This window comes from Gallinula chloropus (genome assembly GCF_964237585.1).
Source record: "Gallinula chloropus genome assembly, chromosome: 31".
Taxonomy (NCBI): domain Eukaryota; kingdom Metazoa; phylum Chordata; class Aves; order Gruiformes; family Rallidae; genus Gallinula; species Gallinula chloropus.
In genome coordinates this window covers 3,307,822-3,379,254 of record NC_140116.1, presented here as the reverse complement: position 1 = coordinate 3,379,254, position 71,433 = coordinate 3,307,822, and the positions used below count along the sequence as shown (strand labels likewise).

General features: G+C 49.8%; 1 protein-coding gene and 1 pseudogene across 2 annotated transcripts; one reads left to right on the top strand and one right to left on the bottom strand.

Moving 5' to 3' along the window:
• Positions 1–36,429: 36,429 nt before the first annotated feature.
• Positions 36,430–45,298, bottom strand: LOC311202635 (ATPase family AAA domain-containing protein 2-like; the record flags this gene model as incomplete). The annotated part of the gene is made up of 8 exons (XM_084277223.1): positions 36,430–37,058; positions 37,491–37,581; positions 37,980–38,139; positions 38,485–38,573; positions 38,834–39,008; positions 40,305–40,420; positions 40,659–40,743; positions 45,279–45,298. The coding sequence occupies 8 exons, from the start codon at positions 45,296–45,298 to the stop codon at positions 36,430–36,432; spliced, it is 1,365 nt and encodes a 454-aa protein (XP_084133349.1).
• Positions 45,299–46,990: 1,692 nt separating this feature from the next.
• On the top strand, positions 46,991–47,734 carry LOC311202634 (dnaJ homolog subfamily C member 9-like; annotated as a pseudogene). Its single transcript has one exon. The product of its transcript is annotated as a dnaJ homolog subfamily C member 9-like (transcript).
• The last annotated feature ends 23,699 nt before the right edge of the window (positions 47,735–71,433 follow it).

The following is a 71,433-nucleotide window of genomic DNA, read 5'->3' as shown; positions in this document are numbered from 1 at the left end:
ACAAGGATGATTAGAGGGCTGGAGCACCTGCCCTACAAAGAGAGGCTGAGGGAACTGGGCTTGTTCAGCCTGGAGAAGAGAAGGCTGTGGGGAGACCTCATTGCAGCCTTCCAGTCCCTGAAGGGAGCTTATAGGCAGGAGGGGATTCGACTTTTTAAAAGAGCAGATAAAGGCAGGACAAGGGGGAATGGACTAAAGCTAAAGGAGGGAAGTTCTAGATTAGATATTAGGGGGAAGTTTTTTACAGAAAGAGTGGTGAGGGGCTGGAACAGGCTGCCCAGAGAGGTGGTGCATTCCCTGTCCCTGGAGGTGTTCAAGGCCAGGTTGGCTGGGGCCCTGGGCAGCCTTGTGTAGATCCAGGCCTGGAGGTTGGTGTCCCTGCCTGTGGTAGGAGGGTTGGATCTCTGTGATCCTTGGGGTCCCTTCCAACCCAGACCATTCTATGATGATTCTATGATTCTATGAAGTAAGACCATGAACACTTTATCATCCCTCGCACCTTTTGTTTGGGATGTATTGCTGGGCATTTAGCAGGTTCAAAGGTGGATGCTGGTGTAGCCAGAAATGATTCCAGCAATGTGAGTCAAAAAAGGCCTTTGTTGCAGTTGAGACATATGCAGGCCCATTTTCTGTTTTCATTTGAGAGGGGATGCCCAAGGTGGCAAAAGCATGCATCAGGTGTCTGCGGGTGTCACGTGCCTTCTCCCCTGTGTGGCAGGAAGTGCCTGAAAAGGTGTCAGTAGAGGAATGGACATATTTCAATTTACCAAACTCCTGATAATGTGTGACATCCATTTGCCATAGTTGTAAACTCTGTAGCCCTCTGGGATTAACCCCTCCAGCTATCAACGGGAAAGTATGCCTTTGGCAGTCAGGATATATGCTGGTAATATTAGTCACTTGTTGGGAGGTGAGCCCAAGGTGCAGTTTGACACCTCCAGCATTGTGATGAAAGAAGGAATGGCTGAGTTTAGCCTGTGCTACACGATCTGGCAATACTTGTGCTGTAGATTGATTGGGCAAGAAAACCCATTCGAGAATCAGCAGTGGGTCTGGTTTCTGAGGGTCCCATTGAAATATTAGTGCATGAGGCTGTCGAGTGGGGTTCAAGATAATTAGATATAGAGGTAACTCAGGAGCCCACCAGTGTACTCATCCAAGAGTGATCGCTGCAGCAATCTTTTGCAGAGTCAATTGCTTCAGGACCAAGACTGCAGGGGGAGTGCAAGTCAGGATCTCCCTGAAGCAGCTCAAATAAAGGACCTAAGTCCACATTAGAAATTCCTCACAGCGGTCGAACCCAATTGCTTGTTCCCAACAATTTCTGTACATCGTGCAAGTTTTTCTGTGTTTGTCTGTATCTGTAAAGGTTGAGGAACTACAGCCTTGGCTCTGATGTGCCAACATGAGTATCTCCATGGGGGTATCTTTTGAACCTCTTCCGGCTCAATACCTGTAGGTATTAGTATTTCATCAGCACTGTCAGAGTCAACGACCCCTGGTAATACAAAAAGCCCTGACAATGTTGTAGATGATCTTCCTAACAATAGTGCTTGGTAAGGGCCCCCAGATATTTGTTGACAATAGGCAAACTGAGGATTGAGTAACTTTACTGTGTGGGAGGTTGCCAGATCCAACCCGGCGCTGCCAGCTGTTGCTGGGCAAAGACTTGAGGCACTGCTGCTTCCCTCAGCTGGGGTTGAAATGTCGTCTGCAGTACTTGTGTCTGTGCTGCCCCACACTCTGTGATCAGTTTCCCTGTAGCAGTTGACCCTGGAAATCATACTTAGACCAGTATTGTTTAATATAATGACATCCATTTCAGCATCTAGGGCAAAGCCCTGGGGCTTGAATCTCAGCCCCTCCGTTTGTAGCCAGGCAATTCTTTTTCAAATAGCCTGGCTTACCACAACCATAACAATTTCCCACACCTGACAGATCTTTCATGGCCACAAAGGCAGCAGCCATGGCCTGGAATTTATGATCTACAGTGCCGATCCTGTTGCAAGCTTCCACCATTTCAATCAATGTGGGATCCGGATTAGGAAGAGATTTCAACAGTTCTTTACAATCTGCATTAGCATTTTCAACAGCCAGCTTCAACAACAGCATTTCCTGAGCCTCCGTGTTGTCTCTTTGACGCTTCAAAGCCTGTTTCAGTCTATCAATAAACTGCATGTGAGGCTCTCAGGGTTCCTGATTGACAGTAGTAAAGGCTTTCTGCAGTTTCTGTGAATCAGGAGTTTTATGAAAAGCCTTTTTCACCTCTTCACAGATCACCTCTAGAGCTTCACGGGGCAGCCTCGAGCTTGAGATGCCGCATTTGAGTGCTGACCTGTACCAGCAAGGTGCTCTATGGTCAGCACAGCTAATGCAGCGTTATTATGACCCACAGATGTGAGGAGGAGTGCTTGAAGTCCCCTTCTCCAGTGTGACTCCCATAGTGAAGTACTGAGTAGGAGTTAATAACAACTGAGTAGAGACTTTAGATCGTGAGGAGTCATAACATATGTATCGGATACGGAAGACAACGGGCTCGCAAAATAGGGGGAGCAAAGCCCACGCTCAGTGACTGCACGACACAGGTCCTTAATAACTGAAAAAGATAGGGCTTCCCACTGCACCCCCAGCCCTGATAAATCACCAGAGCCACTATTGTTTTAGCTGTCTCCAGCCCCCCCTCTTTTGTTTTATTTAAGCCCAAACAAGACTGAGGCCACCATTGTGTTGCACTGGTTGTCTACAAAGGTGGCCTGGTTTTGGGAGGAATACAGTTGATTCTCTTTCTAGCAGCCAGTGTGGTGCCATGTTTGGGTGTCAGGATGAGAGCAGTGCTGATAGCAGGGAGGCTTTAGTGGTGTCCAAGCAATCAAAGACTTTTCTGTTCATATTCCACTACTAATGAGAAGGTGGGAGGCACCCAGGGGCCTGGGAGGGGACACAGCCAGGACAAGTGACACAAACTGCCCAAGAAGCATATTCCATTCAAATTACACCATGATCAGCATAAAGGGAATCTGGTGGAGGCAGGAGAACTCAGGTCCAGGACACATGTGTTTTCAGGATGGCTGTGAGCTGTGCAGCCAGAGCTGTGGGGTTCAGAGAGAAACTGCATTGTGCATCACCAGTTGTGTGTATTTTGCTACAAAGTCCTGTTGTTGTTTCTCTCTCTGCTGTCCCAAAAAACTGTCCTTATCCCAGTCAGTGAGGTTTAGGTTTTTTTGGTTCCCTTTTCCCTCCCTTCCCCCCTTCCCCAATCCCCCCCTACACACACCCCCTCTTAGAGAGAGAGCGGCTGCGTGGTGCTCGGCTCTTGGCTGGGGTGAAACCAGGACCAAAGGTTCCAGCACAACACCCCCACATCAAGGCAGGACCAGACATGAAGGGTAGAGAACCAGCCACAAGGAGGAGAATTTGGGCATTGCAGGGGATGCCATAGCAGCCAGAGGTGCTGAACAGGGATCTGGCCATGAGCACACTGGGCTGCACTGGGAGGAGTGTGGCTGCACAGACAAGGGCCCTTCTGGTCCATGTGGCCACCTCTGGAGCAGTCAGTCCCAGTGTGGGGCTCCTCAGGCTGGAGAAATGAGGAGGAATACTTATGTGGTCAGAGAAAGTCTGCCAAGATATGGTTAGGGGTCTTGTGTGGAGAGGCTGAGAGACCCGTGCTTCTTTAGCCTGGGGAAGGGGAGGTTCAGGGAAGCCCTCTTTGTGCTACAGGGAAACATAAGAAACTCCTCATAAAACTTCAGCTTTGAAGGTCAGGGTAGTGCTGTGGTGCAAGAAGTCACTGGGAGGAAGTGTGATTGAGATGGTGGCTTTGTGCTTGTGGGAACAGCTGGTGAGGACGGACAGACAGCAGAACAGGCAAGGACACGGGGTGAGAACAAGGTGGGTGAGAGTGTTGGGTGCCTGCAGAGAAACAGGAAGAGCTGTGAGGCAGTGTGGGATGGGCTGTGGTGCAGATGGCCAAGGTGCCAGCCAGGCTGAAAGGGCCTGATAGAAATAAGGTCTTTGCCTCCTTGGCTATTGCTGATGTCCCTGCCACAGAAGCTTCAGTGGAGACACATTGTCCTCATGGCAAAGGAGCATGGCTGACTCCTTGCACACACCCCACAGGGGGACACCATGTGTCCTTCCCCTGTCCTTCCCTTGGCATCACACTTGCCATATCCCAAGGAAGACCCTGGAGACACAGGTGAGGGTCAGGATCTCCCTGTCCAGGGGCTGGGGCTCAGCACTTGCCATTGCTCCTTCATCAGACCAAGCCAGGGTTTCCTCAGCATCAGAGCTGCTTGTGCTTTGCCTGTGTTTGTCCTCATGGCCTCCAGTTGTCCGCTCTAAGGAGCCCATGGGGAGGCTTTGTCAGGAATGGCTCCCAGTGGGGCCTGTTAGTGCTTCAAGGTACTTTGGGCATTACCCCTGACTTGAACTTCTTGAGAAGTTTCTTCACTCTCCTCTTGGTATCTGAAGTCTCTGGACTCACCAGAGGCACCATGAGGCTCATTAACATCCAGAAAGCCCTTACAAGCATATCTCCTCAGGTGATTCTCTCTACAAAATTAACACTTGTGTAAGTAATTGGAGAGGTTTTAATTGGGTGATGAAAATTTTGAAGGAATTTCACAATGGAGGATTTTTTTCATTAAAAAAAAAAAAGTTTCTGTCATTTTTCAGTCAATGGAAGATGTTTCAGCATCATTCTACAGTGGATGTTTGTACAGAGGTCTCCTAAAGAGTTCTGGACAGGATGGGAGAGCAGCCTCTTGACATCCAACCTTCTGTGGAGAACCTTGCTCTTCCCCAAGCCCAGCAGTTCCCTTGCTGGCCTCCTGGGACTCCCAACACTTTTCCTGACATCATCTGTGCTCACAGGCACGGACAGATGTCTCTGACAACAAACAGCAGTTCAACACAATCCAGTTTAATAACCATGATATCTCTCTCCTCAGCTGCCTGCTACGGCCAAGCAGCGTGTGAAGGGGGTCAGCTTCCAGAGGAGATTCTCTCCCAGAACAGTTTTATTCAGACACACAGAAAGGTCACTTATCAACACACTGAACAGATCAGTTCATTGTACTTCTGAAAGATGAGATGTTTTCCAACTCTCTGAAGCTCAAAGCATAAACCAGAGAGTTGAGAAGCATCTGAAGGACCAAAGAGCAAATGGAGGTGGAATACAGTGAACAAAGTCAAGTGCACACCTCCAGTCAGTCTGAAGAAAATATGTCCTTAGGCATGGCCGTATCAACAGGAGAGGTGGAAACACCTCAGTGATGAGGAACATGAAAGAGACACACTAGCAGTAATGCAGGTACAGAGGAAAGTGAGTATTTATTCTATTGCCATTGGTACATATCCTGGAAATGCTCAAGTAGTGAAATGATTCAAGTAGTCAAGTGATTCAGCTGATGAAAATGTGCTGGCAAATTTATAGAGATGGAAGAAAAAAAAGAAAAATTGTGTCCCTTTGCAGGCAGACAAGATGAAAAGAGAGTAAAGTTCATTATTTTGCAGTGTCTGGGTCACACAATACCTGGAGATATGTCATGAGGAGTGGTAGGAATGTAGCCCATGTTATTACAGCTTAGACAATACAGAATGAAAAAACAATCCAACAAATCAAAACCTCCTAAATACAGACTGGTCCTAACGTGAGTTACATGGCCAGTGATACGGAGAAGACTGCTGCTCAGAAACACCCAGTCCTGAGTTTCCACAAGGCATCCTTGAGCTCCTGGTTCCTCAGGCTGTAGATGAGGGGGTTCAGTGCTGGTGGAAACACTGAGTAAAGAAATGATGCCAACAGGTCCAGAAGTAGGGAGGAGATGGAGGGGGGCTTCAGGTAGGCAAAGAGGGCAGTGCTGACAAACAGGGAGATCACGCTCAGGTGAGGGAGGCAGGTGGAAAAGGCTTTGTGCCGTTCCTGCTGCAAGGGGATCCTCAGCACAGCCCTGAAGATCTGCACATAGGACACCACAATGAACACAAAACACCCAAAACCGAAAGAGACACTGACCACAATGAGTCCAGTTTCCCTGAGGTAGGTGTCTGAGCAGGAGAGCTTGAGGATCTGGGGGATTTCACAGAAGAACTGGTCAACAGCATTGTCATGGCAGAGGGGCAGTGAAAATGTATTGCACGTGTGCAGCACAGAATAGAGAAACCCACTGCCCCAGGCAGCTGCTGCCATGTGGACACAAGCTCTGCTGCCCAGGAGGGTCCTGTAGTGCAGGGGGTGGCAGATGGCAACGTAGCGGTCATAGGCCATGACAGTGAGAAGAAAGATCTCTGTTGAGATCAAACATACAAAGAAAAAGAGTTGAGCCACACATCCTGTGTAGGAAATGGCCCTGGTGTCCCAGAAGGAATTGGCCATGGCTTTGGGAACTGTGGTGGAGACGTAGGCAAGGTCAGTAACAGAGAGGTTGAGGAGGAAGAAGTACATGGGGGTGTGCTGGGGCAGGGACTCTGCTGCTGCCAGGGTCAGCACTCAGCCTGGCTGCTGGCCTCCATCTCCACCACCCTCCCCAAACCCATGATCATTTCCCTTTGGGATACCAGGGCCATCTGGTACACAGGATGTGCTGCACAGGCCTTTTTTTCTTTTTTGCTTCAGCCAAGTTTTTTCTCCTCTGATCCAGCGGGACTGGGAGTATGGGGGTTTTGGTCAGTTCCTCATGAGATGCTGTCCTCCTTGGCTGGGGGGGACATTCCTCTACTCCTTCCCCTACTGCACTGTGGGGTCCCCCACATAGCAGACAGTCCTCCACAAAGTTCTCCATCAAGAGTCCTTTCCCATGGGGTCACCAGCCTCCCCCCAGTTAACCTGCTCAGACATGGATCTCTCCCTCGCTCTCTCTGTCTCTGTCTCTCCCTACATGCTGCAAGTGCTGGCAGAGGCTTACTCTAACGGGGGTCACAGCATCTCCTGTCCATCCAGCGTGGGGCCTCTCCACGGGCTGTTGGTGGGGCATCACTCCTCCTCATGTGTGCACCGTTTAAAGCCAAATTTCTCCTATTTATACATATTCATTAGAATTTCTAACAAAAGGCAGGGTTATGCAAATTATTTCCAGGAAGTAATTTACATTCACTCCTCCCAGATAGAGCATGCTCAGGGACACTCAGGAGGTCTCCTGGTGGTCTTCAGGGATGAAGGATGGATGTCTTCCTCTCTCTCAGCACATGTTCTTTACGGTTTTCTCCATAGTTTCTAAAACTCATTCCTGCACATACTCCTTAGTAGCCCTTTTTAGCTGAAAATTGGTTGTTGGTCTCATTTATGACTCCCCTGTCTTTACTTCTTTATCTTCAAGGCTGTTACACTGTTCAGGTTAAATTCTGTAGCTGCTCTCACAAAACAGCTCACACAGCTACAGCCACATTCTACTAACATCCAAACCAGATCTATTCTCAAAACACGCCAAGTCTTCTCATATTAAAGTGATATTAATTAATTGTCTCCTAAGCTACATCTCTATCAGTCTACTCAGAATTACTGCATTTCATTGAATCAATATCTGAGAGGATTCCTTCCGCCTTTCAGGTGAGGACATTCTCACTTGGCTGCTCCAATGTTGAGATACGGAGGCCAGTAGCCTGGAACCATCCGCCAGGGAAAGCCAAGCAGCTGGGATCCCTGGATAAGGAAGGAGGCACCAACAAGGTGACTGGGAAAAAGTCAAAATCTCTTCAGCCTTTGGAGGAGACTTCTGTGTCAGCCAATTCAATGGCCCGAGAAAGCCATCCAGTACCTGAGACAATGAGCTGTGCCAGAAATGCTTTATTACAACCTGGACAAGGCGCAGTTTCCCACCCATCCTGATGAAGCCCAATGGACCCAAGCCACGGGGTGTGAGGGTGTACGCAGCCACCATCTCTGTACGCCAAGGCACTGGCAAGAACAGACTGGAAAGCGAAGCAACACCAGCATGGAATGAACTGGCAGTCAGACTCCAACAACAGGAAAAGAATCTTGCTTCTTTCCTCACCTCACCAGTGGAGAAACTGGTCCAGCAACTCCAAAGACAACCTGTCCTACTCCTCACCTCTACAGAGCAGTATCCCAGCTCCAAGGACAAAGCATCTCTCTGCTTGAGAGGGAGACTAGAGAGGGTACACGCCACGACTCCTGCAGGGTTTGTACCCGTGTGACAACAGAAACACCCCTCCCAAAAACCCCACAACAAACCCAGGTGAAGAGGAGAGAATGGCACTTCCAGCCAGCTTGGTCTGGTTTCATCTGGCAGCAAAGCCACCGGTACCCAAGAGGTGCCTTGGTCAAGTTCTCTTGGGCATGTGGTGGAAGCCATCCCTTCTGTAGGAGGCCATGCCCCCTCGGTGTGCTGAGGGGCGGGGCAGGATGGCCTTACATGGGCAGACCATATAAGGCGATACTGTCCTTATTGGACAGACCATATACGACATCACAGTGAGGACAGACCATATAAGGGCATACTGCCCCGCCCCTTCATTGTGACCTCAGCACCAGGACACTTATATACAGGCCACCCCGGCTCAGGCAGAGTCAGTCTCTGCTTCTGCACCGTGACAGAAGCAGTGGCAGCCGCAGGGTCAGGGGGCTGCAGCCCCTCGCAGACCCAGCACACACAGCTGTAGGTGACCTTTGGCAGTAGCCTTTGGGAGCCAACACCATGACACGCAAAGCCGTGGGCCAGGGGCTGGTGGCACGAAGCTGTGCCTCGGCCCGCCGCAGCCCAGCGCAAGCCCCCGGCAGCCTTGCGCAGAACGAGGAACAGCAGAGGAGGGAGCTGGAGGCTCTGAAGGCTGAGCTGAAGCAGGAGCGTCTCCACAACCAAGAGCAGCGCCGCCGCTTCGCTGCCGAAACCCGGGAGCTGAAGGCGGCTTTGGCCAGGGAGCGGCAGGTGCTGGTGGAACGGCTCGAGTCCCAGTGGGAGCAGCGACGGGTTCTGGCGGAGCACCAGCTGCAGGAGCTGAACGAGCAGCAGCGGGTGGCAGAGACCCGCCAGCTGCAGCGCTGGAAGGAGGCTGAGCTCCGCCAGACACAGGCGCTGCTGCAGCAGGAGTGCAGCACTGCCACTCGCCAGGCTCGCCACATGCAGCAGGCCCTGGCTGAGGAGATGGTGAGGCCCATCAGGGGCAGGAGGGAGGCCCTCAGCAAGCTGCGGGATGTCATCAGCCAGCTCCACTGGGAGAGGGATGGCAACCAGCCCGCCCGTATCCGCATCCTCCAGAACCAGCTGCGGCTGGAGAGGGAGCTCTTCATGTTATTCCTGCAGCGCTTGGAGGGTGAGGTGCCCACCTCCCCTGGCACAGCCCAGCCCAAAGACCCTTCTGGGCAGCAGGGAGATGCGGAGGAGCAGAGCTCCTGCTCCTCTGGCAGAAAGGAGCCCCAGGCCCTGGCAGCCCCACAGAAGAGTCTGCTGGAAAGCCAGATCCCTGGACACCTCACACCAGGCAAGGCTGTGGCAGATGCTCAGATCCAGGTGCCGGAGGGGGAAGAGCTGGTGCTGCCTGGCAGCATACACAGCCAGCTCCTGGAGAAGAAGAGCTGCCTGCAGCGACTTCTCCAAGACCTGGAGAAGGAAGGGGGGGCCATTGAGATGAAGACCACCCAGCTAAGAAAGGAAGGCTATCCAGAAGCCGGCAAGGAGGCAGAGAAGCTGCAGCGGATAAGGGCTAAACTCGTTGCCATTGCCATGAAGCTGGATGAAAAGTCCAGGCACCTGGAGCAGATCATGGATCACCTGGGCAATACTCCAGTGCCACGGTCCATCCACAGCTCTGCTGAGGAACTCTGCACGGCACCAGTTCCTCAGCAGCAGGATGGAGAAATGGGAGAGCCTGGGCAACTCACACCAGTGTCAGGGGAGCCAGACTCTGCCACCCAAGGAAACATCTGTGTTCCAACCCAGCTGGAAGAGGCAGAGTGTAAACTGGAAGCCGAGAGAGAAGTGGTGGAGAGGAGCCCACAGCTGGAGAAGGAGCCAAAGGGGACAATGTTCGTGCTCCCGAGGAAAGGCAGGCGTTTGTGGAGGTCTGAGTATGAGCTACTCAGGCAGTACAGAAAAATCCTGCAGGGCTTTCAAGCCTGCTTGTTTGACTTGAAGGTCCTGTTGGAGAAGCCAAATGGACACCAGAAGGTGTATCAGGAACAGGAACAGCTGGAAACATCCAGCTGTATCAGTTCCAGGCAGCACCAGGCTCCCTGCGACAAGGAGTCCATCCTCCTGGAGGCCATGAGAAAACAACCGTTCAAGCTTCGAGCCTTCCTAGCTCGATACAGCTACGACCCTTTCCAGGGTCCCAACCAGCGGCCTGAGCTGGAGCTTCCTCTTGTTGCTGGACAGTATGTTTACATCTACGGAGATGTGGACGAAGACGGGTGGTATGTGGGCGAGCTGACAGACGGCACCAGAGGATTCGTCCCCTCCAACCTTGTTGAAGAAGTCTCCGATGAGGCACCACCTGATGACATTGGAGACTGTTCAGACGACAGTGACTGGTCCTTTCTTCCCAAATGTTCTCCATAAAGCTTTTCTTAACAATCTCTCTGTGTAATCTCAGTCTTGTCCCTCTGTGTATGTGAATGGAAAAAGATCTCTGTCATCACACACATGCCACTGCTTCAGAAAAAGGGTTTCTAGGATGCTGAGTTGGAAAAAGAAATGGGAGGGGAAAAGGAACAGTGGGGCAAAGAGGAGGAGGAGAAGGTAGAGGAAGAGAACATGGATGAAGCACTACACTGACAGGAGGAGAAAGTATCAGAAGAGTGGAGGAGAGGAAGAGAGGGAGAAAGAGAGGAAGAGAAGGAAAGGAAAGGGAAAGGGCCAAGGGCAGGAAAGGGCAGAGAGAAACAGGCAGAGCAAGGAAGCGGCACGGGGGGCAATGTGAGAGAAAAGGGGGAAGAGAGCAGAGCAAGAGGGACATGGGCCAGGGAGCAGGCCAGAGGGACAGAGGGGAAGGGGTGAGGGAGGGATAAGGGACAGGGAGCCAGACATGGAGCAGCAGAAGAGCCAGAGGCTGTTACTTATTTTTACTTATTTACTTATTTTTATTATTTATTTACTTTTTTTTTTACTTTTTTTATTATTATTTACTTATTTACTTATTTTTTTTACTTATTTATTTTTATTAAATAACTTTAAGGTTGTATAAAATCACTTAATTTAGGCTTTGCCAATTTCTTTATCCCAATTCCCCCTTTTTCTACTTCAAAAAACCCTTGGGGTTCAGAAGTCCATTGCTCTTCTGGGACTCTTTTCACTCAGGTAGGTCGCGCTCATACCTCAATGGCTGTGGAAGTTAGCAACACCTGGTATGGTCCATCCCAACTTTCCCTCAAAAATTTTAATAAAAACCCAATTTCCAGGACCAAAGGCTTGTATGGGGTAGTCTAAACCTTCAGCTCTGGTCCCTAATACACATTTATTAATGGATTTTGACTGTTCTCACAGAGATATTGTGTAATTCTGAAAGGCAGAATCTCCTAATTAATGTAGGGCCTCTACTTTATATTTGGGGTCCTGAAGGTCTCTCGAGATCTGAAAGGCCCTAAATAGATGTGGAAGGTCCTAAAGTGGGTGTGGATGTGCCTGAGGTACTTCCAAGGTTTACAGGCTCAACTGAAGCACCTTATTCACACATTGCATGTCTGGCAAGTTCCTGCTTCCCATTAATATTTATTAGCTCACTAAATTATCTTACATAGCCCTTAATTGTTGCATATTTGTTTTGTCTGGGCCCATTGAAGCCAAATGGGGACCCTCAAATGCTGCCCTTATAGAACCATAGAGTGCTCTGGGTTGGAAGGGACCCCAAGGGTCACAGAGCTCCAACCCCCTGCCACAGGCAGGGACACCAACCTCCGGGCCTGGAGCTACACAAGGTTGCCCAGGGCCCCATCCAGCCTGGCCTTGAATACCTCCAGGGACAAGGCATCCATCCCCTCTCTGCTTATCTCACTGCTTAGGCAGATGAATAGTGGGGCTTGACTGGGACTCAGGGCATATTATTTGCTGAAGGAACTCAAGGCCCAACCCAGGTTTCTGTCCATTGAATTATGCAGCAGTGCCCTGATTAATCTCGTTTTACAGGACAACTCAAGACTGAGCTATCTACACAGCTCCACATGGGTTGTCTCTGCTGAGATGGGCTTAACATTGCCAAAACCTGTTTGTGGCATTCTTGAGCCAGACAAAGGAGTTTTGCTCAAGTATTACCATTTCACCTGAAACACATATCCTGTCTCAGTGAAACAGCAACAGAATATTATTGGATGACTCTGACCTTTTAGAGTGGGAATCACAGAATCACAGAATCTTAGGGGTTGGAAGGGACCTCAAGAGATCATCGGGTCCAACCCCCCTGCCAAAGCAGGCTCCCTATCTCATATTACACAGATAGGCATCCAGACGAGACTTGAATATCTCCAGAGAAGGAGACTCAACCACCTCCCTGGGCAGCCTATTCCACTGCTCCGTCACCCATACTGTGAAAAAGTTCTTCTGCATGTTGGTGCGGAACTTCCTATGCTCCAGCTTACAGCCATTGCCCCTAGTCCTGTCCCCACAGACCACTGAAAACGGGCTGGCCAATTCCCCCTGCATCCCAAGTCTAAGATATTTATAAACACTAATTAGGTCCCCCCTAAGCCTTCTTTTCTCCAGGCTGAACAGACCCAGCTCACTCAGCCTTTCCTCATAGGGGAGATGTTCCAGGCCCCTAATCATCTTCGTTGCCCTTCTCTGGACTCTCTCCAGAAGGTCCCTGTCTTTTTTATACCAGGGAGCCCAGAACTGGACACAGTACTCCAGGTGGGGCCTGACCAACGCAGAGTAGAGGGGGAGGATCACTTCCTTCGACCTGCTGGACACACTCTTCCTGATGCATCCCAGGATCTCATTGGCTCTCTTAGCCACCAGTGCACACTGCTGTCTCATAGCCAACCTGTTTGTTTACTCAAAAGCTCCCTGCTTATCCACGCAGGTCCTCTACCTCTCCTTCCCGATTTCTTACTCAGAGGGATGCACCTATTCTGTGCTTGGAATAAGTGCTGTTTGAATGTTAGCCAGCTCTCGCAGGCTCCCATTCCTTCAAACAGAGCAGCCCAAGGGATAGCCCCTATTTAATTTTGGAGGAGATCAAAGTTAGCTCTTCCAAAATTCAGGGTAGCTATCCTACTTTTTGGCTTGCCTCTTCCACTCAGGATCTTGAACTCGATCATTTCATGGTCGCTTTGTCCTAAGCTGCCCCCGACCTTCACTTCCCTAACGAGCCCATCCTTGTTAGTAAAAACAAGGTCCAGCACCTGCCCTCTCCTCGTAGGTTCCTGCACCATCTGTGTCAGGAAGTTGTCTTCCATATACCGCAGAAATTGCCTGGACTGCATACGACTGGCCGTGTTGCTTGCCCAGCAAATATCTGGGTAATTGAAGTCCCCCATAATGACCAGCGCCTGCAATCTTGAGGCTACTTCCAATTGCTTATAAAATGCACTATCAACCCACTCCTCTTGATCAGGGGGCCTGTAGTACACGCCCACGACTACATCACACATACTGGCCTGCCTTTTAATTCTTACCCACAAGCTCTCGACAAGTGGTTCATCCCTACCCAGGTGGAGGTCAATACATTCTAGGTGCTCTCTAACATAAAGAGTAACTCCTCCACCTCGTCTCCCTAGCCTATCTTTCCTAAAAAGCTCAAAGCCATCCATGACAGCGTGCCAGTCGTCCAGGCTGTCCCACCACGTCTCTGTGATTGCAATGAGATCGTGGCCCTGCGACCACACAAAGATCTCTAATTCTTCTTGTTTGTTCCCCATGCTACGTGCATTCATACAGAGGCATTTTAGTGGGGCAGCAGATGTAGGTAATCTCAACAGCCCACAGCGAGATTTCTGACAGGGGACTGGCAAAAGTGGCTCCACTGAGGAGTACTCAGGGCAATCCACAGAATTTTCCCTACTCTCACGTGGAAAAACGTCCCCAAGTCCACCACTGTGCTGTTGGTATTTACCTTTTTCCACCATCAACTCCCGTTGTGACTCCCGAAGCACTTGCCTAACCCCAGCAGCCTTCTTAATATCCCCTTCCCCCTTCCTAACTAGTTTAAAGCCCAATCAATGAGCCCTGCTATCTCCTGGGCAAGGATCCACTTTCCTTTATAGGACAGGTGAGTCCCATCAGCGGTCATTATGCCAGGAGCAGAATACACCACCCCTTGGTCAAAAAGCCCAAAGTTCTTGTGCCGGCACCAGCCTTTCAACCACACATTCAACTCGAGGGTTCTCCTGTCCTGCTCTGAGCGCCTCCTCCCACAAGTGGGGATAGAGGAGAATATTATTTGGGCTCCCCCCCTCCCCCTCAACTGAGCGCCCCAGGTCCCAGAATTCCCTTTTGATAGCTCGCAGGCTACACTTTGTGATTGCTTCCCTGCCTGCTTGAACTATCAGTAATGGATAATAGTGGATCTTACCAGCCCTGGGAGCCTTCTGGTGATGTCCCTGACCCGGGCTCCAGGGAGGCAGCACATCTCCCTGCGTGTAGGGTCTGGTCTACATATAGGGCCTTCTGTCCCTCTGAGAAGGGAATCCCCTACTACAACTACCTTTGTCTCTTGCCTAACAGAGGCAGTGTCGAGGCGTGTGGATGATCGCCTCACTCTAGGCTTCCGCTTCCTCTGGGGCAGAGGGGAAAAAGCATCTAGAAGCTCTCTGCAGGCCCCAGACAGTAAACATTGCTTGATTCAAGGCCAAAGTTGCTGCTGACCAGGGCTGAGCCAATCAGCGATGGTCACAGCACATCTGTGAATCACTTATAGGAGACAGAAAACTGCAGCCAGGTGCATTTTGCCACCGGACAACGGAGTGAGAAGATGTAACAAGCTGCATGACACCAAGACCAGGCCCAAAGGAGAAGGGGGGAAGAATGAGGCACTCTGGGTGCCGGAAAGAGAGATTCCACTGCAGCCCGTGGAGAAGACCATGGTGGAGTGGGTGTCCCCTTGCAGCCCATGGATATGGATGGGGAGCAGAGACATCTACAGCCTTTATGATTAAAGTCTGCGAAGAAGGGAGGGGTGGGGGGGGGAAGTAGAAGTGTTAAGATCTGGGCAAGGAAAGCAGCTTGTGAGGAACCGCCAGAACCCCACTCCCCATTCCCTGCCATGTTTGCAGTGGGGAAGAAGGGAGTAAAATCATGAATGAAGTTTAAGTCTGCTAAGAAGGGAGGGGTGTGTGTGGGGGGAAGGTGCTTTAAGACCTGGACATGCTTCTCATTACCCAACTCTGGTTCACTGGGTGTGTAGTTGTAGTAGTAATAAATCCCTTTCCTTTATTCTGTGTTGAGTCTGTTTTGCCCATTGCACTAATTGGAAAGTGATCCCTCTGTCCTTATCTTGAATCCTAAGCCTCCCGAGATATATGTTTTCTCCCTTTTTTTGGCTGAAAAGGGGAGTGAGTGAATGGCTTGGTGGGCATTTGGCCTTTAAGCAGAGTCAAACCACCACAGTCCTTTTTGGCACCCAACATGGGGCTTAAGGGATTTGAGATAAGGACACTAATTGGCTGAGGGAATGGGCAGAACAGGCTGAACAGAGCTGGGTAGTGTAACAATTGTAGAGAATTTCTGTTGGGATGGGGATTTAAAGAACAATTCTCATCTATGTGTTTCGCAGAGGCCAGGGGTGGAGTGTCACAGTTTTGTGTAGCTGGGTGCTGGGAGAGAATGGGGGCTGCAGAAAATGGCTGCTGTAAGAAGCAGCCTGAAGATCTCTGCAGGCCCTGAAGAGTAAACATTGGGTGATTCAAGGCCAGAGCTGCTGCTGACCAAGGCTGAGCCAATTGGCGATGGTCACAGCGTCTCTGGGAATCACATATAAGAGAAAGAAACCCACAAGCAGCTGCATTTGCCACTGGACAAGGGAGCAAAATCCTGACTAAAGTGAAGTCTGCTAGAAGGGAGGGGTGGGGAAAAGTGCTTTAAGACCTGGTCACACTTCTCATTACCCAACTCTGGTGTCACTGTGTGTGTAGTGCAGTGTCATCAATCAGAGTTTTCCTTCCTTCACTCTGTGTTGAGTCTGTTTTGCCGTGTCGTTGATTACAGGATGATCTCTCCCTGTGCTTATCTTGACTCCTGAGCCTCTCAATATATGTTTTGTACCCTGTCCAACTAAAAAGGGGAGTGATAGACCGATTTTGGTGGGCATCTGGCCTCCAGCCAGGCGTAAACCACCACACATACTAATCCCACAGAACTGGGGCCTCACTGCTTCCTTGCACCCCCTCAGGATGCTGGGAGCTCTGCTACACTTGTACCACACTCTGCATCACACACCCCATGTGACAACGGCCCAGGAAGAGCCCCAAGGCAGTGCAGGGGGCAGAATCCCACTTCTGTGGGTCTGGCTCTTCTGCTTGATAAAATACATCAAGGCTTTACTCAGCATCAGATCCACCTGCACAGTGCCTTAGTCTACCTTAAATCACAGCCTCCAATTTTCTGCTCTAACCCATTCATGAGGAGAGAGGCTTTCTCAGTAATGGGCCTCAGTGGGGCCAATTAACACTCTACGGCAGTTCAGGTTTTTCTTCTGACCTTAACTCTTGGAGAGACTGCTTCAATCTCCTCACAGTATCTGCAGTTCATGGAATCAGCACCAAATACCCCATGGGGCTCATTAAAATTGAAAAAGCCCTAACGAGCTGTGTCTTTTCTTCAGGTTTTCAAGACTTGTACAGGTAATTGGAGAAGTTTCAGGACTCTAATTAAAGTGGAAGATTTCAATGAGCACTTAATTTAAAAAAAAAAAAAAGAAGAGGTTTCAATATTTTCAGGCTTTTTAGTCTTTCAATTTACAGAAGTGACAGCAGCTTTCTCCAATTGATACTGAACCAGAGGATCTCCTAAGGAGGTGTGGAAAGCTCACAACAGCTGTCTCCTGAGTTCTCACACTGCTTAGATACCTTTCCTCTACACCTCCCCAATCCCACCATGTCTCCAAGGGATGCTTGGGAGTTGCTCTCTTTTCCTCCATCTGGCTTCTGCACTGAGTCTGCAGCTGAATGTTGCAGCCTCTTTGCCACAATTCCCACCCCATTTACCCTGAGGACTGGCTGGGAATAGAAACAGAATTCTTCCTCATTTTGAAAAAATTATAAAGAAAAATAAAACACATTCCCCAACTATGAGTAAAAAACTGTAAGGGGGTGGAGTAAATCCCAAAAGCAAAGGACAGGGCACATGGCCAGAGAGTCTGCTGAAAAGGGGCCTTGAGACACAGTCCATTTCCTCAGGGCAGGTGGAAATACCCAAAAGGCAAGTTTCAGTGCACAGTGTGACAGTGTCCTGACACCCCAAGGACTCAGGAGGATGTTTATTTCTTCTCCTACTTTTAATGCATATCCCCAGAGCTCCTAACTTAGTCTGATTTGGGGAAAACAAAAGTTGTTTGCTTGGAAATACTCAGTCAGTGAAAATGTGCTTGTATCTTTTTAATGTGAAGAAATTTATCAGGCTTTTCTGGCAGAGCTCCAGCACCCACTTTGGCCTTATTCCTGGCCAAATTTCCTGCCCAGAGCCTTGTCACCAACTCATGACCCTAGTGAACTCCCTGCCCAGCCTCCTATGGTCACTTCTACTTGTGTCCCCTGACCCCAGGACCATCTTTAGAAAATGAAATTGGAGTTTTTTGGGGCAACATTTTACAGTCAAATGAAAATGTTTGTTGATGCTGAAAATATTAGTGAGTTAGGACTGAGAAAGAAATGGACTTGTGCTGTATCCTGTGTTAGCTGACATCATCACATTAGTAAAACTCTTTCTAGAAGACAATGTCTCCTTAAAGTCCCCCTGCAACTGTACAGAAGTTGAGAGGCAAGAACAAACTGATGATAGTGGCTGCACACTGACAAGCTTCCAGGGGAAAGTCACTGAGTGTGGAGGCCCGTGGCAGGAATGAAGATTCCTGGAGGTTTAGTAGAAGCTGCTAAGGGCTGTGGGTGATGAAACTCCTTCAGAACATTGACACGTGCCTCCCTGAATGATGATTGGAGCAGGAAATCAGAGGGAACAATTTCAGGATAACAAAGTGAAAAGATACAGACGTCCCATGTCATTGACCCCCTTGGATGTGTCCTGTCACCCCACAGGGCCCAGTGGTCGTCCAGTGCCCAGTGACATGGGGAGGCTTTTGGTCATCACTTCTCCCCCTCCTCTTTTCCTTTAAAGAGCAGGCAGCTGCCTGGATCTCAGCTCTCAGCTGGGGTAAAACCATGACACTCAGGGCTTTCCTTGGCAAGGGAATGGCCCTAACGATGCCTCTGTCATTCCGTGTGCTAACAGTGTCCATATTTCAAACTGATAAATGTCCAGCAGTAACTCCCAAACAAGAAGATTGAGGGCAGAAATATGTTCCTGTCCTGAAACCATACCAGGTAGCCCAGTAGCAGCCCCAGTAACCTTGGGACTCATGTTTGTCCCTACCAAGGGATCATTCCTAACAGTGCCTGACATCATCACCTGGGAAGGAATAACTGCTGGAATCAGCACAGGCTGGGGGTTGACCTGTTGGAGAGGAGCTCTGCAGAGAAGGACCTGGGGGTCCTGGTGGGTGACAAGTTGGCCATGAGCCAGTAGTGTGCCCTGGTGGCTAAGAGAGCCAATGGGATCCTGGGGTGCATCTGGAGGAGTATAGCCAGCAGGTCAAAGAAGGTGATTCTCCCCCTTTACTCTGCCCTGGTCAGGCCCCACCTGGAGTGTTGTGTCCAGTTCTAGGCTCCCCAGGACGAAAAAGCCAGGGATCTCCTGGAGAGAGTCCAGAGAAGGGCTACAAAGATGATTAAAGGCCTGGAGCATCTCCCCTGTGAGGAAAGGCTGAGTGAGCTGGGACTATTCAGCCTTGAGAAAAAAAGGTTAAGAGGGGATCTTATTAATGTTTATAAGTATCTGAAGTGTTGGACACAGGGTGAAATGGCCAGCCTCTTATCAATGGTCTATGGGAACAGAACAAGGGGCAATGGTTTCAAGTTGGAGCACAGGAAGTTCCGCACCAACATGCAGAAAAACTTTTTCACAGTGAGGGTGACAGAGCCCTGGGACAGGCTGCCCAGTGGGGTTGTGAAGTGTCCCTCTCTGGAGATATTCAAGACCCCTCTGGAAACTGACCTGTGCGACCTGTCCTAGGGAACCTATTTTGGCTGGGGGTTGGACCCTATGGTCTCTTGAGGTCCCTTCCAACCCCTATGATTCTGTGACTCTGTGACTGATAGATTGTGAGGCAAGGGGATTGACTGATACATTGAAAGATGAGGTAAGGGGATTGACTGATAGATAGATGTGAGGTAAAGAGATTGACTGATATATAGATCATGAGGTAAGCTGATAGACAGATAAACAGATTGTGAGGTAAGGAGATTGATAGATGTGAGGTAAAGATTATTACTAATAGATTGTGAGGTAAGGGGATTGACTGATATATAGATTGTGAGGTAAGGGGATTGATTGTGACATAAAGGGATTGTGAGGTAAGGAGATTGTGATGTAAGGTGATTGACTGATAGATTGTGAGGTAAGAACATGGACTGATAGACAGATGTGAGGTAATGAGATTGATAGATTATGAGGTAAGGGGATTGTGAGGTAATGGGATTGACTGATAGAGAGATGTAAGGTACGTAGATTGATGGATATATTGGCTGTGAGGTAAGGAGATTGATACATAGATAATGAGGTAAGGGGATTGTGAGGAAAGCGGATTTTGAGGTAAGGAGTTTGTGAGGTAAGGAGATTGATTCATAGACAGACTGTCAGGTAAAGAGATTGACTGAGAAACAGATTGTGAGGTAAAGAGATTGACTGATAGATAGTTTGTGAGGTAAGGAATTTGACAGATTGTGAGTTAAGTGGATTGTGAGTTAAGGACTTTGTGAGTGTCGCGGTTTTGTGTAGCTGGGTGCTGGGAGAGAACTGGGGCTGCAGCAAATGTCTGGTGTAAGGAACAGCTAGAGCTCTCTGCAGGTCCTGAAGAGTAAACATCAGCCAATTCAAGGCCATAGGTGCTGCTGACCAGGGCCAAGCGAATCGGCAATGGTCATAGAGCCTCTGGGAATCACATATAGGAGAAAAAAACCACAAGCAGCTGCAACGCCCATCCTGAAGAGTGGCCAGAGGGAGGTCCCAGGGAACTGCAGACCTGTCAGCCTGACCTCGGTGCTGGGGAATGTGATAGACCAAATCATCGTGAGTCCCATCATGCAGCACATGCAGCACACTCAGGTGATCAGGCCCAGTCAGCATGGGTTTAGGAAAGGCAGATGGTTCTTGACCAATCCAATCTCCTTCTATGACAAGGTGACCTGCTGCTTAGTAGATGAGGGGAAGGCTGTAGATGTGGTCTATCTAGATTTCAGTGAAGGCTTCATCACTGTCTCCCAAAGCATTTCCCCCGCTGGAAACTCAGTTCACTACAGCCCAAAGGGTTGTAGTGAACTGAGTTAAATCCAGCTGGCGGCAGGTCACAAGGTATATTCTCCAGGACTCAGTGCTGGGACCTGTCCTCTTTAACATCTTTATTCATGATCTGGACACCCTCAGTAAGTTTGCAGATGACACCAAATTGTGTGGGAGTATTAATTTTCTGGACGACATGTAGGCTCTGAAGAGTGATCTGGACAGGGTGGATCGATGGGCAGAGGCCAATTGTATGAGGTTCTTGGGTTATTGTGGCCAAGTGCCAGGCCCTGCATTTTGATCAGAATAACCCCTGGCAACGCTACAGGCCTGGGTCAGAGTGGTTGGAGAGCTCCCCGGAGGAAAAGGATCTAGGGGTGTCCGTGGATACCTTGGCTGGACATGAGCCAGCACTGTGCCCAGGAGGCCAAGAAGGCCAACAGCATCCTGGCCTGGATCAGGAATAGTGTGACCAGCAGGAGTAGGGAAGTGATTGTTCCATTATCCTCAGCTCTGGTGAGGCTGCACCTCGAGTACTGTGTCCGGTTTTGGGCCCCTCACTACAAGAAGGACACTGAGATGCTGGAGTGTGTCCAGAAAAGGGCAACAAAGCTGATGGATTTGAAGCACAGGTCCTGTGAGGAGCAGTTGAGGCAACTGGGGCATTTTAGCCTTGAGAAAAGGAGGCTGAGGGGGAGACCTTGCCGCTCTCTACAGCTACCTGCAAGGAGGAATGTAGAGAGGTGAGAGCCAGTGTCTTCTCTCAGGTAACATGTGATAAGATGAGAGGGAATGGTTTCAAATTGCACCAGGGGAGATTTAGGTTGGATATCAGGAAGAATTTCATTACTGAAACATTAGTCAAGTATTGGAACAGGCTGCCCAGGAAAGTGGTGGAGTCACCATCCCTGGAGGGATTTAAAAGGTTCCTATAGATGTTGTGCTTGAGGACATGGCCTAGAGGTGGACTAGGCAGGGGTAGGCTTTGGTTGGACTCAATGATCGTAAAGGCCTCTTCCAGTCTAAGTGATTCTATGATTCTGTGGTTCAGTTCCAGGAAATTCCTGTTCTGTCATGGTGGGAAAGCACTGTCATTCAGAAACATAGTTGAGTGGTTCTGCTGTTGGAAATATGCTTGTCAAATTTTTATAAATGTCAGGGGGGAAAACAAGGAAGAAAAAGTGCACCTTTCCAGGCAAAGATGATGGAAAGAGAGCACAGCTCATCATTACGCAGTGTCTGGGTCACACAAGACCAGGAGATACTGCATTAGCAATGGGATGAAGGTGGTCAGTGTTATTAAAGCTTAGACAAACTAGGAGGGGGGAAAAAAAACCAAACCCAACAGCTAAAAACCCTACTAAATACAGACTGGTCCTAACGTGAGTTACATGGCCAGTGATACGCAGAATGAGCAGTTTGCTGCTGCTTAGAGACATCCAGTCATCACTTTCCAAACGGCATCATTGAGCTTCTGGTTCCTCATGCTGTAGATGAGGAATTTCACTTCTGGAGGAACCACTGACTAAAAATTGTCACTATCAGGTGCAAATGATGGAGAGAAGCTTCGGGTAGGTGGACACGGCAGTGATGAGGAACACGGAGACCACGGCCAGGTGAGGGAGGCAGGTGGAAAAGGCTTTGTGCCGTCCCTGCTGCGAGGGGATCCTCAGAACGGCCCTGAAGATCTGCACATAGGACACCACAATGAACACAAAACACCCAAAAGCTAGACATGCTCTGATTACAATTTCACTGAGGTAGGACCATGAGTGAGAGAGCTCGAGGATCTGGGAGATTTCTCAGAAGAGCTGGTCACAGGCATTGCCCTTGCAGAGGGGCAGTGACAATGTATTGGCCGTGTGGAGCAGAGCGTTGTGAAAAGCAACACTGTGACAGTATTTATAAGAAGGGAAATAAAACCCAGCAGCTGCTTTTTGCCACCAGAGAAAGGAGTGAGAAAGTATAAAGGACTTTGCAGACAACAAGGTCAGTGAAGTAGGGGGAGAAGGTCCTCCAAGCCTCATTGCAGAGATTCCCCTGCAGCCCGTGGAGAAGACCGTGGTGACTTGAAGCTGTTCACTGCAGCCTGTGTTGGATGATGTGGAACAGTGATTCTATTTGCAGCCAATAGAGGTCCCCAAGGTTGAGCATGTGAGGACACTGAAGGAGGCTGTGACCTCATAGGAAGCCTGTGCTGGAGCAGGTTAGCTGGCAGGGCTGTGGAGGACCCAAGCTGGAGCAATCTGTGATGATCTGAAGTTATGTGGGAAGGACTCACGTTGGAGGGGTTCATGCAGGACTGTCTCCTGTGGGTGGGACCCAATGCTGGAGCAAGGGGAGACAGTGAGGAGTCCTCCCCCTGACCAGGAAGGAGCAGTTGAGATGATGTGTGATTAACTGACACCACCCCCCATTCCCTGTCCGCCTGTGCCACTCAGTCGGAGACAGTAGAGAGTTAAAGAGTGAAGTGGACCCTGGGATAAGAAGGGAGGGTTGTAGGAGGGTGTTTAAAATTTCATTTCTCTAGGTTTTTTTCTCATTGCTCTGCTCTCTTTGGATTGAGTAATGAATTAGATTGATTTTATTGTAGGTGTCAAGTCTGTACTGCCAGTGAGAGTAACAGCTGCATGACCTGCCCCTGTGCTTTCTCCCTGCATGATTTCTCCCTGTCCTGATCATTCTGCTCCCAGGGCTCTCTGCCCCTCTGCCATGGCAATGCCCTTGACCAGTTCTTCTGTGAAATCCCCCAGATCCTCAAGCTCTCCTGCTCAGATGCCTACCTCAGGGAAATTGGAGTCACCATGGTTGCATCCTGCTTATCTTTTGGGTGTTTTGTGTTCATTGTGGTGTCCTATGTGCAGATCTTCAGGGCTGTGCTGAGGATCCCCTCGCAGCAGGGACGGCACAAAGCCTTTTCCACCTGCCTCCCTCACCTGGCTGTGGTCTCCCTGTTTGTCAGCACTGGCATCTTTGTCTACCTGAAGCCCCCCTCCATCTCCTCCCCATTTCTGGACCTGCTAGTGGCATTTCTTTACTCAGTGTTTCCACCAGCAGTGAACCCCCTCATCTACAGCATGAGGAACCAGGAGCTCAAGGATGCCTTGTGGAAACTGATGACTGGTTGTTTCTAAGCAGCAATAAACTGCTCCATGTTTGCATATCACTTGCAATGGATCTCACATTAGGACCAATCTCTATTTAGTAGCTTTTTGGTTGTTTTTTTTTCCTTCCAGTTGATGTAAGGTATGGTAACATGGTCCATAATTATCCCATTCCTAATAAAGTATCTCCAGGTCTTTTGTGACCCAGGCACTGCATAATGATGAGCTGTGCTCTCTTTATATGCTGTTGGTCTAGAAATGATTTTTGTTTTGTTTTTTTTTTTCTTATATTTCTAAAATATTTACAAGCACATCTTCATGAGCTGAGCCACATGATTACTTGTCTGGAATGGCAGTGCTTTCCCACCATGACAGAATTGGAATGTCCTGGAAGTGTACCATAGAACCATAGAATCACTTTAGTTGGAGACCTTTATGGTCACTGAGACAAACCACAGCCTAACCCTGCCTAGTCCACTTCTAGACCATATTCTCAAGCATAACATCTACACACCTTTTAAACATCTCTAGGGATTGTGAGTCCACCACTTCCCTGGGCAGCCTGTTCCAATACCTGACTACCTTTTCAGTTGTTGCATTTTTATGTTCCTGGGTTCTGTTGGAAAAGGGGGGGAATCACATATAAGAGAGAAAAAATGCAAGCAGCTGCAATTTGCCCCCAGAAAAGGGAGTGAGAAGATGTAACAAGCTGTGCCAGCACCAAGGCCAGGGAAGGGGAGGATGAGGAGCTGAAGGTGTCGGAGAGAACGATGACCCTGCAGCCCGTGGAGAAACCCATAGTGGAGCAGGGGGAGACAGACAGGAGATGCTGTGACCCACGTTGGAGCAAATCCCTGCCAGCACCTGCAGCCCATGGCGAGACACAGAGACACAGAGATGAGCAAGGGAGAGATTTGCACCAGAACAGGTTTTCTGGAGGGAGGCTGGTGACCCCGTGGAGGACTGGGGCTGAGAGATTTTGTGATTTATTACTGCCTGCCATAGCAGTGACCCACACTGGGGCAGCTGGTGAAGAGCTGAAGCCCTGTGGGAAAGGACTCACGTTGCAGTTCATGAAGGACTGTCTGCCGTGGGTGGGACCCCAAGGTGCAGCAGGGGAAGGGGGTGTGGAATGAATGCCCCCCCCTCCCCTGGCCAAGAAGGAAACCAACTTGCAAGGGATTGACTGAAGCTCCCATCTCCCAGTCCCTGCCCCTCCCTGTGCCACCATGGGGGTGGGGAGAAGGGCGCAAAATCATAACTAAAGGTAAGTCTGCTAAGAAGGGAGGGGTGGGGGGGAAGGTGCTTTAAGATCTGGTCCCATTGTTTTAAGATCTGGTCACGCTTCACATCACCTGACTCTGGTGTCACTGGGTGTGCAGTGTAATAAACTAGAGTTTTCTGTCCTTCACTCTGTTGAGTCTGTTTTGCCCTGGTCGTTCATTACAGGATGATCTCTCCCTGTCCTTATCTTGACTCCAGAGCCTCTTAATATCTATTTTCTCTCCTGTCCAACTAAAAAGGGGAGTGATAGACCAACTTTGGTGGGCGTCTGGCCTCCCACCAGGCCTAAAACACCACACCCACACCAGCCACATGCCTTCTCTTGGCGTCAAAGCACCAATAAAACCACAATGTCATATACAAGCAAGGTGCACACTCCTGGCCTGTCCACCACTCAGGCAAAGGTGATATCACAGCATCTGTCACTGACATGCCCCCATTCCTGGCTTGTCAGGTATTTTGGCACCACTGACATCACAAGGAGATTCCTAAGATATCTGTCAGTTCCTGGCCAATCATACGTCCAGCTACCAGTAGCCTCAGAAGGACCTATACTGTCCATAAGCCTGGTCCTAGACTCAGGCTAGAGATATTTCCTCAGAACCCACACAGCCTATTGGTCTTTTCCCAGCCTATCAACTATTCAGGAAGTAATGATACGCTCTACACAAGTTTTGGGCTTTGTCTGACCTATCAGCTACTTGGGAACCACTGACATCACAACACAGACCATCTGCCTTCTCTTGTCCTGTCAACTGTTCTGGAATCAGTGACCTCACAACAACCTCCACTGTCCACGGCCTGCTCCAGATCTGTCAGTATGACCTCACAAGCACGTATTCCCCTATTGGCCAAGGACACATTGTTGAGATATTCGGTTTACAGTGACCTCACAAGCATCTACCAAATCCATGAGGCTACTCTCCACATGCTTGAAGTATTCCATCTCAGACCTCTCAGGACGCGTTCTGCAGCCTGTTTAAGTGGGGGACTCAGATGGCTTTGTGTTTCTTTCACCTTTAAACATTTATTCTTCATTAAATTAAACCTTATTAAAGCAGGTTTGATCCATTGCATACCTAAGTGTCCTGGTTTCAGCTAGGATGGAGTTAATTTATTTTCTTATAGTGGGTAGAATGCTGTGTTTAGGAATTAGGATGAGAGCAGTGCTGAGAGCACCCTGATGTTTCCAGTTGTTGCCAAGTAATCAAGGACTTTTCAGTTATTCATATTTCCCTACTAATGAGAAAGGACGGGACGCAGCCAGGACAGGTGACCTGAACTGGCCAAAGGGGGTATTCCATACCCATTCTGTCATGCTCAGCATAAAAGCAGGGGCTGGTCGGACAAGGCAGCTCCAGGACGTGCAGTTTTAGGGACAGTCCAGTTTTTGGGACGGCTCTGGGCTGCACGGCTGTCGCAGATGGGACAGATCAGAGGGATGGACTTCACTCTTAAGGGAGAGGCAATAATACGTTTATGGATATAAAACAAAAGGGTGTAACGGTGTTTGGTAATAAACGCGAGAGTAATTAAGATTCGATGGTAAGGTAATCTTGATTAGTTAGTGCACAGAGAGCAGGGTCAGATGAATCTATCAGGACACCCTCCTGTTGAGTCACGAGGTTCAGAAAGAATCCCCTTGCTTTCTAAACTCCTGCTCAGAGAGGAGCCCAGGTGCGGCTGGATTCAGTCTCAGTCCCAGACTTGGTAAACGGTTTATATCTAAAGGATTATATATACAATCAATCCTTTCTATTTCTTAGCTAAGATCACAAATGTTAGTGCACTTATTCCCAGCTCACTTACCGAGGATCTGTTGCAGATATGTTGTGGCAAGGATTCTCTCGACCTCGAGGAGTAACCTTGAGAGGCGTCCCTTTCAAGGGGAGATCCTTACGTGCAGCCCACTGTTGTCTCAGGAGAGCTCAAAGGGCTCTTGGACTGCTCACTGTTTATGGAGTAAGATGATTGGCTCATAGTCATATTCACATACCACCCGTATATGCCAGTGGACACTGACCAGTGTTTGGTGTGCACATCAGCATAGATAACCCTTGGCTAATGTTTTGTTATCTGTCTTCCTGAACTGTGAGACAGATGCAGAAATCACAATCAGCACCAATGGTTATCAATAAATCCATGTAAACAGGATAATCAGGAAAACATGGGGGGGCAATGGGGGAAGCATACCGTCACATCTGCCCAGCCAGTTTGTAACCCAGCTGAGGCTCCACCTGCTTAGGCCAGTGGCAGCCAGTTTCTCAATCAGAATGCAGACAGCTGATTTTTCATTCACAAAACTGGGAAACAGTGGAAACGAGCAGGTGGTTTTTTTTATATATTACTTTCTCATTTTAGCTCTTCTAAAGGCGTACAGGAGGAAAGAGACACAAGGAACTTTTGCTGTTATTCAGTGTTAGCTGCGTTAAGAATTTGGCGCTTTGCCTCTAAAAAAGCAGTCTCAGATTAGTATTATTCTAAAATAATTCAATTTAAAGGAGCAGCAGAATGCTGGATCTACTTTTACTGCATGGCTAGCATTTTTCAGAGTAGCTCATAGGAGACCATGAGACCATAATCTACCCCATCAGGGGAATCAGGATAGATTATTTTGTCAGTCTGGCTGCCCGAACATCCAGCCTGGAGGTTTGCGCACAGCCTGTAACTGGAAGTTCTTAAAGAGCTGTGGCATCCTGGGAGGGTCTGAAGAGGAGGAATGCTGACGTCCTTGTTTGGCAGAGTCTCTGGATCCCGTAAGGCAACAGAGCCCAGAGTTCCAGAACTGAACCACAGGCAGAATGAGCTCTGTGCACTGACGTACAGGGACTGAGGGTGTTCCAGGAGCGAAAGGTGCTGAAGCTGGATCGGCGATACTCTTTTAATGGAATGATAGGTGTATTTTGTAAAGGAAGCAGCAGAGACTTTTATGGAACATCCTGTATGGTACTCTGTGGAACTCACAGTAGAAGCAGTGCCGTAGGATAGTGGTGCATCACATGGTATTGAAATACATGCAAGCAGACTGATAGATCTTCAAAAGTATTGTCTGTCAGTGAATAATCATGGTGGAAGGGCAATTTTCCTACCAACCTTTTCCAGGTGGCAGTGCTCCATTCAGCCCTAGTCACCACCTGCTTTATTTAGTGGGTGTAAAATTGCTGCTCTCAAGGAAGTGAACGGTGAAACATAAAAGAGAGCATCAGAAACAAAAATGGAAACTAAAGCCATGCAAATTAACATGTGACCTGAAAGCAGTATTTTAAGAGTGAGGACACTGAGACTGGAATGAACTGGAACTGTTTAAAACTCCCTTTAGCCCGGAGCACACAGCACACATCTCAGGGGTTTGCTGCATTCGGGCTGAGAGGCAGCAGAGCCAAAGGAGCCAGGCTGATACCTGTCTCAGAAACACTTCCCATGCTGATGTCCATGGCCCTCAGAGCAAGGCCTGCAGTGAAGCGCTGGCTTCTGCCTGCCAGCCCTGGCTGGGCTGACTGGGCCTGAAAGCCCTGGCCCAGCCCTTGCAGAAGGAGTGTTCAGCTCTGCCCCTGCCCGGCAGCAGCCTGGATCTGTCAGGCAGCTCCTGACAGGAATCTCTCCCGGCTGCCTGGATCTTGCCCATGCAGGGAGCTCCAGCAGGCAGGAGAAGCCCCTGCGCTTGGCCAAGGGCCTTGCTGCCTCACGGGGACCCCAGCCTTCAGCTCAGCTTGGTCGCAGCTGGAGCAGAGACTGGGCCTGGCCAGACCCCCATGGCTGCCCAGTAGCCCCATGATCCAGGCCTACAGTTCCCACAATGCCCCGGGAACCACCATGGCCGCCCAGCAGCCTCTGCTCTCTGACTCCCCCCATGCCCAGGAACGATTATGGCCGCCCAGCAGCCTCTGGCCCACAGCTCCCATCACGCAGCGGGGCTGCTGCTTCCTGCAGTGGAACCGTTAAGAGACACCATCCCCCAGGCCGGCCCTGCCCCCGCAGGCCCCATGGCTGCCTCTGCCCAAGAGGGACAGCAGATGGACAGAGGGACGGCCAGAGAGCAGGACGGGGGGACACGGAGAGAGAAGAGGCGGAGGGGAGGAGAAAGGATTGACAGAAAACAGAGAACAGGAGCAGGAGAGAGACGTGTGGAGAGAGGGAAACAGAGCAACAGGCTGCAGGACAGACAGACAGGGACCAGGAGGGACAGACAGGCAGTCAGGGGGAGACAACATCAGCCACTGTCTCTGGAGCAGAGAGGGGAGGAGTGAAAGAAGAAGACCAGGCAGCAGAGAGAGACAGGGAAAGAGACAGTTCCTGGTGGGCTGCAGGCTGGGAGGGAAGAATCAAAAACTGGGGGTAAGGGTCTGGACAGAGTGCTGTTGGGGAGATGAAAACCAGCATTGATGGGCAACTGCCTCGATTCTTGAGCTCCCGTTTGATCTTTGAAACGTCCCGTGTGCCGGAGACCGTGCTGCAGGGAGTGACAGCGACTGCAGAGCAACGCTGAGACCCACCGGACAGACGAGGGTACGGTGGCTGCAGAGCAGCCCAGGGGAGCTGGTTTTCTTGACTGTCAAAGCTGACAGCCCTAAATGTGGTAATCCCAAGAAAGGGGCACATGCACGTGTCGATCGTGTTCACCTCTCCAAATCATGTTACTCATCACCCCTGGGAGGGAACACCTAAGCATGGGCTATAAAAGGACAGTGAGGAAATTACGCCTGGGGTAACCGCTACCAAATTCCATAGCATTCAAAATTCTGCTGTTTCAAGGAAATCCGCAAGATGAGCTTGTCCAGCTGAGCCTTGTCTCTTTTGGGAAACTTGGGCTGGTGACCTGAATTGAAAATGGCTGTATGATCCCAGAAACCTCAAGGCTTGCACCAGGGGAAGCCATGGTATCTATAAAGTAGAATCGTCCACTTAACAGGGACAGAAATGGGGGAAAGCAAGGCTTTTCAGGAGGCAGTGGAAGTTCTTCTTTGCTTAAGCTCTGCATAAGTCATATCAGAGAGAGATCCAGCAGCAGCATGGCTTTGTCTCTATACGCTGTATTGGTAACGCAGGGAAGAGATCCCTGGGTTTCTATTTGAAAGTTTGGAATTCAGGCCTAAGAAACGTTGGTTTAGGAAATAATTTTTTGGTACCAAGATGGGTTTCGCTTCTTCCAAGAAAGTTTTTCTCTGTTGTCCCTTTGGAAGCATCTTAAAAAACTGGAGTAAATCTGGAGGCAAAGATTTAGGATGGGCCTTCTAGATAATGATGAAAATATCAAAAGCAGCTAATGGACTTTGAGCGTTCCTAATCAATTTTACAATATATTTGTTTAATAGATGTGGAAATAACATTTATTTAAGAATGCACAAAGAACAGCGTGCAGCGAGAAGAGAACAGCTGATTGGAAAAATGCTGAAGTCAGTCATGATGGAAGGCATGACTGAAGGCTTCAATTTCTTTCTTCATTTCCTAGGAAGAAGAAAAGACAAACCATCAGTCAGCATGAACAAGAGCTTCAGGACCCTGCTTATTTATTCATCACAGGAATAAAGAATCTGTCCACACACACAACTGTTAGCAATATTTAGCAAATACATGTGCTGCTACCACCACCACCACCACGTCTTTCTTTACTTCCACAGATGTTAAAAACATGTATCTTTGGATCCTGTCAGCACGGACAAGAGAGACAGTGTGGATCTGTATCACGGGACCATGGCTCTGTATCAACAGTGGTTCCAACAGGTAGAAAGAGGAGACAGTTCCAGAAAAGCCCCAACTAAATGCTGGAAATGCTCCCTTCTGCACCCTGAATCATTACTTGTTAAAGACTTCTCTCTTCATACACAGAGTTTGCTCCTGACTGACTTGCAGCATCACTCTGAGTAGGAGGATTGGGGTTTTTTGGTTAAAGCTGAAGTAGGAAACAAAGAAATCAAGTCTCTCTTAATTTAAGCATTACAAGTGAAGTCGCAAAACCTCACAAGCCCCAGGCAACAGAAACACGTCCCTTCCCATGCTAAGCCACATCACTACGCTGGATGAGAGATGGGCCTATTTGTCAGGAATGGCATCCCTGAATCCAAAGAATCCTCAGGGCTGCACAGTCAGAACAGAACGTCCGGTCTAACTCTTTGTCAGATGTGGAAGACAAGGGCCAAAGACCAGATCTTCCTCTTTTGCAAGGCAGGCTGAGAAGTAGAAGGAATTTGCTCTCTACTCAGGCACAAGCAGCTCAAAACCAAATGGATTCAGGGACTATTAAACCGTCAGAGGCAGAAATCTCCCCCTGTGTCAAAATAAAGATGCTCACGACAAAGGTTGTGGGGAAGGACTCCTGACAGACTGAGGTTAACTGCTTGGAGATGGCTGTGGGGGTGGACCCACTGTCTTCCAGATCAAGCCATTCCCTGCAGAAACTGCCAACGACTCTGCCAAGTACAACAAGGGGTTTGCAATACGGAGAAATGGCCTCAGAGTGAAATGGAAAAGTCTTCTAACACAGGCAGCAGTGAAGAGTAACGCCCTGCTAAGTGCCATGTCCAGAGCGCACACACACGCAGGCGGGACTCACGCACGCTTAACAGTGAGACAAAGTGCTGTAAGACACAGGAAAGAATCACCTGCACTAGTTGGGTTGTGTCGTAATCTTCCCGATGCCGGTAAATGCACTGAGCAAGACCATTATACAGTCTTTCCAAGTGAGAGACGGTGAAGTTCTTAGTTGCCACAGTGGCTAAAGTCAACAGTTGCTGAAGAGAAAACGGAAACAAGTTTAGAATAGCCCCTAAATCCATCATACAAACTGCTGCAACACAAAGAACCAACCTTACAAGCGGCTGGTCGGTGGGCTATTTTAAACAAGCCCTTTGAAATGAAGAATTAGGAAGAGAAGCCAGCCTCCTACATCTTAATTCCCCCAAAGATCCAACAGCAGCCTACACCACGTGTGGCAACACAACAGTCGTAGTCCGTTACAGGTGGAATGTTTCCACAAACTCTACATCCTTCCCATAAATTGTTTCCACTGGCACCTTTCAACAACGGGCTTAATTTACAGCCGTCCATGTAGCAAGAATATGTCCCACTTCCATATTAACAACATTGAAATTCGACTTACTCTGAGCTCACTGCCAGCCACAGTCCCTGGCCCTCTGTGAACTCCCGCTGCGTTACCGACACGAGAACAGCTCGCACCAGTCACAGGGTGTACCAAGGCACCTGGAACGGCACAAATTGCTTCAGTCGGGATTTCTGCTTCTCTGGGTGGGCTACAGGGTCAGTGAATTATCCTGGAATACAGTCTCTCTGCAGGGCCAGAGACAGAACTGTTACCAGTTATTTCTTCACTGAGAAGCACTTGACTTTTACTTTCTCTCTGGCCAAAGTCACTGCTCCATCAACAGAAGGCACTCGGGCATACAAGAAAAGCACTAGAGAGAAAGGCAGGCTACAGCCAGGGGGGAAATACACCGGCGTTGTCGTGACAGTCTGGCAGGCTAACACTCACTCCCAAGTCATGTAGCTTAGGAAACACACCTTGCACTGCAAACAGGAGCATGTAAGCCTTCTGTTCAACAGGTGACGCTGGGGCCACACTGCCTGAAGTACAGCTTTTTAACTCACGCTGCTCATTACTGGGAAGATACTCATACAATAAAAGGAAGTCAAAGGCTGTTTTCCCATTAGGTACCACTTGAAAAACAACCTGCAGGAGCAAAACACCAGCATCTGCAGAAAGACACGACTTGGGCTTTCAGTAACTACAGGGGCAGCATCTTTACGCAAGAAACACTGTGTGCCGACTGCAGAGAGGTGTTACAGGAAGAATGGAACCTAAGAAGGCTCATCAATAGTGTAATCCAAAAGCAGCTTAAATGAGCTGCTTGACCTTTCACTTAGCATTTGAATTTGAGTCTTCAGAACCTTGTGCTCGTTGGCACCCCAGCATTTCACTCTTTCTCAAGCCTGAATGTTCAGGAAGCACCACACTCTCCTTCTCAGAAGCAGATGTTGCCCACCAGAACTTTTTTTTTAGTTTCATGACCATTTTTATGTTGTTCCACCACATCAGAAACTCTCATTCAATCCATGTTACCCCAAGACAAGCCTGTGAAAAGTTACTGATAGAAAAATACCACAAAGCAAAAACTCTACAACTACTAACTTACAGGTACCCACGTTTTGTATGTAGAGTATCCTCACCTGCATTGCTTACGGACTCAGGACGTGCAGGAGCTTGATTTAGAAGTAGGTCTTCAAAAAACCTTCTTCTTTCTCCCTCATCAGGACACTGGACATTGAAAACTTCGTCTCGATAAATAAACAGCTCTTTTATCTATAGCCCAAAGAGAAAAGGTATTTCAGATACAAGACGACACATGCTCAGACTCTATTCCCAGAAGATGAGTACCTGTCTAAATTCTAAATTGTCACCTGAGTAAGACACACTGTGAGGAGTTGTCTTCCTGCCCTTTGCAAGCATCTGATGACAGTCACCTCTAGGTAAGCTGACCCCATATTTGAGACAAAATATGTCTAGGATGCTCAGCATGGACTCTTGCTGAATTTTGTGAAGGAATACGACTACAGATCGATTTACAAGTGACTAAACAGGACTTGGAATTCAGCTATCGACTCTGTAAAGCTTTCACTTCTATGAAAAATACAAAGTTACAGTCCATTGTTACAGCGTGACCACCGTACTTTCTCAGTAAAAACATCCCTTTTCAGTAAAAATGTTTTCAGTTTAAATAGGTTTCCCAGTGCCATTAGCCAGCACTACATATTCTTCACTAATGTTCAGACCCAACCACCTTAAACTCATATGAGTTCTTGTCTGAAGATAACGGACAGATCTGCCGAATAAGCAGGAGTGTGTGAGAAGGGGGGAAAAGTTGGGTCAAAGTCAATCCCTTTAGTCAGAAAACACTTGAGACAAATGCTTTTGGCATTGCTTTGTCTAAGCAGATTTGAGGAGACCTGGCCAGGGTGCCCGAGTAATAACAGGATGCATTTGTTTCGTACCCCAATGCTTCAAGGAGCTCCAGATGAACAGGAAATTGAATAAAAAGAGAAGGAAAGTATTGATGGCAATACCTCTTTTGGGAGATCTGTGTAACTCACATCCGATGTTGCAAGCAGCAGAACTGGGGCAAATGATGGGATGTCCTGCAGTAGTCGTATAAAGGTTGCTTTCAGTGGCTCTCCAGCAGCTTTCCACCACGAGTTGATAAGTGGAATATAAATGATACTTGGTGTCTTTCTTTGAGCTTCCTGCATCACCTGGTAAAATGAAAGCTTGGATAAGAAGACTGAGCCATTTGGAACAGGCTCCTAAGTAACCAGGGATCAGTCAAACGCTCTTACCAAATAGGAGTACATGAAAGCCAAAACACAAAACCAAACCACCCCCAGAACAACTCTCCAACCCAAAGATAGAATTTTCACCTTGACTCAAAGATAGACATTGTTACACAGACAGGAACAGAGCTGGTGTAAGGAACCTCACAATGTACATGCTGTATGTGGAGGTGTGCCTGAAAAGACAAGACTAACCCTGTCTTCTTCAAGACAGCTTAGTTTGGGTAAATGGTTACATGATGGAGACTAGACCATTTTCAGTTTGGAGCAGGAACACATCTGAGTCAGTTGAGTCTGGAGCAGTCTGAACAGGCAAATACCAACGTGAAAAGATGAGGGCTGATGCTGATGAAGCGGATTTCCAGGCAGAAGTAAACCAAACAGCACACCCAAACCAGGCCACCTCCATTAACAATGAATGTCACTTCCTTTACTAGTTTAGAGACAGTTTGTGAATCCCATGAGCATAAAAAGAGGAGATACCTGTGCACACGTTTGTTCCCATGATGTGTTGCCAGCAAACAAATCAGGCACGTCCAGAGTATAGACAGGAAACTTTTCCAGGGCATGTATTACTGCAGGTGCCAAATGAGAAGTTTGCCCACACCCTGGCTCTCCAACTAGTAAGAACCGTGGCCTCACACACGTTGGCTGGTAACGAGCAGTTCTAGAACAAGGAGGAGGAAAGAACTTTCAGAGTGAAGTGATGAATAGACACACAGCCGTCAAAGGCTTTTCCCTAACCTCCTTTGTTGGTAAAGACTCTCTCTGTTCCAGCAAATAAGAAGCTGCTCTGTGATCAGAAAGACTTTCAAAACCCTTTTTCTTACCAACTCATCCCCTAGCTCCCCTACAAAATCCCACCAATCCTGCTATTTGCTTGTCTGGGTGAAGCAACAGCTCTTGAATCACACAGGGGGACTGTCCAGCTCAAATACACAGACACCAGCTGGTCAGTAACCTGATATGGGGCAGAACAACTGTCACTCAGGACACACGTCTCTAGATCTCTTCACCACCGAAATTTGCCTATTCTTACTGGAGGTAAAGGAAGGGAGGAAGGGAGGAAGGAAGGAAGGAAGGAAGGGAGGGAGGGAGGGAGGGAGGGAGGGAGGGAGGGAGGGAGGCAGGAAGGAAGGAAGGAAGGAAGGAAGGAAGGAAGGAAGGAAGGAAGGAAGGAAGGAAGGAAGGAAGGAAGGAAGGAAGGAAGGAAGGAAGGAAGGAAGGAAGGAAGGAAGGAAGGAAGGAAGGAAGGAAGGAAGGAAGGAAGGAAGGAAGGAAGGAAGGAAGGAAGGAAGGAAGGAAGGAAGGAAGGAAGGAAGGAAGGAAGGAAGGAAGGAAGGAAGGAAGGAAGGAAGGAAGGAAGGAAGGAAGGAAGGAAGGAGGGAGGGAGGGAGGGAGAACAGTATTAGTAAAAAAACAATTGAGGTGGGCACTGAAACACGTTCCCCGTATCTGAAGTGCACAATTGATTGGTTAAATTACAGCTGTACCCAAAGTATGTGTAAGATTTACTCAGTCCTTCTCATTGTTTGAATTGTGTTTGGCTTTCCTAGTAATCACTCTGCACTAGCACGAAATACATTTGTCAAGAGCCCTTGTTGTGTGCTATACTGTTGTGCCTTTGCTGGCTGAAGTCCAAGATCCCAGAGACATAACCAAGCTCAGCAGGTCAGGTTTCTCTGGACAGCACAGCGACAGAGATAGAGAAAAATAACTGACCCAACAGTAGCGACAACAGTAAATCTTTTCAGCTGTTAGCTTATACAAGCTGCACATTAAAACGTCTGAAGATCAGCATAGTTACCCTCTAGGATGGAGGAACTGCCTCTCTTCTCTTCTGGGCTTTTTACGTGGTGGCATTTCTTCAAAGGTTGATGGTGATCCTGGTAGGATATTTTCCAGAGATTAGCATAATAGCTGTTAACAAACCTCCATTTGTCTGGGGTGGAGCAAGTTTATCACTTTACAGACTCTCACCAACGGACAGACTAAACCGGCTCAGGCCTGAGGCTGTCATAGGCAGCACCTCACATCTGCTGGGCAAGCCGAGCCCCAGCGTATATAGTGCTAAACCACTCTGATCTCGTGTACAAGTGTGCACTGCAATCCACAGCCAGTCAGGCTAAAACCCTAGGGTTAGAAATCATGGTAGCTAAAGCAGTATTTAGCTTAAACCACTTATACGTGACTTGTGGGCCTGACATTCTTCAGACAGGCATTAGAAGCCTTCCCTTCTGCCCCTAGTTAAATGTTTTGAAGAGCTACCTTGTACATTCAATCTGAGATCCATATTTACACCTGAGAAATAGGATGTTAGCTACTGCCACAAACAGGATGCTGAAGTAGAGAAGGCTGTTGTCGACTGCATATTGCAAGTCATCCACAGCTCCCATCCCACACTTCAGTTTAGAATCCAGAACACAAACTGTGCGTGGTATTCCTGCAATGAAGGTGTGCCCCTGCCTGTTATACAGTGCTGCTGCCATTCCGCTGGAGAGGCTGGTGGATGGCGATGGCACAAATGAGCAGCTTTTGCTTTGGCAGAATGTTAAAGAAGTGAATGCTACTGTTGTACCTTGTTGGTGGTCCTTCTGTAGCGCAGACTCTGCGTGGGGAAATACTCTCTGCAAGGCCTGTAAAATCCTTGCGAGGGAGTTTTCAAGCAGCGGTTTGGCAATAGGACATAGCGCTCGCCCAGGGGAAGCCAAAGCCCTCTGTGAAGCTGGAGTAATCTTCTGCATAGCCACAAGAAAATCCTCTGCTGTTACTTCAAGAGAAGCAACATCGATCGGCAGCTTCTCGTTACTTTCATAGATCTGAGGATAGTGGCGGCGCAAAGCACAGAGGGCAGCTTCAGCACATAAGGCTCGAATGTCAGCACCGCAATACCCTAAGAAACAAGACAAAAGCCAAATGGGACATCAGTCTCAGGCAGCACACCAGTCAAAGCCCAGGCTTCTGAAGTGCAGTGCTGAAAGACTTTGCACGCAGCCAACAATTAACAGGTTAACAGAGCACTTCAAGAGGCACCGCGCTGCAGAGAAGGTTTGTTACGTAGCTCGCAGCCTGGTCTCACACCCTTAGGAAGCAGTCTCCTCATCAGAACTTTGCTCCTGAGGAAGATGCCCCAAACCCATTCAACGTTCTCAGAGACACAAAAAGAATATTCACGAAAAGAATCTCTTCACTTCTCCCACGCCGTGCCAGGTGCCTCACTGCCACGCTGTGCAGCAAGGTGCAAGAGCCTGGGTACTGCCTGGTAGAAGCTCAGATTCCTTCGGACTCAGCCACACGCAGAAGCTCACTTTGTTTTCAGACTTACCAACACATCTGTCAGCGAGCTCTTGCAGGAACATGCCTGGTGGCTGAGGCCTCCAATGTTGTGTGTGAATCTCAAAAATCTCCTTTCTAGCCTGGAAAGAAAATGGTTGTGGTTTGTCCTACGTTTTCTCTTAAAAAAAGCCAACCAAACCAACCAACACAAAATGCCCCAGATCCTCACATGAGTACAAATAGAGAGCAGTGTCTAGGTGGATACAGTACATAAACTTGTGCTTGTGTGCACAACATTTCTTTCCTTTTCAAGATGTGAAAGCAGTAATTTATAGTTAATTGAGACATTTACTGCCAGAGTCACATACAATCACAGAGATCCAGTACCCGACCTTACTGCCAATGCAGCATGGATTTTGTCCAAGTTGTCCATACTGATTTTCACCTGAACTGCTCTGCAATACCGCACTGTGACCCTGGTTCTGTTCTCAAGAAGGACTTTGTCACATCAACATCAAGGCTGAGTTTCAATTCTGACCTTTGTATCTGGCAAACTGAAGAAGAACTCGCGATCAAAGCGTCCAGGTCTTCGTAAAGCAGGATCGACAGAATCCAGCCTGTTGGTGGCTCCGATTACCACCACCTCTCCTCTGCTGTCAAAGCCATCCATAAGGGCCAGAAGAGTTGTTACGACAGAGCTAAGGGAAAAAACAGAATTTCCATTCACTGGTTTAGAACATTTTCTGATATTCTACACAGTCTTCTCCAATGATGACTCAAAAAGAACAAGCTTTTGTCAGTGAGATGCTGGTTAGCTAAAGACTCACTGGAAGACATAAAGAAACTGATAAGCTAACACAGGCCTTGTGCTCCTATCAAGCTTAGTGAATTGATTTCAATTCTTGTTGAAAAATACTCTGTAATTTAGCAGCATTCAATGACTGGTTTGCAGGATCAATTCCCGTGTCACAGAGTTAAACAGGTTCTGGTCTTCTTTTCACAGAGGTCGAGCAGCTTCTATGTAGATGCAAAAAAGGCACTACCTATGAATCTGGTCTTGTTTGTCGGACCGCACAGGAGCAAGGCCGTCTATCTCATCAAAGAAAATGATTGAAGGTCGCATCTTGCAGGCCTAGAATGGAAACACAGGATCCTGACATCATAAAGCCAGCACTATTTTAAGGAGAAAAAATCCTGTAACAGGGGTTTGTTTCGCAGGGTTTTCCCATTTGCTCTATTTATCTTTCCCAATACAGGTCAAGACCTCATGCCCCTAAAGAACCCAGTGCAAAAGGAAACACTGACAAAACACGAAAAAGCAGGGAGTTCTTCCTAAAAATACTGACCACAGAAGTTTACAGTTACAGAACACAGGGCACATTTCAGCCTTACCTGATCAAACAATTCACGAAGCCGTCGTTCAGTTTCCCCTGCCCATTTACTCAGGCAGTCGGCACCTTTTCTCATAAAAAAGGCAATTCTCCTGCCACCTCGGCTATATTCGTTAGCCAGCGCACGAGCAACCAGTGTCTTCCCAGTTCCTGGTGGACCGTAGAACAGACAGCCTCTGCAATGAAAACAAAACACAACCCCACAAAACCCCCATTAAATTCACATATGATAACCCCCGTAATGGAAAAATACCTATTACAACCCCCATCCCTAAACTACACGCCTCTTCTCTCCTAACCAGAACTAGCGGCAACAGCTGAAGAGGGAGAAGGCAAAAAGAGATGGAAGTTCTGGGTTCCAATGCAATTTAACAAGGCAGGAAGTGCAACTGATAGAGAGGAGAACGGAGATGTACAAACCTTGAGAGCACATCATAGCATCCCAGAAGGACACTTCCAAAACTGCCGACAAACTAGCAGGGCAGGTTACAGCACAGCACAGCCAAGCAAGAATAAACCTCAGCACAAAATCCAAGACTGGCATAACTTGGGAATCACCAGTTCATTCTTCAGTGATACGATAGAGAGACTGGCATAACTTGGGAATTACCAGTTCATTCTTCAGTGATACGCTGCATTGAAATGCTTGTCTTTGCAGAAGGCAAGATTTGACAGTGAAGCATTGCACTCTCCCCTCAAAAGCTCTAAGTTACTGGATTTGCTCTCCTAGACCATGCATTGCTGATGCTAAAAAAGGTGCAGGTCTAAGGCTGGGAGAGAAAACTGCATTTCCAGATAAATACAGTCATCAGTGAGAACAGCTGAAACGTTGCTGTTTCAAAAAGAATTTCAGTGCATAAAGAAGCCAAACCCTGGAAGACTTTCCTTCTGTTACTTGTAATACTTTCAAACCGACTGAAAGCAAAGAATTTGAAGTCCTATTTCACTGTAGCATGACTGAACTTTGCTGACCAAACACATACAAAGCTAACAATTACATCTCTACTTATTTCCTGACACAGAACTAATTTAGCAGCGTAAAAAGTGGACAGACTCTTATTTTACCCCAACCACAACCACCACTGCAACGCTGTGGCTGCAATTCTCAAAGTCATGCTTGATCACTTGCAACAAAAGACTCTTGAGAGAGAACACTGGACTTGCAAGGAATGAATTACAGTTGACTACTGGTATAGTATTCCTTCCTGCTTGTAAACTAATCAAGTTGGCTTGTACCTAGAACTCAAAACAAGAACACCCCAAGCCCTCCTTTTAAAGGCAAGGCAGTGACAAAGGACGCCCTTGCTGCAGCTGGATTCTAGATTCTACCCATTTTAAATAAATTCTTTTTTACTACTGCTAAGAAAACCCACCAACACGGCTGAAGATTTAGAAGCATGAAGACATATTGATAGCTCAGTTGAATCCTCTCAGGAAAATGGGTTAATTAGGATGTACACAGTATCTGTTACCTTGGAGGCTGAATTTGGAATCTCTCAAAGACTTCTGGGTAAAGCAGTGGTAAAATGACCATCTCTTTTAAAGCTGAAATGTGGTCAGAAAGACCACCCACACCATCAAATCGTACCTAAAGAGAAAGTCAACAGAGCACATCTCATACATCACAGAAAGCTACGACCTTGACAAGGTTCCATCAGAAAGTCTGTGTCAGCACAAAGAAGAGCTCTGGGCAGTTTTCAAATTGCTTGAGAGCAGAACTGTAAACCCCCTTTCCATTAGGGGGGTTACCCATAGGCAGCACGTAACTGGAAGCTTTCAGAAACACTGCAAACACCTCGCTGGCACGCTGATCTAGCATTACTTACTGAATGGCCTGTTTGCATTGGATCAACATCAGCCAGACCTGCTCCCCTTTTCCTTCGATCCTTCTTGAGGTTTAGTGGAAGACACCTGATTTGAATGAAGGAAGAGGAAGGCATTTGTTAGCATGCAGCTAGAAGATTTTTACATTTATAGTGACAGCAGGTGAACCCAGAAGACCACCTAAGTGAGACCAACCTCGTAAAGAGGTAAATATTTGTTCAAATTGATTTACATTTAATGTCTAAGAGTAAGAAAAGGAAAATGGTGACTCCAGACATGAAGCCAGGCTAACTGACAACTCAGCGCTTATGAATACCCATGGCAGACCACACAACACACAGATGAATGCAAGCTGTGAACAAGGAGTTCCACAGATGCAGACTGTGAACTGACCATGACTTGGGTGATAGAAGAACCCCCCAAAGCACACTTCCAAGTACACACTAAGTAATATCAACATTTAAATGAATTCCATCTCAGAATTTCCTTTGAGATCTATTAGTTTCCAGACGATTGTTCTCCTGATGAATCTCATTTCAAAGCTGTTACACGATTTCCCTTGTGACAGGGAAATTTCATGTTTCTTAGAAAGGTAAAATGTTTAACTGTTTTGTAAAGAGACAGCATGCTCCATGCTCTCACTGCTTACAGGATCCAAACCCCCTCTGTCATGACTGTGGTAATTTAGAGTTTCTAATTTCATTTAGCCTTTTTCTTAGTGAAGGACAGTTTCCTACACAAACATGAACTGATTCCAAAGAGAAACCAAAATCAGTACTTGAGTGATTAAGTAAATCCACACAGGGTCTCCCTCTACCTAAATTAGTTTTAAGAAAGTAACTGGTATCCTCCAAGCTTAAAAAGTCTGAGAGCAAAGTATTTTATCAGAGGGACATTCTGGTTTAAAGTCAAGAAGGAGAGAATTTCAATTACATCATCTCAGCCCCACCCTCCATAATCACCTCATCAAGGACAACAAAGGCTGCATTTGAAATAATTAATGGCTAATAAAAAGTATGGCCTCCCCCCTCAATACATGCTTTCCTTCTACCCTTGGACTACCACAGCAGTAATGCTAACGTTTTTTCTGTAATTCCCACCAATCCAAAACCTCTGGAAGGATTAGTCAGCAGTGTGACTGACAGCACTGCTGAGAAGGACCATCACCAAGCATTCACGAACCTGTCAGTTCTTTGGCTGCAGGAGTCTTCTAGTCTTTGAGGACTTCCAAATGGGGACCTCTGTCTGGCATCTGAAGAGCAGTCTGAAACTTTGCTCTTACTTTGCCTTGGTTCTGTTGAAAGCCAAGAGAAGTTGAGTGCCCATATACATTTTCATTCCAAAAACATCTCACTGAAAGAAATCAGCTCTGAAGAGAAACCCTGCAGAGAGCCTACTTTTCAGTGGTGGTTGATAGTCCTCAACAGGTTTCCTCCTCTCTCGAAGGGAATATCGCTTCTGAGTATCTTCTTCACCCTTCTCAACACTTTCCTCTGGCAGAACAACTGTACATTGAGATAAGATTGAACTTCTTAAGTACTCTTGTAAATTAAATTCAGAATGCACTACACAGAGGTTCTGTCCTTGCTCCGATGACTGGGTGGCTTCTCATCCGTCTCAGTAGCAACAGTTCTGTCATCTTGTTTAGCTGAGGCTTGAGTCACAAAGGCTTCAGCTGCTCTGCTTTTCTGCTCCCCGTGTCCTTCCCCTTGCTCTGCTGGGAGAGCCCTGGGAGGGGCCCAGGTGGCTGTTCCTCCTCCATTTGATTTGGGTGCCTGCCATTGTGTACCCATGTGCTCATCTGGGCCTGTGCAGGTAGGGCTTGGATGGGCTGACGGCCCTGGGAGCAGCCCGCTGGGGTCTTCTTTGGGCTCCCCCTCCTGCCACGGTGTCTCTGAGCTCCGCTGGGGGGGTGCAGGGTTGATCCATCACAAAACCTAACACTGGTTGGCTCAGCAACCACCACATCCTTTCCTGTCCTTAAGCACCCTCTTGCCTCGTTCTGTCCCATCCAGAAATCTCCTACAAGGATTGCTGGGCCGACTGCCCTCATCACAACCATCATTCTCACTAAACCTTCACATTTCCCCTCTCGCTCCAAGCATAAAGTCAATATGGCCTTTTACATTTTTACCAAATAACCTCACTGCTCATTTAATTGCCCACTGAGCACCGGGGTGACAGCTCCTAATTACAGGCCTGGGCAGCAGCTGCCTCCAATCACCAGCTAAACACAGAAAGGAACACCACTCTCTTCTCCCCTGCTGATCTTCACACTCTGCAGGAGCTTTCCGTACACATCTGGCAACCTGCCTTACTTCCTGAGAAGTCTCTCCCTGCTGCTCACAAGCAGGAAAACTGGCACGCTCCTGTTGTAGTGAGACTGCTCTTCCTCCTTCTGAGGAATAACTTCTCTTTGTATTCCCACCTGTGCACAGCCATCTGCTGCCTTTTATCTTGTAAGCTTTCTGGAGAAGCCTGATGATTATTTTCCTCTCTGAATACCTGTTCTGAGCTCACTACACTACAGCCCTGAAGTACAGCCCTGACTACAGCTCGTAATGCTAATAGCAAGATGGATCATTGTTTTAAAGATTAAAAATGCCCCGCAGGTCAGCTTGTGTCAAGTGTTTAGGACAAGGCTTTTGGCTGGAGCACAGGAAAGAAAACTTAAACCAGAACTAAGCCACACTCCCACCTTGCTCATCAGTTATTTCTTTGCCAGCTTTTGGCACTGCTTTCTTTCCCTTGGAGGTCCCATTGAGGTTCTCCTAAATAAGAAAAAAACAACCCCCAAACCAGAAAGATCAGTCACAGGCATGCAGAAAACCTGACGTGCGTATTTTATCGGGTGCCCCTGTAGAAACATCATCACTGCGCTCCATACAGACTAACGAGTGAAGTAAGGAACAGGAGGAGAGAATAAGTACATCACTCTGGCACCCAGGAGCAGTCACAAGAATTCCTGCACTAAAATAGGGCTTTGTACATGTGACACTTAAATACAAATCCCAGTCTATCAATTAATCACACATCAATAATCCAAGAACCCAGGCAAAACCTAGGAAAAACAATTTCTAGCAGATAAAAAATGCATCTGGGCACTTGAGGGACGATGTACTCGCTGATCCTTAGGGGTCTCTTCCACCTCAGGATCTTGTATCATTCTATGAAACTACCTGCAATTCTGCTTTCATTAAAAACAAAAAGGTAACTCAGATTAAAAGAAAAACCTGTGAAAGCAGCCTATGAGGATGTTTCAAAAACAAAGTGCCCCTCCATTCAAAAGGACAGGAGAACCTAAATTCACAGACCAAAACTAAGATTTGAAGTGAAAACCCAAGCCCTGAAACAGCTGTATGCTAAGAGCATGCATTCAAAACTCACAAGGCAGTTCAGAAAGCGTAGTAGAAGACATGGATTTCAGCATAACACTGCTATTTCCTATCTCTTGAAGAAGAGCCTTCCACCACCCACCCTTAAGACTCTCTCTGTAGCCCAACCGTAAGAGGAAGATGTTACATCCCAATTAGGGAGCCAAATCTCATGTTCTTTTAGAGTAGAGTGGGTTTTGGAACCGCTAAATTAAAATCACAACTAATTCATTTCCCTATCTGGACTACACCAGTTATACAAAAATAACAGAACAGATTAGCAGCTCCCAGGCTGTGGAATACCCCAGGGTCTTCTCCCATTTGTCCTCTGCGCCTCTTCCCCATGTCGTCCACTTTCTGCTGAACTGCTTCTGCAGTACTAAGACAAAAAGTTGATGTAAGAGCAAGGACAGGCAAATACAAACCAAAACATTGAAAACAGTACACAAAATCAACATCTGAACATAGCATGCACAAGCCGAGAGTCACTGGCAGAATGAAAGACAGGCAGAAACACTAAGACCACTCTGGCTGCATCCAACTTTCCTCAGTATCTCAACTCAACTGAGCATTATAAAAATACTCTGAAGTATGGCAGAAAAGTTAATTTGAAATGAAGGCACTTCTAATGCTAAGAACACTGATTTAGAGGGCAACTTATGTCTACCAAAAGTCACAAGGTGAAGTGGTCCTTTTGATTCACAAGGCAACACAGAAACCCACCCAGCACATACACAGAAGACCCTCTCAGATGAGGATCTTTCCACAACTGGCAATCCAAAAGGAAGATGCCAGGGGCCAGTGTGAACACTGTCTGTACCCAAATTCTCTACACATGAAGCATCTTTCCAAATACGTCCTCCTTAAACAGCCACCAGAACCTATTCCCAAAAAACTCCTTTTAAACACAGAATCACAGAATTGTAGGGGTTGGAAAGGACCTCCGGAGATCATCGTGTCCAACCCCCCCTGCTAAGCAGCCTACCTAGGACAGGTCGCACAGGTCGGTGTCCAGACAGGTCTGGAGTATCTCCAGAGAAGGAGAGATCCCCCTCGCAGGGGATATGCTCCAGGCCCTTAGTCGGTGTAGCTGTGAAGAATAAAAGGCCAGCCCTCAACCAACTCAGGGTATATTAAGACTGAGTGATTACAGGACCTACTGGAGGACACCCTACCTGCTCAGCAGTTACAGAATGCTAATGAGCACCTCCAGGTCCAATCCCAATCAGGCTCTATTATGACACGTACCTGCATGTCACGCTGACCATTGTGACTTACCACAGAAGCAGAGAATGATGGGAGTTGGAAGGGCCCTCTTCACAGCATCTAGTCCAACACCCCTGCCAGAGCCACATCTCCTACAGCAGGCTGCCCAGGACAGCATCCAGGTGGGCTCTGAGTAGCGCCAGAGATGGAGACTCCGCAACTTCTGGGCAGCCTGTCCCAGTGCTCTACCACCCTCACAGGAAAGATGTTCCTCCTGATGTTTAGGTGGAACTTCCTATATACAAGTTTATGTCAATTGGCAAGATTATTCCAGCCCCTTCTGCTCCAGCTAAACTCCCAAATGCCAGAAAGCTCCATCGCTTGCTGCTTCAACAAAAGATCAGCCCAGTATTTACCACACAGCATCCTCTCCCACTGCTTCCCTCCTTGAACTGTGTATGGGATTTGCACGGCAAAGTTTTGGTAGGGAGGCAACACGCGGCTACACGGGGACTCACTCTTGAGCAGCCTGCTCCTCAAGGTCTGCACCCTTCAGAGACACATTACAAGATTTCCTTCAGGGGACAGCATTTCTCTACAAAACCAAAGGGAATTCCAGCTAAACTTTTATATGACTGTTGAACTTTTGGCATTTCTGCAAGGAGGACCTATCCCCCTGACTACACGAGGAAAGCTGTGATGACAACGAGGGGGCTCTTGTTCAGTTCACAAGCTAAAGTTTCTTTGGGAGTGCACCAAGCTAAGCTGCGTTGTGAAAAGGTCAGAAAACTTGGTAACATATCTTCATGAGACAGGCCTTTTGACGAGGACGACTTCAATCACCTGTCTCTTTACTGGGACACCCCAGGAGCGCAGTGCCAGGGGAGCAGCCCGGCCCTGCTCCAAGCGAGGCCATTGCTCAGCCCAAGGCCTGGCTCCAGGGTGAGGGACCCCACAGGGCCACAAGTATCACCTAACAGTCCAAGCAAGTGCCTCTGCCTGGAATAGGACTCACTGGGGGAGGCTGATCACTAGTCTGTCCTGGCTTATTTATGTAATGGTGGTTCTGAGTCCTGCAGCACAGAGGTCCAAGTGGCAGCAACTGGAGAAGGGGCTGCAGTTCCTCACAGCCAGTGCCATCGCTAAGACACCAGGCCACCATGACAAGTAGCTTAACTTCTGGGAACCAGGAAAGGCCACGAGTCTGGGCCACGTACAGGAGAGTCTGGGGAGGTCTGAGCCAAGGGCTGGGCTGTTGGGCAGAAGGCACAGCTACTGGAGAGGCCATAGGCCTGGGGCCCATCTGTGTCTGCACATGATGTAACTGAGAGGACAGGTCATTCAGGGCCAGTTAGTGGCTTGACTGAGCATCTAAGGAGAGGGAGAGGGCTATACAGAACACACGCACGCACACGTGCACACATATGGGATCGAAATGCCAACAACCAGAGCAGGGCTGTTGTGTACCTCTGGGGAAAGCAGAGCAAACTACAGGCAAACCGGTGCCCAAGAACAAAAAATACAGACATGCACGTTGCACATACACACCTCTGTGTGCATTTTCCCTCTAATGGTTTTTCACCCCCCTAGCCAGAGAGGCAACAAACATCAGGCCCTTTGTACTGTCCACAAGGTTCAGCCAGACTGAACATGCAGCACTTTGAAATGAGGGCATTTTAACTAAGAGACTTTCTAACAGCAGCGGCTGTTGGTGCGCTCTTAGCGGGCGGGGGCGGTGCCGGCGCTGCAGCGGGATGGGGCTGCTGGAGCAGAGCGAGGCCGCCTTCGGCTCCTCGGACCTTTACCGCGTCCTCGGCGTCCGCCGGGAGGCCTCAGCCCAGGAGATCCACCGCGGTTCCCACTGCGCCTCGCTCCGCGTCCACCCTGATTGCGCTGAGCCCGATGCGAAGGAGGAGGTGACGCGGCGGTTCCAGATCCGGGGTGAGGCGGACGCCATCCTGAGCGACGCGGAGCAGCGCGCGGTGTACGATGAGCAGGGCACGGGGGATGAGGAGGGCGAGGCCCTTCGCGGCGAGCGGGACTGGCAGGAGGACTGGCGGCTGCTCTTCAAGAAGGTCTCTCTGAAAGACACTGAAGACTTTGAAAAGAGCTATAAAAATTCTCAAGAAGAGCTGAAGCAGCGTACGTGGATTTTGAGGGGGACATGGACAGCGTAATGGAGTCTGGGCTGTGCCTGGACTATACAGACGAACCCAGAATACAGAAAATCATAGAAAACGCCATCGATTTCGGAGAAGTCCCATCCCACCGAGGCTTTGTAGAAGAGTCGAAGCAGAAAAGGGTCTCAAGGAAAAGCTGGGCAGAAAAAAGCTGGAGAGGCAGAAAAGATGAAGAACGAAGCGGGCCTCAGTGGAGAAGATGATGTGAAAGCGCTGATTCAAAGCAGAAATTGAAAAATGGAAACGGAGGACTTTTTGGCACAACTGGAAGCAAAATACAGCAACAATGCTAAAAAAGGAGGAAAGAAGAAAAAATAAATTTTTAGGGAGCTGGCTGTGTTGTGTGCTGTCTCCTCCACTTGTCAGTAACAGAGTTCCCTGAAGTGTCTCCTTCCCTTGTTATTCCTCAAATTCTTCCCTGAAATTCTGCTTTCACTGCCGTGCCTGGGAAACCAGTGCTTATCCGGATTTCCTTAGACAATTAATGCCTTGTGCTCTCTATCCGCAGTACCTCGTGTGATCCCATGGAGCAAAAAGCCCCGTGACATTTGCAGTGTTTCCTGATGTTCATTATCAGTTATTTAACATTATTTGAATTGCTTGTTGTATGCTATATAACAAAATATTGTCGATTCCCCATTATTTTTCAGTCTTTATTCTTGCTTGTAGTGTTTCTGTTGGTTGCTGATGTTCTCTTTTTGTATTCGTGTTGGGGAAAAAATGTCTCTTGAAAGAAGGGATGTTTATGCTGTGACCTTCTGTCTCTGGAATTCGTAATGGCATTAAAAGGATGCTGTTAATACAGCAAATGTTTCATTGCCACCTCTGTTACATTCATTCTGATGCAGCAGAGTTTCATTGAATGGTGAATTTGACTTATGGAGTTGCAGCAGGTACTTTGCATCTGCTAACTAACCGTCCTTTTATTTTGATGCAATTTTGCTTTATCCACTGTTGCCTGTTTTTTCACTCTTACTCCAAAGGATCAGTTTTAGTAGATAAATGCTAAATTCAGGAATGGGTTATCATTTAAGCCCACTCCCACATTTTGAGGATTTGAACATACTATTGCTGTTAAACATAGGGGGTGAAAAGTGTTGCAGCAAGGAGGGATGCAAGCGAGCTGGGGTTTTGCTGTGATCTTATTTGAGATCTGCAGGCACTCTTTGTTTCCAATGAATCGTGCTTCCACTTCCATGTCCTTCCCCCTCTTTGCAAAAATAAGGTGTTACATTCTTCTGCTAAAAGCATGAAGAAGACTTCCATCTTCTTTCTTTTCAGGCCTTCAAGTACCTGAGAGGAACATACAAACAGAAGGGGAATCAACTTTTTAAAAGGGTAGGAAATGGCAAGACAAGGGGGAATAGATTAAAACTAAAGGAAGGAAGGTTTAGATTAGATATTAGAGGGAAGTTTTTTTACAGAGAGAGTAGTGAGGTGCTGGAACAGGCTGACGAGAGGTGGTGGATTGATCAGCTCCCGTGGCAGTAAGGACAGCTACGGCTGACCACGGCCACACACTACACCAACACACTGCTCTATCCCTGCCCTGTTCAGTTCTGACTTGCAGCTGCCACTGCTCAGCCAAACCCACCCCTTTTCAGACCTGTCAAGCGCTTTGATGTCAGACAGCATATCCTTGGGAACCAAATGCCCCAGTCCTTCTGCAGAGAGGAGGAGATCTGCATCATTCAACGCCACACCAACCACCTGGTCTGGTTTCACAGCCCCCAGCTTAAAGCCCTCTCTGTCCCCATCAAATTGCCCAACACGACTGCACAGCTCCGACCAGAAAGACACTGGAAAGATGTCCCTGACAGACACGGAGAACAGTCACTCTGCTCAACGCAAGCAAGGACACAGCATGGAAAAGCAAACTGTTAGTTCTCATCCAGGCTTGTCCCTCATCTGATGTTTTAACAGCAGTTCAACCCCAGACACATTCTGCAGCACAGCTGAGTCACTCGGGGCCACACCAGTATGACCACACGAGACCCAGCAGTCGCAGCAGAGCAGAGATGCTGGAGGAAAAACACCAGGTACTGACACACTTGTAAGAAAACTGAAAAAAACCTCAAGACGGACCCCCTGAAATAGAGAGAGAGTGTGAGTGTCTGTGTGTGTGTGTCTGTGTGTGTGTGTCTGTGTGTGTGTGTCTGTGTGTGTGTGTGTGTTTGTGTGTGTTTGTGTGTGTGTCTGTGTGTGTCTGTGTGTGTGTCTGTGTGTGTGTGTGTGTCTGTGTGTGTGTGTGTCTGTGTGTGTGTGTCTCTATGTGTGTGTCTGTGTCTGTGTGTCTGTGTGTGTGTGTCTGTGTCTGTGTGTGTCTGTGTGTCTGTGTGTGTGTCTCTGTGTCTGTGTCTGTGTGTGTGTCTGTGTGTCTATGTCTGTGTCTGTGTCTGTGTGTCTGTGTGTCTCTGTGTGTGTCTGTGTGTCTCTGTGTGTGTTTGTGTGTGTGTCTGTGTTTGCGTGTCTGTGTCTCTGTGTGTGTGTCTCTGTGTGTGTGTGTGTCTGTGTGTGTGTGTGTCTGTGTGTGTCTGTCTGTGTGTGTGTGTGTCTGTGTGTGTGTGTGTCTCTGTGTCTGTGTGTGTGTGTCTGTGTCTCTGTGTGTGTGTCTCTGTGTGTCTGTGTGTGTGTCTCTGTGTGTGTGTCTGTGTGTCTGTGTGTGTGTGTCTGTCTGTGTGTGTCTGTGTGTGTGTCTCTGTGTGTCTGTGTCTGTGTGTGTAAGTCTGTGTGTGTGTATTTGTGTGTGTGTGTCTGTGTGTCTGTGTCTGTGTGTCTGTGTGTGTGTCTGAGTCTGTGTGTCTGTGTGTCTCTGTGTATGTCTGTCTCTGTGAGTCTGTGTGTGTGTGTGTGTGTCTGTGTCTGTGTCTCTGTGTGTGTGTGTGTGTCTCTGTGAGCGAGGGACAGAGAGATCCACGCTGGAGCAGGTTTGCTGAGCAGGGGGGCTTGTGACCCTGTGGAGGACAGGATGGAGTAGTCTGGGCCTGATAAATATTCTGTGATTTTATGACTGCACCCCATAGCAGTGACCCATGCTGGGGCAGCTGGGGAAGAGCTGGAGTCCACAGCATTTCCCAGCTCCTTGTGCCCAGCTCTGCCAGGTCAGAAACAAGGCTCCTTCCTGCTTTTCAAGCCCGTCCTGCTTGTCACAGCAGCTCAGTGGGTACCCAGAGCCAAGACACAAATTCCCAGTGTGCTCAGGAAAGAGCTGGGGGCCTTTGGCTATCGGGACCCGCTTGCTGGTGGTCCTTGCGAGTCTCCCCAGCCAGTCACCGCTCCCTCTCCCTCACACAGGTCTGGAAAAGGCTCCAGGCAGCTGCTTCTTCCATCACCTGAGGGAGTGGACAAGCAAAAACCTGCCTCCACCGGGCAGCTCCACCTTTGGCCATGGCACCACCCAAGTTCTGTCATCACCGGAAAGGTACCGGGGGGAAACCAAAGAGAGAACAGAAACAGCAGGAAACAGGGGGGGGGGTGGCAGGGAAAAAAATGAACATGAAACAGCAATTCAAAAGAAAAAGAAAAGAGCAGGAAGCATCAGGCAAAGAAATATGAAAACAAATCCAAAACCAAACAAGACAAGAAAAGTAGGAGGGGGCGGGCAGGGGAGGAAGTGAAAAATGAACCACACAAAACCAGAAATGAGAAGGAAACTCCTGGAAAGGGGGTTGGATGGGGAAGTGAAAAAATAGGAATAAACAGAAGGAAGGAATTAAAAAGTAAAAGGCAAAAGAAAGCGGGTGGGTAGAAAGCAAGAGTAAGGACAGGTGTGAGCAGGGAGCTGCAAGCAGAAAATAAAGGAGATGAAGAGGTGGCAAAAAGGAAAAAAAATTGGAGGTGGAAGCGGTGGGTTGAAACCCAAAGAAACAGCAGATGGAAACAGCAGGCTGGAAGAAAACTGAAAGGGTTTAAAGAAGCACAGGGCAGGAAGCAATAAAAGAGGCAGGTAGAAGGGGCAAGCTGGAATCTAAAAACCAGCAGATTAAAAAAAAAAAACAACTGAAAATTGGAAAAACAAAACCTGAGGAGACAGCAGAAGGCATCGATGACATGCGGGTGGCGTGTACCACTGGGCCCAAATATGTGTTGCTGTCTACTTGCCTGATGCTTTATGGTTTTATATATATATTTACATTATTCTTTAAATGCAGACATAGCCATATTTTTATATTTATGTTATTGTCAGGTAGGCACTCTATAGATAGCAGGGCCTGTATTGCCCTGGACAGTGTGCACTGTCCTGTCTGCACTGTGCTGTGTCACACAGTGTTCATTTCTCCATCCTATTGCTCAGTGTATTTTGTGTTGCTCCCCAGGGGACTTTCTGTTGTAGTTTCCATCATTCTGCTGCCTGTATTTTTTAGTGCTCTGTACAGTCTCTTGTGGGCACTGTCTGGTGTGATGTGTCTGACACGTGTGGTACCGCAGTGGGGGTGTTTTGTTGTTTCCTTTCACTGTTGGGGAAAAAAAATCCCAAACCAAACCAGTCCTAAAACCCCAAGGAAAGACAAGGAGAAAGGGGCGGGGAGGGAGAAGAGGAAAAAAAGAAATAACCCAAGAAAAAGGGAAGAAGGAAGAGCCAGAGGCAGGGGCTGGAAGGCAGTGCTGGAAGGAAGAAAAAATCAGAAGAAAGAGAATCAGAAAGAGCAAGAGGAAGAGGTGGGTGGGTGGAGGGTGTAAAGAGAAAAAGACAAAAGGAACGACCAGGAGAGAAGGCGGATGTGAGGGGTCGGTTGCTTATGGGTGGGTCAAACGGCTTTGTGGGGGCCCCTCGAGCAGCTCTGGGTGGCCAGGCCTCTTTGGTTGCACAGTGAGGAGAAGCTCTGTGTCGGGGAGCCTTGGATGCCCCTCCAGCAGTCTGCCCGAGGACGCTGAGAGACCCCAGAGTTCCCCAACAGCTCCGGCCATCTGCTCAAGGGGCTCCCAAAAAGCCACAGGGATGGGATTTTTGGGATCCTGGTGAGGGACACCGGTACATCGTGACATTTTTGGCCATCTGAGCAGTCCCTGCACTTTTTAAAGGCTGGAGTGACAAGGGCTTTGGTCTGACCTTCAGGCCCCTCGCCTGTTCGTCAGGACCTTTCCTTCCCCTCACAGCTCCCAAGAGCTGCTGGGGGGGGCTGAGGGCACCACCAAGCCCCTTCCCTGCTCATGAACAGCTGGGAGGCAGATGGGGTGAGGCTGAAGCAGAGCTGCCCACCGCCCAGCGCTCCTGTCTCTCTCTCAGGCTCAGCCAACCTGTGCCCTCCGCCTGGCCAGCAGCAGCAGCCCTTCCCTGCAGCCCAGGCACCCTTAGTGGGGGGGCACGCCAGGGCCCCCAGGCACCACCAGCAGCTACGGCAGCCCGCTCTGCTCTGGCATATATACACACATATACACACATTGTGAGAGTATTGGAAGGTATATGCCAGGCCCTGTGCACACTGTACACATCACCTTGTCTGTGTTGTGGGGCTTTAGTGTATTTCCCATTGGGTGTAGCCTTGCCCTGTCTGTATGTTACGGGGTGGGACTGCACTGTAAGTCCCGTGCTGTCCTCTTGCTCTCTGCAGTGCACTTTGTGTTGTATTCCAGGCGCTGCACTGCACTGGATGCTGTTGCACTGTACAATGTACAGCGCGGGTACGTCCGGAAGCGCACTGTGCACTGCACGCTGGGTGCTCTCCTGCACGCTGCAGGGCTGCCTGTCACACAGCTTGTGCCTTTTTGATCCCAGTGTTGGAAAGAGCAGTTGGAATCCAAACAGAAAGACTAAAAAAGCACGGGGCTGGAAGAAATCAGAGAGGCAGGTGGAAGAGACAGACAAAGAAGAGGTTGAGGTAGAGCAAGAAGAGGACGGGGAGAACCAGGATTCCAGAAATGAATACAGGCAAGACTATGAGGAGGAGGTGGAGGCAGAGGTAAGTGGAGGAGGAGGAGGAGGAGGATGAGACAGAGGAAGAAGTGGATGAGGAGAAAGTAGAATCCAAGAATGAACACAGGGAGGAATATGAGGAAGAGCAGGATTAGGAGGTGGATTTGGAGGAGGACCGACAATGAACAGTATGAGGAGGAGGAGGAAGAGAGACAATGAACAGTATAAGGAAGAATACTAAGGAAGAATAGAGGTAAGTGCAGTGAAAATACAAAGAGCAGAATGAGACAGAGGAAGAAGAGGTTGAGAAAGAGGAAGAAGAGGACGAGGAGAAACAAGAATCCAAAAATGAATACAGGGAGTAACATGAAGAAGAGGAGGAGGATGAGGAGGACAGAGAATGAACAGTGTGAGGAAGAATACTAAGGAAGAAAAGAGGTAAGTAGAGGAGGGTGAGGAAGAGGATGAGATGGAGGAAGATGACGACAAGGAGGAAGAAGAAAGGAGAAGGAGGTGAAGGCGGAGGAGGAAGACAGTACGAGGATGAGAATGAGACAGAGGAAGAAGAGATTGAAAAAGAAAGGAGAAAGAAGATTCCAGAAAGGAATACTGAGAAAAATATGAGTAGAAGGTGGAGGAGGATGGGTAGGAATAATAAGGAAGAATACAGGTAAGTGGAGGAAGACGAGGAGGAGGATGAGATGCAACAGCAGCACCAGAAGCAGCAGCAGCAGCAACAGCAGCAGCAGCACCAGCAGCACAAAAAGCAGCAGCAGCAGCACCAGCAGTAACAGCAGCAGCACCAGCACCAGCAGCAGCACCAGGACCAGCAGCACCAGCAACACCAGCAGCAGGACCAGCAGCACCAGCAACACCAGCAGCAGAACACGCACCGGCACCAGCAGCACCAGCAGCACCACCAGGAGTAGCACCAGGAGCACCAGCACCAGCAGTACTACCAGCAGCAGCAGCAGTAGCAGCACCAGAAGCAGCAGCAACAGCACCAACAGCACCAGCAGGAGCACCACCAGCAGCAGCAGCACCAGCAGCAACACCAGCAGCAGCACCAGCAGCACCAGCCCCAGCACCACCAGCAGCAACACCAGCAGCAGCACCAGCAGCACCAGCACCAGCAGCAGTACCAGCAGCACCAGCAACACCATCAGCTGCAGCAGCAGCAACAGCAACAGCAGCTGCAGCACCAGCAACAGCAGCACAAACAGCACCAGCACCACCAGCAACAGCAGCAACACGAGCAGCAGAACCAGCAGAACCAACAGCAGCACCAGGACCAGCAGCACCAGCAACACCATCAGCAGCACCAGCAGCACTATCAGCAGCACCAGCAGCAGCAACAGCAGCAGCAGCACCAGCAGCACAAGCAGTAGCAGCACCAGCAGCACCAGCAGCACTAGCACAAACAGCACCAGCACCAGCACCAGTAGCAGCAGCACCAGCACCAGTAGCAGCAGCACCAGCAGCAACAGCACCACCAACAGCACCAGGAGCACCAGCAGCACCAACAGCAGCACCAGGACCAGCAGCACCAGCAACACCAGCAGCACCAGCAGCAACACCACCAGGAGTAGCACCAGCAGCAGCAGCACCACCAGCAGCAGAAGCAGAACCAGAACCAGCACCAGCAGCACCAGCAGCAGCAGCAGCAAAAGAAGCACCAGCAGCACCAGCAGCACCAGAAGCACCAGAAGCACCAGCAACACCAGCAGCAGCAGCGTTTCCCTCAAGTCCTCCCAGACAGACAGGGAAGTGGCTTCTGTCCGGTCCACGGGCCATGAAGACAAGTTCACAAGGTTGAGGATTTGCTCTCCCAAACCAAGCACTCAAAATACACCCCTACCAGGCTCAGCCCAGTGTCAGCAATGACTGAGGCATCACGCCCGTGTCCCTTCCAAAGCGCACCACGCCGCAGCAAGTGACCTGGGGCCATTCCAAAGTTTCTCTTGCCCAGCCAAGGGGCTCGCTGCCTCACAGGGTCCCCGGCCCCCACCTCCCCCTGCCGTGTCCCCAGAGGTCACTGTCGCTGTGGGGCAGCTGCTGGCATCTTTTCCCAGAAACCACCTCTGTAGCAGCCCCGCTAGCAAAACCCTGCCATGCCAACCCAAAACGCAGTAAAACTCACACCCGTTAATGTCATTCCACGCTCCCAAAGATGTGCTGCTCTCCCACGGTTACCACAACCAAAGCACCAAAGTGGAAAAAGCTCTGTCCAGAAAACAACCCTGTGTGGACTGCCAAACTCTTCAGTTTCCATACCAGCCTTCAACGTGCAAAATTTCAGAGCCATCAGGCGTTAAGAACTTTACTGTGCTTTCGCTGCCTCCTGCAGATCTGTGGGCTGTGACCAAGCCCAAGTTGGTAGCCCCTGGCTGGGCTTCCTGACTGGAGCATCAGGTAACTCAAGAGCAAGTGCTTGAGCTGCTTCTCAGAACAGCAGCCTCTGTGTGTCTGTCTACCTGCAGGCAGAGCAGCAGGCTCCCAATTCTCCCGATGCTTCCGCCCCTCCGGTAACTCCCAGACCACCTCTGCCTGCCCATGGGGTTCCCCATCACCCCTCTTTGCTTCCCCCAACAGAGGGTCCCTGTGCGGCTGCCCATGGATTTGGAGGCGCCCAGCCTGAGATTCACCACCCTGTCCGTGCCACCAGCGCTCCCTCCCAGCGTGCTGCTTTCTGGCTTTGGGGATGGCGAGGTCTCCTGCGACAGCATCCCCAACTCCACCAGCTCCTTCAACCACCCCTTTGGCACCTATGAGTATGTGGCAGAGGACAGATGCCCCAAAGAACCAGTAGCTGCAGTGGGGCCGAAGGACAGTGAGGACACTGACTGTCATGTCCCTTCTTTCCCCAACAGCCTCACCAGCACCACATTCCTCATGGAGCCCTGTGACTCCCTGGGGAATGCGGTGTGCTGTGACGGCCCGCAGGAACAAGCCCTGGGACTGCACAGAGAGAACAAGGAGGCCACTGACATCACTGCCCCTGTTCCTAGCCTGACCACTGAGGCCCTCACTGTGCTCCCTGACATCTCCCACTGAGTGGCAGAGGGTAGCTGCCTGAAAGAGTAACACCTCCAAGGGAGGCATGTGGATCACTGGGGGATGGCAAGAACACCTTCCCTAATGTGCCACACCCCCCACCTTGACCACATCCCTGAAAAACCTTTCACATCTCTTAGAATATAGGGCAGAGGGTGACTACACCCTGGAGCAAGTGGCGGCGGTGATGCTGGTGGATGGCGAAAACATCCTCAATGATGTTCCCGAATGCCTGGCCAGCCCTTCCTCCTTCACCCAAATCCCCGAGTTCCTGGAGTACAGGGAGGAGGGGGACAGCCTCCAGGAAAATCTGGCAGCAGCCATCCTTTCAGACAATGACCCCCTCTGGGGGGTGGCGGCCTCCCCATTCCAGGACCCAGACGGGAAGCAGGGTGAGGCAGTGGCAGACCTCCCAACCACGCTGCCACTAAGTCCCACCCTGGAGACTTCGGAGGAGTCATCAGAGGACAGTCTGCTGGAGAGTCCCCCACAGGGCCCCCCACTGAATCCTCTGGCCAGATGACAGGCTGCTCCCCAGCACCATCCACCCTGCATGGCCCAGCTGCTCGAGGAGGCTCTGCAGAGGAACCCACGGGTGGTCCTGACCCGCTTGCCTCTTCCCATGGCTGCTGGTGCAAGACACCAGGGGCTCAGATCCAGCAAGCGGGCCAAGCGCTCTGCACCAGCTGGCACCTCTGGCACCCCAGAGACATCCATGGGGGTCAACCATCCACTCAGGAAGCGGCAGAAGATGCTGGCCAAACACTCCGGGACCCTGGCAAGAACAACCTGAGCAGGGACGGCGTGGCTGCGGGGGGAAGGTCAGCAGAAAGCGGGCACCTAAATGGCTGGCAATAGAAAGGGGTTTAGCTCGTGTCTACATCTGCTGCCTGCTCTCCCTCAAAGTTAAGAGCCGTAAAGCCACACAGCCCCAGGGAAACCCTTGTCTTTTCCAGCACCTGGGGTCTTCCCGTCACTCTTCCTTTAGCGGGAGAAATGACCCTGTATTTGGAAGTGCCCCTGCATTCACAAGTACCCTCAGTCCTCTGGCAGGTGCTCCCTATGGGCCAAAAGCCCTCTCACCCTTCACAAGCTGGCTGTCGCTCACCTGGCAGTTACTCCATCCAGGAGCCTTGCCATTTCCCTGACTTGGCCTACCGACTCAAGCCATCCCCAAAGCTGCAAACATCTGGCACAGAAGGAGAATGGAGCATCTGATCTTCCTTCCCAGTGCCTACAAGGAAAAGATAGGCCTTGCTTCTTAGGAAGAAGACGAAGAAACTCTTTGGAAGCTCGCTCCAGCCTAAACTCCAAAACTTTTACAAGACTCAGAAGGCAGAAAGCTCGCAGACAGTAAGCACAACTGACACCAGCTGCATCAAAGCAACCCAGAAACAGCAACTGCGAGGAGTACAGATTCCACAGCATCCTTCTGTGAAGACCCGTTTTGCCACAAAACAGTTAAAGAATCAAAAACCCCTTCTAGCCAAGGACAGAACTGCTGACTGCTCGGCCAGTCATCTGGGCTGGTAGGTACCATTAATCTCTTCTGCTGCTCTAGTTTGCCTTTCGGAAGAAGAAAAGGCAGCTTCAAAACCTGCAAAAAGAAATGAAACCAAGTGGAGGAGATATTTCGGCATTTAAGAGTTCCAGGAGCGTTGTCTGGTTCACTGGAAGCACCTTAAGTTACGTAGTTAGCCGATAGACCTAGACTGGGAACAAAGGCAGAGGATTCATCTGCACTTGCCTGGGTGCCTTTTGCATCGATTCCCACAACAAAATCAACCTCTGCTTCCCCAAAGGCAGGAAACAAGTCATAACCAAGCCTTGACAAGCAAATCCAACACTGTCTCCACATACACAGCCAGGAACAAAAAGCTGTCCTAGTTCTGCTCCAGCCGAGCACCACACAGCTGCCTCTCTGAGGGGGTGTGAGGGGGGAATTTGCCAGGGCTGGGGGGGTGAAATGGAAAAGAAAACCAAAACCACCCCAAACCTCGTACGTTGGTATAAGGACAGTTTACTGGACAGCAGGAGATAACAAGAACAGACTTCACAGCAAAATATCCCTCACTGGCACAGAATGCCCTGTTTGGCCAGTTTCAGGCACCTGCCCTGGCTGTGTCCCCTCCAAGCTTTCTGGGTGCCCCCCAGCCACCTTCTCCTTAGCAGGCCAGCGTGAACAACAGAAAAGTCCTTGACTGCTGGGCAACAACTAAAACCAGCAGTGTGGTATCAGCACTGCTCTAATCCCAACTCCCAAACACGGCGTTACACCGGATGCTGGAAAGAACATTCTCTCTATCCCAGCTGAAACCAGGACAAAGGCCTTTCTCTCCACTGCTCCCCAAAACACCATCCAACCCAGAACTGACCAAGAGCCGTAACCACCATCTGCACCTTTCTACAGCATCTGCATTTGGAGACATCACTTCTTCTTCAACGGGACCGAGGACTTCCACCAACGTTCACAAGTTCCCTTTCCTTGAACGTTTGGATTGATCAGCTCCCGTGGCAGTAAGGACAGCTACGGCTGACCACGGCCACACACTACACCAACACACTGCTCTATCCCTGCCCTGTTCAGTTCTGACTTACAGCTGCCACTGCTCAGCCAAACCCACCCCTTTTCAGACCGTCAAGCGCTTTGATATCAGACAGCATATCCTTGGGAACCAAATGCCCCAGCCCTTCTGCAGAGAGGAGGAGATCTGCATCATTCAACGCCACACCAACCACCTGGTCTGGTTTCACAGCCCCCAGCTTAAAGCCCTCTCTGTCCCCATCAAATTGCCCAACATGACTGCACAGGTCTGACCACAAAGACGCTGGAAAGATGTCCCTGACAGACATGGAGAACAGTCACTCTGCTCAACGCAAGCAAGGACACAGCACGGAAAAGAAAACTGTTAGTTCTCATCCAGGCTTGTCCCTCATCTGATGTTTTAACAGCAGTTTGAGCCCAGACACATTCTGCAGCACAGCTGAGTCACTTGGGGCCAAACCAGGATATGTTTGTGTGTGTGTGTGTGTGTGTGTGTGTGTCTGTGCGTCTGTCTCTGTGTGTGTGTCCGTCTGTCTGTCTGTGCGTGCACAAAGACTCAGTAACAGAAAGGGGTCAGCCCTTCCTACAGCCCTTTCAGCTAGAAATGGCCTTATCCCCACTGAGCTCCTTGGGGGCGTAAAGATAACTTGCCAGGCAGCAGTTACATCCTGCTGCGTCGGCTGTCAAGTATTCCTGCTGAACGAGACAGCCAGCAGACTGGGGTACAAAAGACAACGCTCCCACGGAAAGACAGCTTCACAGACAGATGCACAAGACAGCTGGATGGACCACGACCTTGCCCAGACACGTGGCTCTCTTGGAGGAAGAACCCCGCCGAGAGGCACCTTCATGGCTGGCAACAGAAAGGGGGTCAGCTCATGTGTACCTCGGCTTTGTTCTTTCCTTCCAAGCAAGAACCAAAGAGCCACAGAGCAGGAGAAATGACCCTGGCTCTGGAACATTCCCAGCTACGGACATTCCCAGCTACACTGAGTCCTCTGGCAATTGCCACCCATGGGCCAGAAGCCCTCTCAGCCCTCCTGGACCCGGCTCTCGCTCACCTGGCACTCATTCTCCATGGACCACAAGTGCACCAGACCTACCGACTGCCCAGAAAGGAGTCACACTGTGCCACAAGGGACACTGCCCAGCCTGCAGCAGACATATTAGACTCTGCGGGGGAGAACTTTGTTCATGCAGCTCCTCAAGTGTCACAGTCCCTTTGTGTCAATGTTTTCTGCCTCCAGGCTGTGAACAACTTCAGCAACGGAACCAGCTACACCAAAAGGCTACAGAAAAATGCAGAAGCATCTGCAGCAGCTTGTTTTAGTCACCCTAAAAGAATTCTAGTTTCCTACTTGTAGCTTAGAATATGATTTTGATGTTAAAGGAGTTACAGCAGCTCTGAGAATATAAAGCACGTTCGGGCCATTAGCAATTGGTAACTAGGACGGTGTGTGCCTTGATCTCTGTGGGAAGCTTTATGGGCTCTATATTAAAACAGAGGGTACTGGCTATGACTTTCAGGAAAGAACATAAATATGCTGAGCATTACCCTCCATTCTTTATATTCAAAGGAATCAATAAAGCTAACCAATGATTTCTTTTAGAATAAGGATATAGGTGAGACAACTGAAAGTCAATCTGTACTTCAAGAAACAAAGCCTGAGCCACACAGTAAACCCCTACACCGCTGTCAATTTGGTCCCATTATCTCCCCCCACAAATGACCTTCATCACCTGAGGAAGAAGTTGTGGTCCCATAAATACAGCCAGCTCACTAGTAGCCACCCGCTGACCAAGGAAGGAACAGGGATCAGATGGTGCTGGGAACTAAGGAGCACGTTCTCCAGGTCTCCCATCACAGCTCTGATCTTGGTTTGGAGTTTTCCCTTCAGCCAACTCTTGGATTAAACCCCATCCTACAATTCTCTGGGAACAGGTGACATGGCACAAAGACACAGGCGGAGACTTCACCAAGACTACTGACCGAACACCAGGCAAGGGTCTTCCTACAGCGACTGTCCTCTTCAGAGCATGAACTCATCCTCCCACCATCGATGGCTCCTCTCAGGTTCTCACACAGCCAGAGGCAGAGAGCAGACAACCAGCAGCAGCTGAAGGCCAAGCACTGAAAGGGAATAAATGACACCGAGAATGTCAGGTTTCACAGCACTGAATCACCCCAACAGCAACCTGCTCCTAGGACAAAAGGAAAACACTTGGCAAGAAGGGAGATGTGAAGACTGGAAAGGAAATATATTCTAAACACATCTGGTATTTGTTCTTCCCTGATCGAATACAGTACCTAAGCTCACTGACTGGGAGCTGTTTGGATATCAGAGAAGTGAACTGGGGCATCACTCATTTTATAGCAAAGTTCATTAGTGCCTGTTGTAGTTTTGCGTGGCTGGGTTCAGGTGGAGAAGGGGGGCTGCAGGGGGGGCTGCTGCAAGAAGCAGCCAGAAGCTCTCTGCAGGCTCCACGGAGCAAACACCACCCGGCTCAAGGCTGGAGTCACTGCTGACCAAGGCTGAGCCCATCAGTGATGGTCAGGGTTCCTCTGGGAATCACTCGTAGGAGGGAAAAACCCACAAGCAGCTGCTTTGTGCCCCCAGAAAAAGGGAGTGAGAAGATGTAAGAAACTGTGCAGACACCAAAGCTAGGGAAGGGGGGAAGCACCCCAGGTGCTGGAGAGAATGAAGCCCCTGCAGCCCCTGCAGAAACCCATGGTGGAGTGGGTGTCCCCCCACAGCCCAGGGAAAAGGCCCAGACCCCACCTGCAGCCCGTGGAGAGGCCCCACGCTGGAGCAGGGGCAGACAGACAGGAGCTGCTGTGACACACGCTGCAGCCAGCCCCTGCCAGCACTTGCAGCCCACAGAGAGAGACAGAGACACAGAGATGAGCGAGGGACAGAGAGATCCACGCTGGAGCAGGTTTGCTGAGCAGGGGGGCTTGTGACCCTGTGGAGGACAGGATGGAGTAGTCTGGGCCTGATAAATATTCTGTGATTTTATGACTGCACCCCATAGCAGTGACCCATGCTGGGGCAGCTGGGGAAGAGCTGGAGTCCACAGCATTTCCCAGCTCCTTGTGCCCAGCTCTGCCAGGTCAGAAACAAGGCTCCTTCCTGCTTTTCAAGCCCGTCCTGCTTGTCACAGCAGCTCAGTGGGTACCCAGAGCCAAGACACAAATTCCCAGCGTGCTCAGGAAAGAGCTGGGGGCCTTTGGCCATCGGGACCCGCTTGCTGGTGGTCCTTGCGAGTCTCCCCAGCCAGTCACCGCTCCCTCTCCCTCACACAGGTCTGGAAAAGGCTCCAGGCAGCTGCTTCTTCCATCCCACGGGGAAGTGGACAAGCAAAAACCTGCCTCCACCGGGCAGCTCCACCTTTGGCCACGGCACCACCCAAGTTCTGTCATCACCGGAAAGGTACCGGGGGGAAACCAAAGAGAGAACAGAAACAGCAGGAAACGGGGGGGGGGGGGTGGCAGGGAAAAAAATGAACATGAAACAGCAATTCAAAAGAAAAAGAAAAGAGCAGGAAGCATCAGGCAAAGAAATATGAAAACAAATCCAAAACCAAACAAGACAAGAAAAGTAGGAGGGGGCGGGCAGGGGAGGAATTGAAAAATGAACCACACAAAACCAGAAATGAGAAGGAAACTCCTGGAAAGGGGGTTGGATGGGGAAGTGAAAAAATAGGAATAAACAGAAGGAAGGAATTAAAAAGTAAAAGGCAAAAGAAAGCGGGTGGGTAGAAAGCAAGAGTAAGGACAGGTGTGAGCAGGGAGCTGCAAGCAGAAAATAAAGGAGATGAAGAGGTGGCAAAAAGGAAAAAAAATTGGAGGTGGAAGCGGTGGGTTGAAACCCAAAGAAACAGCAGATGGAAACAGCAGGCTGGAAGAAAACTAAAAGGGTTTAAAGAAGCACAGGGCAGGAAGCAATAAAAGAGGCAGGTGGAAGGGGCAAGCTGGAATCTAAAAACCAGCAGATTAAAAAAAAAAAACAACTGAAAATTGGAAAAACAAAACCTGAGGAGACAGCAGAAGGCATCGATGACATGCGGGTGGCGTGTACCACTGGGCCCAAATATGTGTTGCTGTCTAATTGCCTGATGCTTCCTGGTTTTATATATATATTTATATCACTCTTTAAATATAGCAGCCCTTCCCTGCAGCCCGGGCACTCTTAGTGGGGGGCACCCCAGGGCCCCCAGGCAGCACCAGCAGCTACAGCAGCCACCGTTTGTGCCATAGGGACCCATAAGGACCAACAGAAACAGGTAGAGACCCACAGAGACCCACAGCGACCCATAGAGACCTACAGAGACCCACAGGGACCCATAGGGACACATAGAAACCCACAGGGACCTACACGGACCTACAGAGATTCATAGAGACCCATAGAGACCTATAGAGACTCATAGAGACCCATAGGGACCCACAGGGATCCACAGACACCCATAGAGATCTATAGAGTCCCAGAGGGACCCATAGAGACTGACAGAGACCTCAAGGAAGCCGTAGAGACCAAAACAGACACAGAGGGATACATAGAGACTCACAGAGACCCATATGGACCCATAGAGACCCACTGGGACCCACAGGGACCTATAGAGACCCATAGAAACTCAGAAGGACACATAGAGACCCACAGTGAATCACAAAGACCCATAGAGGACCACAGAGACCCACAGAGATCTATAGGAACCCGTAGACAAATATAGAGACCCACAGGGACACATAGATACACCTAGAGACTTACAGGGACCCATAGAGTCCTATAGGGACCCAGAGGGACGCATATGGACCCATATCGACATGTAAGGACCCATAGAACCCCACAGAGACCAAAAGAGGTCCATAAGGAGCCATAGAGGCCCATAGACACCCACAGAGTTCCACAGGGACACATAGGGACCCATAGAGACCCACAGACACTCATGGAGACTCACAGAGACGCATAGTGACCCACAGAGACGCACAGGGATTCATAGAGACCCATCGGGACAAATAGGGAACCATAGGGACTCATAGAGATCCATAGAGAACCATGGTGACCCATAGGGAACCACAGAGAACCATAGAGCCCCATAGAGACCCAAATGGACCAACAGAGACCCAAAGGGACCCATAGAGAGCCATAGAGATCCATATGGAACTATAGGGACCCATATGGACCAACCGAGACCCACACAGACACTTTGAGGCCCATAGAGATGCTTAGATACCCATAGGTACACTTAAAGACCCACAGAGACACAGAAGAACCCATATAGACAAATAGAGACCAACAGGAAAATATAGAGACCCATAGAGACCCACAAGAACCCATAGAGACCCATCAAGACTCATAGAGACCCAAGAGGACCCATAGGGACCCACAGAGACCCACAGGGAGAAATTCGGGGAAAAGGGCTGGGCGAGGGGTCGGGAAGCACAAACAAAGGGAAGGGCAAAAGGCACGGGGGGAATGGAATAAAAAGAGAAACAAGAGAAAGGAAACAGCAAGTGGAGGGGGCAGGAAAGAGGGAAGGAAAAAACCCAAAACCAAGAAAAAGGGAAAAGGAGAGGACAGGAGGTGGGGACAGGGACGGGAAGAGAAAAAGTCCCAACAACAAAAAAAGAAAAAGCAGGAAGCAGCGGGGGACGACGACATGGAAACACCCCCAACAACCACCACCACCAAAGAAGGAAAGAGTGTGAAGAAGGGTGTGGAGGAGGGGGTGAAGAAAGGAAAATAAAAGAGGAGAAAGGGGGGAGGAAGCAAAGGAACCCCCTGCCAAAAGAGTAAATAAAGAGCATGATCAAGTTTCGTGCGGGGGGGGGGGGGGGAGGGGTGGGTTATAGGGGGGGAGAAGTAGGGAAAAAACCACCAAAGAGAAATGAAAAGGAGTGAGTGGAAGGGAGGGATTCTGGGGTGGGGGGCAGAATCTGGAAGCAGTTGGAACACCTCAGTGCTGGGGGTATTTGGTTGCACCTCGAGCGGTCTGCACAAGGACGCTGAGAGACCCCAGAGTTCCCCAACAGCTCCGGTGATCTGCTCAAGGGGCTCCCAAAAAGCCACAGGGATGGGATTTTTAGGATCCTGGTGAGAGACACGGGTACATCGTGACATTTCTGAGCCATCTGAGCAGTCCCTGCACTTTTTAAAGGCTGGAGTGACAAGGGCTTTGGTCTGATCTTCAGGCCCCTCGCCTGTTTGCCAGGACCCTTCTTTCCCCTCACAGCCCCCAAGAGCTGCTGGGGGGGGCTGAGGGCACCCCCAAGCCCCTTCCCTGCCCGGGAGGGGCTGGGAGGCAGATGGGGCGGGGCAGAGCACAGGCAGCCCCTACGTCACTTCCTGGAGACTCCAGAGAGTCCTTAGCAACCAACCATCACCAGGGACCATGGTGCTGCCACAGCCCGGCCCAGGGGCCCCCCGGCCCCTGCAGACTTCTGTCCTTCCCCACAGCGTCTACCCCCAGGGAAGGACCCAGCCCGAGCCTTCAGCCCAGGGACACTGCGCTCCTGGGGGCTGAAGCAGAGCTGCCCACCGCCCAGCGCTCCTGTCTCTCTCTCAGGCTCAGCCAACCTGTGCCCACCGCCTGCCCAGCAGCAGCAGCCCTTCCCTGCAGCCCAGGCACCCTTAGTGGGGGGGCACCCCAGGGCCCCCAGCCACCACCAGCAGCTACGGCTGCCCGCTCTGCTCTGGCATATATACACACATATACACACACACAGTGTGAGAGTATTGGAAGGTAGATGCCCGGCACTGTGTGCACTGTACACATCACCTTGTCTGTGTTGTGGGGCTTTAGTGTATTTCCCATTGGGTGTAGCCTTGCCCTGTCTGTATGTTACGGGGTGGGACTGCACTGTAAGTCCCGTGCTGTCCTCTTGCTCTCTGCAGTGCACTTTGTGTTGTATTCCAGGCGCTGCACTGCACTGGATGCTGTTGCACTGTACAATGTACAGCGCGGGTACGTCCGGAAGCGCACTGTGCACTGCACGCTGGGTGCTCTCCTGCACGCTGCAGGGCTGCCTGTCACACAGCTTGTGCCTTTTTGATCCCAGTGTTGGAAAGAGCAGTTGGAATCCAAACAGAAAGACTAAAAAAGCACGGGGCTGGAAGAAATCAGAGAGGCAGGTGGAAGAGACAGACAAAGAAGAGGTTGAGGTAGAGGAAGAAGAGGACGGGGAGAACCAGGATTCCAGAAATGAATACAGAGAATGACATGTGGAGGAGTAGGAGGTGGTGGAGGAAGATGCAGAGGAGAAGGATAACAGATACTGAACAATATGAGAAAGAAAAATTTAGGAAGAATAAAGGCAAGTGGAGGATAAATAAGAGGAGGAGGAGGAGAATCGAACAAGCAGCTGAGAAAGAGGAAGAAGAAGATGAGGTAAAAGAAGATTCCAGAAAGGAATACAGGCAAGACTATGAGGAGGAGGTGGAGGCAGAGGTAAGTGGATGAGGAGGAGGAGGAGGATGAGACAGAGGAAGAAGTGGATGAGAAGAAAGAAGAATCCAAGAATGAACACATGGAGGAGTATGAGGAAGAGCAGGATTAGGAGGTGGATTTGGAGGAGGACCGACAATGAACAGTATGAGGAGGAGGAGGAAGACAGACAATGAACAGTATAAGGAAGAATACTAAGGAAGAATAGAGGTAAGTGCAGTGAAAATACAAAGAGCAGAATGAGACAGAGGAAGAAGAGGTTGAGAAAGAGGAAGAAGAGGACGAGGAGAAACAAGAATCCAAAAATGAATACAGGGAGTAACATGAAGAAGAGGAGGAGGATGAGGAGGACAGAGAATGAACAGTGTGAGGAAGAATACTAAGGAAGAAAAGAGGTAAGTAGAGGAGGGTGAGGAAGAGGATGAGGTGGAGGAAGATGACGACAAGGAGGAAGAAGAAAGGAGAAGGAGGTGAAGGTGGAAGAGGAGGCGGAGGAGGAAGACAGTACGAGGATGAGAATGAGACAGAGGAAGAAGAGATTGAAAAAGAAAGAAGAAGAGGAGAAAGAAGATTCCAGAAAGGAATACTGAGAAAAATATGAGTAGAAGGTGGAGGAGGATGGGTAGGAATAATAAGGAAGAATACAGGTAAGTGGAGTAAGTGGAGGAAGACGAGGAGGAGCATGAGATGCAACAGCAGCACCAGCAGCAACACGAGCAGCAGCACCAGCAGCACCAGCACCAGCAGTAGCACCAGCAACAGCAGCACCAGCAACAGCAGAAGAACCAGCAGCACCAGCAGCAGCAGCACAAACAACACCAGCAGCAGCAACAGCAGCAACACGAGCAGCAGCACCAGCAGCACCAACAGCAGCACCAGGACCAGCAGCACCAGCAACACCATCAGCAGCACCAGCAGCACCATCAGCAGCAGCACCAGCAGTAGCAGTACAAGCAGTAGCAGCACAAGCAGCAGAACCAGCAGCAGAACCAGCAGCACCAGCAGCACGAGCACAAACAGCAGCAGCAGCAGCACCAGCATGAGCAGCAGCAGCACCACAAGCACCAGCAGCACCACCACCACTACCACCAGCAGCAGCACCAGCACCACCACAAACAGCAGCAGCAGCAGCACCAGCAGCAGTACCAGCACAAGCAGCAGCAGCACCAGTAGCAGCAGCACCAGCAGCACCAGCACCAGCAGCAACAGCACCAGCACGAGCACCACAAACAGCACCAGGAGCACCAGCAGCACCACCAGCAGCACCAGGACTAGCAGCACCAGCAACACCAGCAGCAGCACAAATAGCAGCACCAGCAACACCAGCAGCACCAGCATCAGCAGCAACACCACCAGGAGTAGCACCAGCAGCAGCAGCACCACCAGCAGCAGAGGCAGGACCAGCACCAGCAGCACCAGCATCAGCAGCAACACCACCAGGAGTAGCACCAGCAGCAGCACCAGCACCAGCAGCACCAGCAGCACCAGAAGCACCAGCAACACCAGCACCAGCAGCACCAGCAGTAGCAGCGTTTCCCTCAAGTCCTCCCAGACAGACAGGGAAGTGGCTTCTGTCCGGTCCACGGGCCATGAAAACAAGTTCACAAGGTTGAGGATTTGCTCTCCCAAACCAAGCACTCAAAATACACCCCTACCAGGCTCAGCCCAGTGTCAGCAATGACTGAGGCATCACGCCCGTGTCCCTTCCAAAGCACACCACGCCGCAGCAAGTGACCTGGGGCCATTCCAAAGTTTCTCTTGCCCAGCCAAGGGGCTCGCTGCCTCACAGGGTCCCCGGCCCCCACCTCCCCCTGCCGTGTCCCCAGAGGTCACTGTCGCTGTGGGGCAGCTGCTGGCATCTTTTCCCAGAAACCACCTCTGTAGCAGCCCCGCTAGCAAAACCCTGCCATGCCAACCCAAAACGCAGTAAAACTCACACCCGTTAATGTCATTCCACGCTCCCAAAGATGTGCTGCTCTCCCACGGTTACCACAACCAAAGCACCAAAGTGGAAAAAGCTCTGTCCAGAAAACAACCCTGTGTGGACTGCCAAACTCTTCAGTTTCCATACCAGCCTTCAACGTGCAAAATTTCAGAGCCATCAGGCGTTAAGAACCTTCCTGTGCTTTCACTGCCTCCTGCAGACCTGTGGGCTGTGACCAAGCCAAAGTTGGTAGCCCCTGGCTGGGCTTCCTGACTGGAGCATCAGGTAACTCAAGAGTAAGTGCTTGAGCTGCTTCTCAGAACAGCAGCCTCTGTGTGTCTGTCTACCTGCAGGTAGAGCAGCAGGCTCCCAATTCTCCCGATGCTTCCGCCCCTCCGGTAACTCCCAGACCACCTCTGCCTGCCCATGGGGTTCCCCATCACCCCTCTTTGCTTCCCCCAACAGAGGGTCCCTGTGCGGCTGCCCATGGATTTGGAGGCGCCCAGCCTGAGATTCACCACCCTGTCCGTGCCACCAGCGCTCCCTCCCAGCGTGCTGCTTTCTGGCTTTGGGGATGGCGAGGTCTCCTGCGACAGCATCCCCAACTCCACCAGCTCCTTCAACCACCCCTTTGGCACCTATGAGTATGTGGCAGAGGACAGATGCCCCAAAGAACCAGTAGCTGCAGTGGGGCCGAAGGACAGTGAGGACACTGACTGTCATGTCCCTTCTTTCCCCAACAGCCTCACCAGCACCACATTCCTCATGGAGCCCCGTGACTCCCTGGGGAATGCGGTGTGCTGTGACGGCCCGCAGGAACAAGCCCTGGGACTGCACAGAGAGAACAAGGAGGCCACTGACATCACTGCCCCTGTTCCTAGCCTGACCACTGAGGCCCCTCACTGTGCTCCCTGACATCTCCCACTGAGTGGCAGAGGGTAGCTGCCTGAAAGAGTAACACCTCCAAGGGAGGTATGTGGATCACTGGGGGATGCCAAGAACACCTTCCCTAATGTACCACACCCCCCACCTTGACCACATCCCTGAAAAACCTTTCACATCTCTTAGAATATAGGGCAGAGGGCGACTACACCCTGGAGCAAGTGGCGGCGGTGATGCTGGTAGATGGCGAAAACATCCTCAATGATGTTCCCGAATGCCTGGCCAGCCCTTCCTCCTTCACCCAAATCCCCGAGTTCCTGGAGTACAGGGAGGAGGGGGACAGCCTCCAGGAAAATCTGGCAGCAGCCATCATTTCAGACAATGACCCCCTCTGGGGGGTGGCGGCCTCCCCATTCCAGGACCCAGACGGGAAGCAGGGTGAGGCAGTGGCAGACCTCCCAACCACGCTGCCACTAAGTCCCACCCTGGAGACTTCGGAGGAGTCATCAGAGGACAGTCTGCTGGAGAGTCCCCCACAGGGCCCCCCACTGAATCCTCTGGCCAGATGACAGGCTGCTCCCCAGCACCATCCACCCTGCATGGCCCAGCTGCTCGAGGAGGCTCTGCAGAGGAACCCACGGGTGGTCCTGACCCGCTTGCCTCTTCCCATGGCTGCTGGCGCAAGACACCAGGGGCTCAGATCCAGCAAGCGGGCCAAGCGCTCTGCACCAGCTGGCACCTCTGGCATCCCAGAGACATCCATGGGGGTCAACCATCCACCCAGGAAGCGGCAGAAGATGCTGGCCAAACACTCCGGGACCCTGGCAAGAACAACCTGAGCAGGGACGGCGTGGCTGCGGGGGGAAGGTCAGCAGAAAGCGGGCACCTAAATGGCTGGCAATAGAAAGGGGTTTAGCTCGTGTCTACATCTGCTGCCTGCTCTCCCTCAAAGTTAAGAGCCGTAAAGCCACACAGCCCCAGGGAAACCCTTGTCTTTTCCAGCACCTGGGGTCTTCCCGTCACTCTTCCTTTAGCGGGAGAAATGACCCTGTATTTGGAAGTGCCCCTGCATTCACAAGTACCCTCAGTCCTCTGGCAGGTGCTCCCTATGGGCCAAAAGCCCTCTCACCCTTCACAAGCTGGCTGTCGCTCACCTGGCAGTTACTCCATCCAGGAGCCTTGCCATTTCCCTGACTTGGCCTACCGACTCAAGCCATCCCCAAAGCTGCAAACATCTGGCACAGAAGGAGAATGGAGCATCTGATCTTCCTTCCCAGTGCCTACAAGGAAAAGATAGGCCTTGCTTCTTAGGAAGAAGACGAAGAAACTCTTTGGAAGCTCGCTCCAGCCTAAACTCCAAAACTTTTACAAGACTCAGAAGGCAGAAAGCTCGCAGACAGTAAGCACAACTGACACCAGCTGCATCAAAGCAACCCAGAAACAGCAATGGCGAGGAGTACAGATTCCACAGCATCCTTCTGTACAGGCAGAGAAGACCCGTTTTGTCACAAAACAGTTAAAGAATCAAAAACCCCTTCTAGCCAAGGACAGAACTGCTGACTGCTCTGCCAGTCATCTGGGCTGGTAGGTACCATTAATCTCTTCTGCTGTTCTAGTTTGCCTTTCAGAGGAAGAAAAGGCAGCTTCAAAACCTGCAAAAAGAAATGAAACCAAGTAGAGGAGATATTTCGGCATTTAAGAGTTCCAGGAGCTTCTCCAGGTGCAAAGTTTTGTTGTCTGGTTCACTGGAAGCACCTTAAGTTACGTAGTTAGCCGACAGACCTAGACTGGGAACCAAGGCAGAGGATTCATCTGCACTTGCCTGGGTGCCTTTTGCATCGATTCCCACAACAAAATCAACCTCTGCTTCCCCAAAGGCAGGAAACAAGTCATAACCAAGCCTTGACAAGCAAATCCAACACTGTCTCCACATACACAGCCAGGAACAAAAAGCTGTCCTAGTTCTGCTCCAGCCGAGCACCACACAGCTGCCTCTCTGAGGGGGTGTGAGGGGGGAATTTGCCAGGGCTGGGGGGGTGAAATGGAAAAGAAAACCAAAACCACCCCAAACCTCGTGCGTTGGGATAAGGACAGTTTACTGGACAGCAGGAAATAACAAGAACAGACTTCACAGCAAAATATCCCTCACTGGCACAGAATGCCCTGTTTGGCCAGTTTCAGGCACCTGCCCTGGCTGTGTCCCCTCCAAGCTTTCTGGGTGCCCCCCAGCCACCTTCTCCTTAGCAGGCCAGCGTGAACAACAGAAAAGTCCTTGACTGCTGGGCAACAACTAAAACCAGCAGTGTGGTATCAGC